The sequence below is a fragment of the Mixophyes fleayi genome, chromosome 4 (assembly GCF_038048845.1).
Source record: "Mixophyes fleayi isolate aMixFle1 chromosome 4, aMixFle1.hap1, whole genome shotgun sequence".
Classification (NCBI taxonomy): Eukaryota; Metazoa; Chordata; class Amphibia; order Anura; family Limnodynastidae; genus Mixophyes; species Mixophyes fleayi.
In genome coordinates this window covers 111,545,303-111,617,391 of record NC_134405.1, presented here as the reverse complement: position 1 = coordinate 111,617,391, position 72,089 = coordinate 111,545,303, and the positions used below count along the sequence as shown (strand labels likewise).

Here is a 72,089-nt window from a genome sequence, read left to right as displayed (position 1 = left end):
TGCCATTCTGTGTCCTTAACGACCATCTCAGGATCTCGTGTCATCTGTCAGGGATATCATCTGCTACAGCTGGGCACCGTCTTAATTCTCATCCATCTTGTAGGAAAGAAAAGAAAAATATCAGTTGTTTTGAAATTTTTACTTTTTCCTACCCATCTGTCGTTCCTGCGTCCGGTCCACTTGTAGCATTCTGATATCCTCTGCAGCTGTCCACTTCTTGGTTCCTAATATGGGAAGAAAAACAAAAATACTCTTCTGGGAATTCTCCCTTCCGAGCATGGTTAGAATCCTATCCCGTCCCCTCTGATGACTTACGAATTTCATTCCAGGTGTTACCATCATTATGGAATTGAAAAAAAACAAACATTTTTCTGTCCTTTGCGAGTATTATGGACCAAACTTCACATATTTCTGACCACTAGGTGGCGCCAGGGATCTGTAGACTGACTTATCTTATTACAATACCATAAAAATTCCTTCAAAGTTTCCATGTACCTGGGAAACTCAAATTTTTATACCTTTCTTAGCATTACCATTATCCCCCTTTTTCTCATTTCCAATGATCTATGTATCAGTTGGGAAGGAGAAACAAAGGAATCCTGTTCTTAGTAACCTGTGGAGACAGAAAGAAATGTGAGTATACATAATACATTTATGTCACATAACGTCATCTTACCTAATCATATCTCCAAGGACACACGATGTTTAGAGATTTACCCATTTAGTATATTGGTGATGGCAATTTCCCTCTAAAGAACCTCTTTAAACACTTAAAAGCATTAGACATTTTGTACATAACCATCTTTGCTGGGTAGCGGATCTGTATATCCACTACTGATGTTCTCTCTCTAAGAAAGAAAACTGATTTAGGCACATTATTGCCCCTACTGGCCAGCAAAGATTAATGCAACAAAATCACTAAACCACCATTTTGTTTTATCAGTCCCCCTGATCCTGGTGAATAAAACTACTACTCACTGGGGTTTATTTTATTTAACTCGGTTTTATGGGTATTTATGAACACAAACTTTAGAAATTTGTGTCTGTCATCAACAAGCACTAATATTCATGCCCTGGGTTTCTCCTTGACTCTAGTTTACCATGTCTACATACAATTGTGTTTTTTCCTACCTAGTCCTTATGTAATGATATAACAGTTCTGATGGCATTTATCAGATGCTGTGTAACCTTACATAAGTGGAAATTTCATGTCACATTTTTGAGTGGCATATACCACTGTGCATTAGGATCCACCTTTTTATCCCTAGGCAATAAAACACATTACCATTATCCAGGGGTTTCATTAATTCTAATGCTACATGTTGCCAAACACCTCCAAAATAATGACATGTAAAATTATCAGATCTATATTTTATCCCGCCCATTTCCAGAGTACAAACTCTGATGAAGGGGCTGCAATATATATTTGTAACCACTAGGTAGTGTGTCTGTTACCAATATTATTTGTTCTTACCAATATACCATTATAACTTACCTGTATATACCTGGGTTTTTAAAATGAGTAGGATTTTAAATACCACCTCTCTATTATCCCATATATCCTCATATACAGTTTTAAAACAAATGCATATATATCTCAGACATTGCATGGGCTAAATCAATTTTCATTTGTTGACATAACAGCAAGGACGTCTCCTTGTATACATTCAACTATCTCCAATGACAAAACCCAAATTTTACTTATTATTCCCTATTATGTTACCAGGGCAATTAAGTGTTCAATGCTCTGAGTACATATAATACCTTATTTCTCAGAATTTATAATGTAATATATTTTACCATCTAAAATCAAGTATTTTGCAGCCATGTACATACCTACCTGTGGCCTGCTTTACTAAAAGACCTTGATTTAGACATACTATATCTGTGGCATCTTGAATAATATAAATATTCATATTTTACCTGCAGCGACCTGTGATATGGTCCACGTAATTACACCTAGCTTATCAATACATAACCTGATTATAAGCTTTCTACTGGTGATCACTATACGTTTTAGCAGGGTTAAACACACAGGTTAAACATACCACACTTTGCGAGTTTCCAAAGTAATTAAAAAAATAAAATCCATATGTTCCATGTTATAGACTTGTGTGTTAATAATTTGTGTGAGTATCCCCCTGTCTACTGAGTGGAAATGCTGTTCTCAATCGTATAATGATTGGTAAATTCGTCTTGCAGATCTGGTTGCACCCAGCCAAAATTGCTAATAATGGCTTTACCGGGGAACCATTGCGCATGATCCGCTCATAATTTAAGTGTCGCCGTAGCCGTACCCACTAAACAACTGTCAAAGGCGTGTTTCTACAGAAGTTACATATCGGAATGCCTCTATGGATTACCTAGTATACTTAATCTACAAGATATAAGCAACTTGATCTATCCATATAACATAAAAATATTGTATCAACCCAAAGTAACTATCGGCGTATAATACAATTTGCGCCTTTTTCGCTATTTTCGTCACGTCGAATAATACGCACCCGTGACATCTCCGATGTACTTTAGAGACATCTTTCTACACAATCTTCCAAACAATCACCTCCTACCACTACAATACAGGACAGAGTGTCCCAGCTTTTACGCTTGTGCGTTCTTGCTAAGAATCCGTGAGCGCTACTCCCGCGATTCTTTTGTTTGACAGGGTTCTATATTACCCAGATATCACACACCCCTTCACAAAAACCGCCAAGTATCCAAAACTACCTCTCCAAACCTAATCTGTAGACAAGGTGTAATTATTATGTGATTAAAATGATCCCTAATTATCACATAACTTGCAAATTTGGTTATGCAAAAAGTCCTAATTAAAATATAAATTTCCACAGGAGAAGTTATAACTAAATTTGATTCTGGGGATTAAAAAGGAAGGATTTTCTCCTGAGTATCTGTCCCCCCAGTCCACAGAATCAGATTTAAACTATAAATATAACCGCTAAGTAAACACAAGTCCTTCCAACTACACTGTATTATAAGTGAAGACAAAGCAATAGCCATCTTAGTACACCTAAAAATACAGAATTGTTCAACAGATACATACAACTCCCGTTATTAAACGTCTATTTGCCAACACATTATGAAAATTAAAAATTAAAAATCATAATCTAGATTCGCTGTAATTAATTATTTATCTTTCAGGACACAGATGAAACAATGTTACTTGTCAAAACCGCTTTCTAGAAAAGGCGTACAGTAATATCACACAAATATTACCACCTTCGTTCCCGCCCCTCTATCAAACAAAAAAAGTTTACAATATAACAGTAATTTCACCACTATATCTTCAAAAAAATTATATAAAAAAAACAGTTCGGGCTGGGGCTCGCCATTGTAAAAGTATATTCCTTTTCTCCTCTTTGGGTTACAATCTCCTTAATATACTGGCAAATATATGTATGACCATTTAATACCGTTAACAACTCCTCGCAAAAGGTATTTCTGAATTAACCCATGAAATATCATTTTTATATTTCTTTATATCAACAAGTTTCAAGAATAATCACGACAAGATATAGGATTTGTTTAAAGTGTGTTGTATTATATTATAGAACAATAAACAGCGTAACAATATTGTACACACAATATAGCTTTAGTGCAATATATATCATACTTATTGCCTGTAATATAGATATATATGTAATTGTGTGTATTTTGACTAACTATTGTCTAAAGGTGTGTGTGTGTGTGCATTGTGTAGTGAAGGGGGAGGGGAGAATCCATACAGACCACAAACATACCTCACTTAGAGTCTAGCGGCCATTTTCAAGCACATGGTTTCAACCAGTTCAAACTACTACACTTTCTATGCATAAACCAACATAACCTGCACTTTCTATGCATATCTAACAATCTGATCACTTCCTAATCCATCACTTTCTATGCAATGTAGTCACCATCCAAAATGGCTGACTTGCCATGCTTGTAGGCCCACAAGGCCTACTAAACAATTACAGTTACTAAACAATGTGAACTCAGTACAGACACATTACTCATTACAAGCAGTATTTAGCCAATCCACCACAAATAGCTCTATATTCAGCAGTAAACGCACAATGTCCACTGGCCAATTTTAACACCTGATATTTCACACATAGCACAAACGTCTCCATTCCCAAAGCCTAACAAATCGATCCAAATTCAAACACAAATGCTATCATTTATCCCAACCAGGATCCAGACTATGTATAGTACAGCACTCCACAAGTCACAGCACAGCATTAACTATGTATAAACACAAATGCTTTCATTTATCCCAACCAGGCATGCATTTATGTAACTCTGTCCATATAACTCTGTCCATATCAATCCAATCAATCCAAACTTTCATTCTCACTTAAACTTTCATATCACTTACAACAAATAATCATTCATTCTTATGTCCTCCATTCAACAAAACATCATAACATGCTCACACTCACCTTTCATGTCATGCACACTCCATACTAGTCAGGGCCTAAGTAGGCCTGTTCACCTAGAAGCTACATTACCTATCAGTCCGAAATCCAGCATGGAGTAAAAGTGTCCAGGCTAATTTCTTTGTCTACTAAACACCTCTTGTGGGCGGAGTCTGGAAGCTGGCTATAGGCTTTCATTTGCTAATTACAGACAAAATGCTGAAAACCTGTTTAAGTATTTAGTTACCACCCACAATCACAGGTGGGGGGCAGAATGGCTGATTTTGTGCAAAGCAAGTGTGCTAATTCAACTGTGACTGAATCTCTGTTATATATTATAAAATTAAGCATAAATAATATATTATTTATGCACTCTTTATCAATGAACGAGGACTCCTTGACGAACATCTCCTCAATGTGTCTCCAAAGACTGTTTCAAAGTGTACCCTGCCCGCATTTAGTTTTTAACAGCCCGATCCACCCAACACCTTCTTAGAACATGTTCAATTCTGCAACACTGTATACACTGTCAATTTCATGTGCTAACTTCATTAATTCAAAAATCAAGTGCATTTGTTTAAAAAGGGCATATTACAACACAAAGCCATACCTCCCAACTGTCCCGATTTCAGCGGGACAGTCCTGATTTTAGAGATCTGTACCGCTGTCTGGCCTGGGGACATTTTTGTCTCACTGGTGGGAATGTTGTGATGGAGGGAGATTTCTAATGGGCAGTCTAGCACTTTACAGTCCGCTACCAGGGACTTTCATGTTTACAGGTATGCAACACATTATTTATTTGGACTGCAGGTCCGCTATTTTGTGCTTCAAGAAATGATCCTTAATACTCATGTTAGTAATACAGTGTCAGTAGATGGTGATATCTAGGTTCTTTTCTTTGCCTATCTGGGAACAGGTTTATGACAAAACCAATGATACTAGTTATCTGGTGAAGGGGACCGGGAATAGTTTCATATCACTATTTAACCTAAATAGTCTTTCTCCATTGAATAAGCCACTATTTAGTAGAGATATTCACTGACCTCCGTGAAGTGGTTTTGGTTTGGTTTTGGATCTGGATTAACTTTGTGTTTTAGTTTTGATGAATGGAACAGCTCCTTCCTTTACAACTGGACTACACCTTGGTTTTACCTGGATGTTGGATAATTTGTGAGAGAGCACCATCTGGGGGGACTTAAACCAGACTTATGGATGCCAAAAACTGTCCACTCGCTCATCAGAGCTAAAGACATTATGGAGTCTGTTCAAGGGCTCTCTGCTGCAACAACAAAACACGTGTTGGAGAATGTGGCCTCTAAGAGGCTAAAAGACACAAAGACATTGTATGGATAGCTATCCAGGAAGGTCTGCCTCTCAGGACATTCATGCACTCCCAGAACCTGTGCCAATATGTCAACTACCCCTTCTGCATCACCAGAAGGGAAACAGCACAACATAGTTTTTGGGACTGCCCCACTGCACAGGCACTGTTGCAGTGGGGCACATGAACTTAAAGACAGTGTGCCCAGAACTTGCCTTTCATACCATTCAGTATTTTATGGATTATTTCCTGGGACCCACACCATTGGGGCAATCCAGGAGGCCTGGCGCCTTATGAACTCCTTTAAGGATGCTATTTGGCTTGCCAGGAATTGCCTCATCTTGAAAATTGAGAAGATGACCATCCAGGACTGTCGCAGTCACCACTGACAGTCCTGAGGAAGAGGAAGATGATTCATTTTCTATCTCCCTCTTCTCCTTCTCCCCCTATGTGTCTGTTTTTTCAATAAAACCTTGGGCTTGTGTCTCCCCCTTCCTTACCCACTCCAACCCATTCCCCCATCACTGTCTGAAGTTTTGTTGAATTTATGCACCCTTCCCTATATTTGTGTCTGTCTCAATAAAGCTTCGGTCTTCTGTGTACTGCTGTGAATCCATTTTGATAACACAGTACAATGTGACTGCAAATTTACACCAAGCCTTCCAGCCCTAGTATTTGGATTTCAGCAATGACAATTAGCAATAGAGCAATGGAGCTCTTCTCTTTGTGTGTTACCTATATAACACAGTACAATGTGACTGCAGATTTACACCAAGCCTGCCAGCCCTAGTATTTGGATTTCAGCAATGACAATTAGCAATGGAGCAATGGAACTCTCCTGAATGTCACTGTAGACTTTGAAGAACACTGCTACCCCCTCCTCTTTCTATTCTACATATGACGCTGCCCAACTGCTCTACAGACTGTGCTACCCCTTCTGTGTCCCTCTGTGAAATGGCGCTAGATTGCTGTTGAGGGCGGTACTTATAGTTTCCAAAACTCACGAGATCCGAGATTCGATGACGTAACGATGACGTTTTGCCTCGTTTTCAATTCCGAAAGCGCGCGAAAGTACTGACCCGGCTAGGCTCGGTACTCGAACCTGCTAAGTTCAGGTGTGTTTGGTTCTTGGGGATCCGAACCTGAGCATCGCTACTATTTAGTGCATGTGGCTTTTGCTTCATGAGTAGAGCAGTGTGACTCAGGCCATAGCTTCCAAATGTACCTGACAGTTTAGGACTGTCCCACCATAATCTGGATAGTTGTCAGACAGTGTTCCTCACTTTTAACTGTTGCAGATTTCACTACCTGTTGGTGTCTCTGGACCATCTGCTACTTGTCTGGATCCTGGAATGTTAGGGCCGTGTTTGGGAAAGGGACAGGCACTATTTACTTACTGGAAAGCAATGAGTGTAGACTGTTTGCTTCTCCCTCCAACCAGCACCAGCATTAAATTCACAGCATTCACATTTCACTCCAAACAGCACAGACATCAAAATACTCAAACTATCATATTAATTACATTCACATTCAAATATAGGCCTATTTCCACTCAATCAGTCCTAACCTCAAATGAATACATACACATTTAATGGAGAGACCCTCCATAGCCTCTAAAATATATTAGTACCCCAACCTCACATTACAGTAAGAGCTTTTATATAACTCCTCAGAGCAGTTCCCACATAACATTAAGCCCCCAACACCAGTCCCCATATAACATTAACCTCCCACAAGTCCCCATAGTATATTATTAACCCGTCCCAACTAACTTTCTCTGTATAATGCTGTGTAAGACAGGCTTTACTATCTGCTTCCTGGAAGTGATGCAGCGTAAAGGTTTCCAAAGGAGATGAAGGTGGGCGGGAGTTGGGAGCTGGCCCACATGAAAGGAAGCAAGAAGGTGGGAAGGAAGTGGGGGAATGGATCTAGGTGGTTGGTCCTGGGGAAGGAGTCCAAAGCAGTCCACTAAAGGACAGGCCTGGGAGGCATGTGCCACACTACTTCTGTGCCCAGCCTCCCCTGGTATGATACCTTGGTTATGCCTAGGCAAGCAATTTGCCTGTCATGTTATACTTGCCATGTTAGTTTGGTGTAGTGCAAAATATATATTTCCACTTTGCTCTGTTCTTAACCCCTGCACATCAATTAAGTGTTTTGTATGCAGAGCAATATCACATTTTATCAATTTAGACCAGTGTTTCCCAAACTAAGTCCTCAGGGCCCCTTAACAGTGCAGGTTTTCCAGGTGACAAGTGAAATAATTATACCACCTGTGGATCTTTCAAAATGTATCAGTCAGTAATGAATACACCTGTGCTGCAGCAAGGAGAGATGGAAAACCTGCACTGTTAGGGGTCACTGGGGACCAGGTTTCGGAAACACTGATTTAGACAGTCACAAGATTTTAACCTGATTGTGAATCATGGGAACACCTGATCCTCTTTGTTCCACCGATCTAGGGAAAGAAAATTAGTACCTCACTCAATATGTAATTATGGGTCCCAGAGCATACCCAAGATTCTAAGTCTATCTAGTGCTGGTACTAGGTATCAATCTTTTCCAAAGCCTTCAACTTTATTCACAAGCAGAGTGGTTCAAATGCTGCACAGAATGTTTATTATTATTGTGGCAAAGAAAGAACACAATGTTTAAAGGCTTAAATCTGTGGAAGAGGGATTTTGCACCACTCTGTTTGTGTGTACTTCACAAAAGATGCCATCTTGGCAAAAAAAGAATATATGCAAAGCTCATAACTGTTTTGTTAATATACTTGTAAATCAGTTCATCAGGACACTGAAGCATGGGTGGGCACTGCTGAGCTCTTTATTCAGCCATTTGCAGACTCCGGGTACATTGCACACTGCCCCCACCCACTTCCCAGCATTCCCCATGGTCTTAGGGACCATCACTAAAGATTCAAGCTTAAACATATAAGGGAGTTTCTTCAAACATTAAGCATATCTAATGCAATAACATCACATCTTCTTTTCTTTAAAGATAAGCCCTGTATCCTTCAGTATAACAATTCAACGATATAACATTAAGAACACCATCTAACACGTTTCAATGAGTCTCTCAGGTCTGCGTATTTCTCTTATGGGTCTTTCACACAAAGTCTGTGTTTCGTCAACCATGTTGGACCTTTCTTCCATCATGGTTTGTTCACCATTATCAAGTCCATCATACATGTCAGATGAAGGGTATTCTTCAGTCGTGTTGCCATCACTATGGTTGGGTTGAGATCTTAAATCGACCCGATTTCTTCTTACTTCTGTTCCACTATCTGTACGTACAATATAAGATCTTGGTGCTACTTGTGCTTGCACAATACCTTTCTGCATCCAAATGCCTTTCTCATGATCTCGGAGACGGACTTGGTCACCTGATCTTAGATCAGATAAGCTTTTTGCTCGCCTATCATGGTACAGTTTCTGTTTCTCCTGTTGACGTACCTTACTCAATCTCACCAATGCTGAGTTATGCGTATTAAGCAGTTCATCACTTATCGGAAGATTTGCTCTAATCCTCCTTCCCATCAACAGTTGTGCAGGAGAGAATCCATTCTGTAGAGGTGTACTGCGGTAGATTAAAAGACTTTTGTAGAAATCTTCTTTGCCGTCTTGTGCTTTTTTCATTAGACTCTTTACAGTTTTTACTGAACTTTCCACCAACCCATTTGACTGTGGATAGTGGGGACTCGATGTTGTATGGACAAATTCCCACTCTTCAGCAAATTGTCTAAATTCAGCGCTGGAAAACTGAGTTCCATTGTCAGTGAACACTTCCATAGGAACACCATGCCTTGCAAAGATTGACTTCATGCAACTGATTACGGCTTTACTAGTAGTTGTAGGTAGAGTCTGCACCTCAGGGTAATTAGAATAATAATCAGTCACGACAATGTGCGTTTTTCCAATACAATCAAACAAATCTGCGCCTACCTTCTGGTATGGTCTCTCTGGCACTGCATGAGGACTCAGCGGCTCGACTTGTTGCTTTGGTCTGTACATAAGACACAGTTCACATGTAGCTGTTGTCTGTGCTATGTCCTGGTTCATTCTTGGCCAATGCATCACTTCACGCGCCCTCCGTTTACATTGCTCTTCTCCTAAGTGGCCTTCATGTATCTTGCACAGCATAATTTTTCTTAGTCGTGCAGGTATAACAATTCTATTGCCTTTGTAAATAATACCATTGACAACCGTAAGGTCAGTGTGGTACATCCAATAATCATGAATAGACAGTGGGCACGCATTTTTTTCTGCTGGCCATCCTTTCAGAATGATGTTTTGTAACACTTTCATTGTGATGTCTGTCTCTGTTTCTTTTCTTATCTGTTCTTGTCTTGCAAGAGACACAGGTAGAGAAGCTACAATCAAATTAACATATGTGTCTATCTCTTTATCCATCAGACTTTCGGAACCTTCACTTTTGTTCACAGCACGGGAAAGTGTGTCAGCAATGTACATGTATTTACCAGGACAGTACAGCATTTGGACATCATATTTCTGTAGTCTTATAAGCATTTGTTGAATTCTCATGGGACAGTCATGTAACGATTTAGCCATGATAGCTACCAATGGCTTGTGGTCAGTTTCCACTGTAAACGCTTGACCATACACAAATTGATGAAATCGCTCACATGCATATGTGATTGCTAGAAGTTCTTTTTTTATCTGAGCATATCTTGTTTCAGCACTTGTCAATGCTCTTGATGCATAGATTACCGGTTGCCATGTATCCTCATGTTCTTGTAACAACACTGAGCCTAGGCCAAATTGCGAGGCATCTGCTGAAATTCTTATTCTTTTTGTAGGATCAAAGAATCTTAGTACCGGTTGCTCTGTGATGGTCTGTTTCAAGTTTTGCCAACTTTCTTCTTGTTCATGTGACCACATCCACTCATTATTTTTGTCCAACAACCATCTTAGAGGTGCTGTTTGTTCGGAGAGTTGAGAAATAAACTTTCCTAAGTAAGTAAACATTCCTAGGAATCTTCTCACGTCGTCTTTGTTGTTAGGACGTTCCATGTTTATTATGGCTGATATTTTCCTCGGGTCAGGCTTCACACCTTCCTCCGAGACCACGTCACCCATAAAGGTAAGTGTTTTCACACCAAATTCACATTTGTCCTTGTTCAGCTTTAGATTCACCTTCTTGATAAGTTCCATTACTTGTCTCAGTCTAGAATCATGTTCTTCTTTTGTAGATCCCCAGACAATAATGTCATCCATCATTGTTTCAACACCTGGAATGTGTTCAAAAATCATGTGTATCCTTTTGTGATATACTTCTGGAGCAGACAATATCCCATATGGTAGTCGAAGGAATCTGTATCGACCTTCTGGGGTATTAAATGTACACAGCATTGAGCTGGCTTCATCTAGCTTCATTTGCCAGAATCCTGAAGATGCATCCAATTTACTGAACCATATTGCTCCCGCAAATTGTGACATGATTTCATCTCTGGTTGGTAGTTTGAAATGTTCTCTTTTAATAGCCTTATTTAAATCTCTTGGATCCAGACATATTCTGAGTTGTCCATTTTTCTTTTCAACAATTACTAAGGAGCTCACCCATTCAGTAGGTTCATCAACTTTCTGTATCACAGCCAAAGCTTCCATGCGGTTTAACTCCTGTTTTAGTTTTTCTCTCAGCACAAATGGCACTATTCTACAGGGGTGTATCACTGGAGGAACTTGCGTGTCTAGATTTATCTTATGCTCGCCAGGCAGACAACCTAAACCTTCAAACATGTCTCTGTATTCTGTAAACACTGATTTGCATTCATCTTCTACTTGTGATGTCACCATGAAAACTTTCTTTATCAAGTTAAGCTTCTCACATGAACTTAATCCTAGAATCGGTTGTACATCTTTATCCACAATCAGTAGAGATGGTTTGAACTTTTGTCCTTTGAAGCTCAGAGTCACTAGGCATGTACCTTTCACAGGAATTTCCTCCCCAGTGTAGCCTGTAACTTTCACATTGGCTGGATGAATTTTAGGTTTTACTCTAAAAGTCTTATAGTCTTGAAACGATATCAAATTCACCTGCGCACCAGTATCAAGCTTAAAGCGAATGATAATCTCGTTCACTGTTAAAGGAACAATCCATTCTTTCTTGTCTGTACTGCAAAGTTCAATACAATTCACAAAAAAATCTTCAGACGTAGCTTGTTCAACGGAATGCACTTTGTTTGTTTCACTAATGGTTCTACAGCATTTGGCAAAGTGATTAAGTCCACCACATTTCATGCAGGTTTTACCATAAGCAGGGCACATTTTAGGATTGTGAGTATTTCCACATCTACTGCAGATTTTCCTATTAGATTGCATTTTAGACTGCTTCATTTTAGAGAATGGTGGTTTGCTTGGCTCTGTTTTCTTCACCACATGTACAGTAGTATCAGATTCCCGGTGTAACTGTTTGGCTTGCAGTCTGGTCATTTCTGCAGATCTGCACATAGTCATTGCCTTGTCTAGTGTTAGGTCTTGCTCTCTCAGCAATCTTTCTCTGAGTCCATTATCAGGTATTCCACAGACAATACGATCTCTAATCAGTGAGTCCTTTAAATCACCAAACTCACAGGTTTTGCTGAGTGATTGCAGTTCTGTAACATACTGATCAAATCCTTCTCCAGACTTCTGATCACAGGTGAAAAACTTATATCTTTCATATGTCACATTTTTCCTTGGCACAAAGTAATCTTCAAACTTTTGCATTATAGAAGATAGCACCATATTCTGCCCTTCAGCAAACTGAAAACTGTTATAAATGTCCAGCACATCCTCTCCTATCACATGGAGGAAGATGGATGACTTTGTTTTATCCTCCATTGCATCAGCTCCACATGCAGCAAGATATATATTAAACCTTTGTTTAAATCTTTTCCAGTTTTCAGACAAGTTGCCAGACATGAGCATGCCTGCTGGAGGAGACAGCCTATCCATAGTTACTCACTGTTTGATGTAACCAGAGCACAAGGCAGATATTCAGACACTGCGTGTCACAGCTTTACAGACTTCTGCAGGATCCTTTCACACTCTGAGCTCTAGCAGTCCAGTTAAAACTTCTTCTGACACCATGTTTTGTTAATATACTTGTAAATCAGTTCATCAGGACACTGAAGCATGGGTGGGCACTGCTGAGCTCTTTATTCAGCCATTTGCAGACTCCGGGTACATTGCACACTGCCCCACACCCACTTCCCAGCATTCCCCATGGTCTTAGGGACCATCACTAAAGATTCAAGCTTAAACATATAAGGGAGTGTCTACAAACATTAAGCATATCTAATGCAATAACATCACAATAACCTAATCAGTTCATGAGATAACAATACCTGGATTCATACTGCCATCTTCTCGCCAATTGAAGACCACAATGTAATGATATAAAGCAATTTATGTTGTGCACAACACTATAAAACCTTCAACATTTGGCTTAGTCACCATTTACAGGCCAGGTGTAGAGATCTTGGTACCATTCCTTATCCCAAGCTACAGTTGATCCAGTCATGTTTACAGACAGCAGTAGTTTTGTAAGCTTCTCCTAACCAGGACTTTGAGTACGATCAGAGCCTTATGTACAGTAGAGTCAGATGTAAGTGTAAAAAGCACCTTTTCAAAATGAGCATACACAGTAGGCAAAGGTACGTCTCAGTCTGCTCTTAGACTGAGACGTATCTCTCCTTGGAACCTCTCCATGCTTAGAGAGGTGGAACAGGGGAGGTATTGGGAAAGCCTAGTAAAAGAAGGGTGTGATAACGATCTTACGTGCTATGCTGAGGAAGGGGGAAGTAGCCACAGATACGTCTTTGGTGCAAGATTGGTGCTGATGATGATGACTATCAGCACGGACCTTGCTGTGGTAAAAATGTAAAGCTAGAATTTGTTTTAAAAAATAAAACAGTGTGCTCCCATTCCCCCTCCAAACAGATTAACACGGACCAGGTCTAGTGCTGCCAGACTAGAATGGTACTAGTAAATTGGGGGAACAAAAAGCATTGGGTCCCCCCAAATTTACTAGTTTTGCCAGCACTAGCTTTGTCAGGAAACTCTGGTTAGACTATAGCAAGAAAACCTGCAACATATGGTCCCCCAGCCATAATGCCAAATCATCCATAGGCTGGTGAGCACAGGGTTGGATTCCCTAGGAATACTGGTACCACAAAGAAATGCCGACCCTCTCTAGGTATAACCAGCTCTGTGCTAAAAAGCCCTACGGCTCTTCTCACACCCCTCTTCCTAGTGGCTATTGGTTCTATATAATTTAATAACAATGATGTCCAATGTTTTGCTTTTTGATATATTTTATGGTACCCAATAAGAAAACAGATTTTTCAACTTAATGACCATGTTTAACAAGTAGAAAGAATTCTACCAGTATTGAGCCCTAACTGTATGTGCTTCATACTCATTATAGTGTTCACCACAAACCATGGGCTGAACTGCTCCACAGTCACCAAACCCATTCACTGATTCTCCCACTACAAAATCTAATAAACATGCAAGGCCTGATTCATTAAGGAAAGTTCAGCAAAAAATTGAGTAAGTTTTCTTACTCAAGTTTTCTGGACAAAACCATGTAGCAATGCAAGGGGTGTAAATTAGTTTATTATTTTGCACATAAGGAAAATACTGACTGTTATTCATGTAGCACACAAATACTTGATAGTTTATTTGTACACTGAAATGTAAAGTTGATCTAGGATATGCCTTGCCCCAACTATAAATCTGCCATCCCATTTTAAATGTACCTCCTCCTCCAATGCAACATGGTTTTGCCTTACTGACTTACTTTTGCTTACCTTTCCTTAATGAATCATGCCCGCAATGAATTTACTTTATCTGAAGATGTCTGTTCAATAGAGGTTTGTAAGGCCGATAAGGGAGCTGCTCTGTTTTGAGCTAATTAGCTACACTCCATACCTTAGATCATTATCATTTTCCTTTTACTGCGCTATCAAAGAGATTTGTAGTCAGCAAAAAAAATATTAAAACATTTATGACATATTTAAAATTAATGATTAATACATATATTACAAGAAGTAACCTTCAAAGTGAAAAGGAATAAAAATCCAAGATCTTCAAGATGAATACTACACAGTGGTTCAAAAGAGGGATAGTCTATAAAAGTGGATGAATCCAAAAATATTCTTAAAAATGACTTTGTTGGTATAACTATACAACTTCCTCTCCATGTTTGTGTGGGTTTCCTGACAGGTCTCCTCTTACAGTGCAAAAATATACAGGTAGGTTAATGTTAGTATGTGTGTGTTTGTGTGGTAGAGAATTTAGACTGTAAGCTCCACTAGCAACAAAGGATCTTTTGTGATGTTACACTTCTACATTTGCAAAAGAGCATCTAGTTTGGAAGAGCATGTGTTTGTAGGAAAGATGGTGGCATGTGTGAAAGTGCAAACGTATGCATTGGCCTATGGGAGAAGATGGACAGAACAAGGCTGGATGTGGATTAGGTGCACAAGAACTCCTACCTTTGCATTTAAGTGCAGAAACATAATTGCAATTTGTTGGTCATAATCATTTAAATGGAAAGGGTGTATTTACATGAGCAGCCCTGTATTAACTACAACCAGTTGTTCTTTTGTGGAAAGGCACATTTCTCAGCACACGGATTCCAGACACCCTATTGCCATGACATAGTCTATCCCTCGCTCTCTCATGTTTTTCCACTCTTTCTCTATCGCCCTGTTTCCTACTCTTTTTCTCTCTTAATTTATGCTTTTCCCATTCTTTCTCTATACAGACGTGCACCCTTACACACTTTTTCTCTTTCTCTCTATCTTTTAATTGCCACCCCTCTGTGAGGTTTTCACCCAGATCCATCCAGTGGAAGGCCCAGAACAGGCTCCCCGGATGAAAGTTCTGGCCAACGTGCAGCAACTGGAGGTACTGTACATAAAAACTCGCACAGAAAGAGCAAGGAGAGATAATGCGCTCACTAACATTATTTTTAACTTTCTCCATACACACAGGCAAACATATATATATATATATATATATATATATATGTTTGTACTATGTGCGGCGCTGCGGAAACCTTGTGGCGCCTAACAAATAAAAGATAATAATAATAATATATCTACTATATAAATGCCTAGTGGCGTGTGTGGAAAAAAAAAACAAGCTGCAGCGCCACCTGCTGGGCAGAGTTATACACTGACCTATATATTTCTTGAAGGAGAAGTGACAGTTGGGAGTGGTTGGTGGTTGCCGAGGGTGACAGTGGGGAGTTTTTAACACCTTAAGTAGCTTGATGAAGGATGTGGCGATGAAGATGAAGGATGAGGTGATGGAGAAAAATGATGAGGTGGTGACATGTGGACAAAACCACGTTAAAAAAGGGCGCTTGCGTCGGGAAGTAACGCTCTTCCCCTGAGGAGGCCTGGGCTAGGCCCAAATGCAGGACAAGAACCTTTTTAACACCTTAAGTAGCTTGATTTGATTAGAATGCATGAGTATCATGCACGGGTTAACTTGTATATATATATATTTATATATATATTACACGTTTTTGCCCCTGATGAAGTGCTGTGCATGAAACATGTAGGGTGGTCTTGTTGCATGTTTTATTATCCTGTACTGCTGTTTGGTTCGGACCCATGATAGTATCTTATGAGATGATCATACGGATAAGCTTTATTCTCATTCTGCTCTTTATAGGATTTGAGTATCTGACTTCTGGATCTGAACCTGTCTTTGGGACTATTTCAGGAGGATTACAAATAAGCTTTATATGATTTTCTAATTGTACTCATTTTATATTAGAAGTAGCTGTAGTACCTGGCATTGCCCGGGTTTAAATCTTCACGTTATTAAGTTATCAATGAGTTGGATATACCTGTTAACTTTTTAAAAATAATTAGCAGCTGTTATCCAAATCCATCCAGTGGAATGCCCAGAACAAGCTCCCTGTGTCAAATTTCTGCCCAGCGTACACCAACGGAAGGTCTGACCAGGATTCCAACCACTCCATTAGGCATCCCAGACAAATTGCCACCCCTCTGTGAAGTTTTCATCCAAATCCATCCAGTGGTTGGCCCAGAACAGGCTCACCGGATCAAAGTTCTGGCCAACGTACAGCAAAGGGAGGTCTGAACGGGACCCTTACCACCTAAAACCTGGCCAGGATCTAACTGAACCACCTCACATTGGTTTCACCCCAATCGGTCCAGGGGTGTCCAAATGCATAACTGGACACACAAACAAACAAACAGACCAATGATTTTTATATATAAGATTAAACACAACTTATTGGTGTTGAGAAATTGCTGCACTATGAGCACTCTTTGGCTTTATTTATTATATAGTGTTTAGCACCTCTGCCTTACAGCACTGGGGTCATGAGTTCAATTTCAGACTAAGGCCTTATCCATGTGGAGTTTGCATGTTCTCCCATGTTTCCTCCCACACTCCAAAAACCTACTAGTAGGTTAATTGGCTGCTATGAAATTGATGTTTGTCTCTCCGTCTCTGTGTTTGTGTGTATGTTAGGGAATTTAGACTGTAAGCTCCAATGGGACAGGGACTGATGTGAGTTTTCTGTACAGCGCTGTGTAATTAGTGATGCTATATAAATAGATGATCAAGACAATAAAATCCACAAAAGAGAGGATGAATTATACACAGACTTAACTTAGCAACAGAATAGTACAAATTAATGGGGGGGCGGGGTTATATTTCTAATACAGTATGGTAAAGCTGATGATAGATTGGTATATATTTAACATTACAGCAATTATATATTAAAAATATATATATTAGAAAGCTGACAATTATTTTTAATTAAAATTATTTACCCACATTTCCATCACTTAATTAAAGTGGTAATAAACCACCACCCTGAACATAGAACTCATTCTCTTTTCAGTGCGCTCGATTTTATTTTATTATTAAAATGATAATGAGCAGGAACGTTTGCCATAGAGTAGTTATTGTTTCTCACTGTGGGCAAATGCACATATGTGAACACAACATATTGTATTGGCCTTAAATATCTATTAGACTGGCCACCACTAGCTTAGGCTGGGTACACACTACAGAATTTTCCACCAACTTTTTATGCCGATCGATTTTACATGCGATCGATGGTCCGATCCCTCGGTCCATGGACTGCATACACACTAGCCTTGTTTTAGACGATAAAGGGAAGAGCGGACGTCCCTTTAGCGACTTTTTACAGCCATGTTGTCGTGAGCAATGAATGCAATTTTGTACACACTGAAGCATCATTTGCAGGGCATGTAACAATATACCAAAGACATTAGCATAAAGGGGCAGAGAGGAAAAACTTGGATAGAAAAGAAATAAATTCCAAGTCCAGAAGAGTTGGTCAGACCTTAAAAATAAAGAGGAAAGGAGACTGGAGCAAATTTGTAGAAACATTAAAAAAAGTGAGTAGCCCGTGTAGTCGTGTAGTGAGTGCACCTGTTTGAAAGACTTTATGTATTTCATTCTACTTTCACATGAACCAATGCAAACGCATGATTATTGTTTTGTCAGAAGGAAGAATTAACAGTGAGAAGGCCAGTGTAGATACCACTGATGTAACACCTGTAATCAAACAAGAAAAAATAAATGTGCCAGAGGGACCACAACACAAACTGATCTCGAGTAGTGTGCAAGGTGAGCACATTTCTGGTGTTGGATTAAAACTTTTATTAACTTTATTACAGATATAGAAGTGTAATGGTAAAGATTTTTTATTTTCTTGTTTCACAGATACCATCGTCATATCTGATGAAGGTTCGGAGGAAGAAAAAAATGTTGAAAATATTAAACGGTTCGACCAACCAAATGAGGCGACAATCATCCATTTGGGCAGACTTTCGACCATTGTGTCACTCACTACACACACTGACCCGACATTTGAACGAGTGGTCGTATGTCGGCTGATAGAGCCAATTATTGGGCGAAAACTGTGTAACTGTGTAACTAGCTTTAGACCAAGCACAAAGTAAATTTTTAATCCATTGAGGAGATGCCTTATTTTCACAATCTACACATCATTAGCTCACACCGAGAGTAGCAAGCAAATGTGCACACTCAACAAGCATTAACAAATGCTCAAATACAGATATTTGAATAAAACATATCACCTGTGTCCCATTACATTCATAAGTTAAACTGACAACCAAGCAGGCAGTAATGTTTCAATACCAAGATACAGCTCATTTTATGGGGTGGTCAGAAAGGACTAGTAGTTAGATTGCTGTAATTAGGGCTGTGTGAGAGGGTTCCCCGCCCAGGGCGCAAAGATGAAGGGGGCACATAAATTTATTTTGGTTACAATTGAAAGCAAAGGTGTGACCGTTTTTTTTTCTTACTCAAGGAGCTAACATTTCTAGTTATGGCTCTGGGTAGTAAATACGTAGATGTGACTTTTTTAAGAATAACAGCACATTAATATCACAGTATCAAAAGCAGCTTCTATCTAGCCAATTTATCTTGTTTCAGGTGATCACGAACGTGAAGCCAAGCAACGCAGTAGTAATGACTGTCATCTCCGCTACAACTAAAAATGTTAGCGCCTGGGACAAGAAGGAAATGTGACGCCCCTACAAACCCTCAAATGTAACCAAATTCATGTAGAATATTCATTTCTTGCGCCCTCACCCCCATCCCCATCATATTTGTGCCTTGGAGTCCACCCATGTAACTGTATTTCTTGTTCTTGTTTCTCCCACTACAATGTATGGTGTTGTAAGCAAGTCCATCTCTTCCACTTGTAGCAGTCTGTGTGTTGCTAACCTTCAGCAGCAGCAGTGTTGTCAAAGCCCCTCTCTCCTGTGTACTTCTTAGTGCATGAGTATGAGACAGAAGAGTAGTGCTGGACTGTTGGGGCTTCGTGGATATGGCATATTTAGACAAATACCACGTCAGATGTACATAGGAAACAGGAATTAATTTGAACTCCACCCATTTCTAGATTTTAAGCTTTGTATTGAGTTGTACTTTATATAGATGCATGAGCCAGGTACAGAAAATTCACAATATTTTTTGTGTTTTTGTATTTAGTGGCTTTCAGAGTAACACGGACAGGGGTCTAGGAAGGACAGGTACATTTCTTATAGGCTCCAAAAATGTTCTTGGTTACAGTATTAAGGTATAGGCAAACTGAGGGGGGGGGGGTTCCTAGTGCCTGGAAACCCCCCTCCAAGCCTGGGGAACTGTATAATTGAGGTGGCTGGACCCTGCTCCCACTTCACACAGCTCTACTTGAAAATGGAGAGCTTCGTGCACCTAACAGTACTGCATGCAGCATTGCCCATGTATATTATGGGGATAGGAAGAGTTGGAGAGCAGCCAAACACTGTCTAAAATTATAGCCATGCCCCCTGCATGCTGGTCACACCCACTGGCGGCATGGTGTGGAAACCCCCCTCTACAAATCCTGAGTTTGCCCCTGTAAGGGCCATATTTTTATATATGGATTTTGATATTGTTTGATATTTTATCAGTGACGAGGTCTTCTTTTGAAGACACTGCCTAATAATATTACAAAATAAAGAGTGATATATTATTATTACTATTATTATTATTATTATTATTATTATTACTATTATCATTTATATTTTTTCAATTTCTTTCTGCTCTAGACTTCCATACCCTGATATTAAAATAATTGTTTTAATCTAAATGACTCTTTATATTCACTAAATATTTTTTTTATATCCATTAGTCATATATGACTACATTTTTACTCCAAAATGTTATTGGACAATGCATATGCAAGTCTATTTTGTAAAATAATGAAAGATTTATAGACCCACTATAGCATTACAATGGCCACACACAATACTCCCATAAAACATTCCAGGAAATGTGTGTTGATAGCAAGTACATTGCTTGGCACATGTCCATTAAGCATATGTACAACCATGGCTTGATACAACATTCCTTATTAAGTGAAACCCTACAGAGATTACTTATTTTGAGCTAGAAGAAAATGCTTTCCAAAAGAGCTGATATAGCAGTCAGCTATTAATGGGAAAAGCATTTACTTTAGATTAAGAAGCGTGTAAAGCAGAAAGGGTCCTCTATAGATGGCTATTAGGGATGTTAGTTAAATATTTATAATGTCTAAATTAGCATAGTGAAAGCCCAATTCATCAATTTGTTCTGGTTTGTTTGTAAGAGAGAAAAAAAAATCTCTGAGTGCCCTCTGAAAACAAACCGGTGGTCAGCAGCAGGAACTGATCTACAATGTGTTATAAATTCAACAGCTGTATTTAGTGTGTACCTGCTTAAAGAAACTTGTTATACCAATTTACCTTGCAACCAAGGTCAATAGTAATAAAATATGTACGTCAGCTGCATGGCCTGGCTTGCAGATAGATGATGATTATGATGTTGGTGTAAATGTAACCCATGATAGAGTGTATAATAAAATGAGATGGATTGAAATACACACACACTTGATAGGTGTAGAACATATATCATATTTGTTTCCCCTTATAAAGGCAACACTCCAATCAACACGGGCATTGAGCAGTACTTAACCCTGGTTAGATTCTGTATACTTGGATTGGTTGGATCCTCATCAGCTGACTGCACATTGGTGGTGAGCCTATTATGAATGCTGTGCTTGTTGACATACCTTACTGAAATCACTTGACATGTTTTTGCACATTCATTGAACCTGCCTTCACACTGTCTCACAACCTGACCACATGCAGCTGAAGTGAACAGCCCTATGCACTTTGAACATGTGCAGCTCTGATATACTAGAGCAAAGTCTAAGCTTGTCATTTCCAGTGACCACTCTGACTGAAACACCTATGGCACAGTACATTTCCGTGTATTAGCCTGAGAGCTGCCATCTTTACACAACAGACACCAATTTAATGTCACACAGGCACAAGTACCTGCACTGACATGTAACATAGATATTTAAAGCAAGTGCTCACTTTTGTGCCTCCACTATTTCTTATACAGCCCCCTAAATATGTGCTGTCAGTGTCACACTAACACATAAGGGATAGTACACCATAATCTACACATGCAAATGCCCTGAATTCAAATGAAAAATGTCATCATACAACACAGACAGTGATGATTCACATGAAAAGAAGTCAGGGCTACAACTCACAGGTCAGGCTGTATCCAGCTCTAAACCAACTCTTTGTAGCTGTCTTTATAAAGCTAATTTTCAATATGAAGTAAATAATGTAAAATAAAGGAGTGGTCCCAAGTGGTGAAGGTTGTGAGTATTGGTGTGTCATTTTAAAAAATGTTGGTTTTTTTTAATATACACTTTTTAATATTTTCTACCCTATTACAGTGACACAAATCTGAACCAGCTCATTCCAAGGAGACAGGCTCAAGATTAACCCCTGCCACCAAGGACAAAAAAGCAACCCAAAAGAAAACCAAGGACAAGAAAGAATTGATCCTAAATGCTAATTTTCCAAATGATTCATAATTAAATGTCTTGGGGAGTGTTATATTAATAATGCACACTAGGGGTGTGATACAATTAATAATTCATGATGGATGCCATTTATTTAAAGCTTAGTATCACACTGATACTTTTTGCAGGGATGGTTTCTGGCTGGCACACTTGTGTACTTATGACCTGATGTAGTCTTAATTTCTGCACTTGTTTTACGCTGTATAATATTATGTCTGTATAAAGTACTCTTACATTCCACAGTGTTGTACAATGAGCAGACAAATCATGCAGTTTACATCCTGATGAGAGGACACTAGAGCTTGTCAGACCACTGTAAATGTATGTGTGTGCTTCTTCTAATTGCCATCACCCTGTTTAGAAAGCACACATAATGGATTTAATCCCCCATCATGTACTAGCAGAGTGATGTCTGCTCCTAGGAGGGATCCTGAGTGCTAATGACTGATGCCCCTGTTGGTCTCATGTAAGAGGTGCTTAGCTAAAGCCAAACCCACTAACTGGGCCAGGATGGTAGTGTAGAACATTTAACATTTGCAATTCTCTGTTTGGAGGCAGCAGGACGTTTTGTCCTGGGGTCACTGACCCCCTGCTCCCCTATCCGCTGCCTTGAAACCTTAATTGAATGACAGATGGTCAGCTTAGAGAGCCAGAAGCCCTAGAGTGTCACTTGCCTGTAGCAAAGAAAACCAAACCGGTATTTGTTTCTCCAAAGAGCCAGATCACAATGTATATTTGGGCTGACGGAAGCTGACCCTTGTAAATTAGGTTTCCTCGAATTGACCCTGGTCTAAAGCATGAGGTCCGGCTGCAGCTTTACATCACTCTCACCCAGTTCTCCATCTTGTTTGTTTAGCAATCAGCTCTCGCAGCCGTGACCAAGAAGTCTGATGAGATAAAATTGCATTAGGAGCTAGATGGAAAGAAATCATATTTTCATCATTAACAAACGCTATTTTTCTGAGAAGTCATTACTTGTAAGTCGTTGGCTTTGTAAATTCCCATTTTTTACAGAATACTAAATACAATTTATCTTGCTGATACAGTTCATGACTGCCATAAATTCACACACGTCAGTATTGTTGCCAAACAACCCCTTTGCCACAGCCTCTAAATAACGTCACTGGCCCCAGTTTGCTTTCTTTCTGCATCACTTTCTGGCCCCTCCTTTTGTATACATGACTTAACTGCAAATTCATTCTCCAAGACCCAATACAGCAGAACAGACGATACTCTCATTTCAATAATATAATAGTCATGTGATGTTTTATTGTAGTTGTATCTAAAGAGTTAGATACACATCTTCAACCTCCTTTTACATCTTATCTTTTAATTATACCTGTAATATAAATAGCCGATGATGATGATGATGATGATGATGATGATGATGATGATGATGATGAAAAAAAAAAAAGTCAGCTCATAATAATAGTTTACACAATCTAATAATTACTTGTTGTGTGGCCACAACAGCTAAAATTACTCGGGTACATGTGTAAGGTTCCAAATGGACGTAAGAGTAAGATAGTGGTGAGAGGGGAGGAAATGGTAGTGGCGCAGAAAGAGGGACATGGGTGACATGAGATAAGGAAAAATCAGTTTTAACCACGGTACAGCAAATATCCCGATCTGCTCCTTGTATCATTCTTTATTCATCATCCAGTTACTGTATCTATTTATCATGAGATGTTTAATCTAATAGATTCTCCCGTGTATTGGATTATTGCTGATTTCACTTCTGTTTCTAAATGTTAATTGGCAATAATCATCCCTGTGAGTTGGAAGAATTATAGTTATTTGCTGGAATGTTTGTTTGAAAGGTTTAAGGGGGTGAGTGTGGGACCAGTGTACTCTCCACTAATGGATCCGTTGCGCTGCCTGTGTAATGGGATGGGGCATATTGCCATGGGTGATATACAGGGGGATGTTATGTCCTTAATAACACTGTGCAATTTATTCATGCGGTATCCACACCTCTGGACACTAACCACCCCGCACATAGGATTTGTGAATTAGGATAGGAAAGGTCATAGGGTCAGTAAGCTAATATGACTAGAGATCCTAAAGGTCACTGCATTACCAATTCCATTTTGGCCCATTGTGCTGTCTTTAACGTGAGGAATGGAGTGATTGTGGAGGACAATATACAGGTGATTTTGATGGATACGACTAATTAAATGAGGCACGTTTGTGGCACATACTATTAATTGGATGAGCCAGAGAAATTTAGATTTAACTTTGAGTAATAAAATTACAAATATACTTGAATACTCGGAGAAATATTGTGTATTGTGAAGAATATTTGACGCCTTCTGCTTTATGGTAGAGCTTGCACTTGACTACAAAAATAGGGCGATCTTTTATCTCAATTAGTAATAGACAATTATTATTAGATCTTTATGTCTTCATTAACCTAAATAATATTATGGTATGCATACAAGGAGATATTATAATGCTGTAATGGTGACACGATAATATATATATATATATATATATATATATATATATATATATATATATATAGCCAAAGAATTCCTATTGTTGGTCATTTCTGAACCTCTGGTGCTATGTCTATGATCATATTATCTGTCTGATCAATGCTATTTCTGTGTGTATGTTATATTGTAAATGGTGATGAGCATAGTTGTAATTCTTGCTGAGTAATTTAGCATTCTAAATAAAATGTAGCCTTCCCATCTTCTGCTAGTGTTATTGGACTGTAGATGCTGCTTTTGGAAGCTCTCCACAGACCTGTCTTCTGTGCACATTGGCATGCGAAAGCTTCCTATCCCTTTAAAAATAAGAGCTGTGATTCCTGCAATCACTGGTGTTACAGTAAAAGCATATTGATCCGGAGCCCATATTGCATGAACAGGAGGACTCAGGCAGCAAACCTAATCAACTTATTTCAGTGTAAGCATTTAACCATTTATAAATGTTTTATTTCTGCAGAACCACTAACACCTGCTGCCTAATAAATACCATGTAATGTAATCTATCCACACCCAGCTAAATGATAAGCAGCATCCATAGCTTTCTGGTTTTAATTAGAGCCTGAGATCTTGCTCAGGCAAGAAGGCCCAGCTGAAGGAGGCAAATACAACCTTATGCAGAGATAGCTGACATCAACTTCCGCAGCAACTCCAGATCGAACCTTTCGATTGTAACTGAAACAATTTGCATACTGATTCTCTTTCATTGCCTTCCAGATCCATAACAAGGCAGCCAGCTATTCAAATGCAAGAAGCATCCTTAAATGCAAGGCAAGGCTCAGCAAAAGAGCTTCTACACACAGCCACTGGCTGAGAAATAGCACAGTGCTTATATATATATATATATATATATATATATATATATATATATATATATATATACTTTTCTGTTCCTGTTTTTACTGGATAACAGTCCCTTTCTCTCTGCAAGATGTGGGAGACAAGAATTCATGAGAATCAGGATGGAGAAATGGAGAAAGTGTTGCTGAGATATGTTTTGACCTGGAGCAAGAGGTTGTTTTGAAGTGGATACTGTACATATCTGCTGAAGAGGGAGAGACCAACCACCAGATGCAAGAGGAACGTGGCATGTTTCTGCCTGTGTGCCCTGTCCCAGGCTGGAGGAGGAATCATTTCGTATTTAATATATTTTTTTCCTTTTTTTTGCCCTGAATAAAATGCATACACATGTTCTTGATGTTTGGTGTTTTCACTGGAATGGACAGATCTACAGTCTCGGGGTATCCCTCTATCATTTGAAATTATGCTGATAGATTTTTTTTTTAGGGGCAAACCTAGGATGAAAATCTGCCTGGGATGTCAAAGAGGCAACTTGCCATGAAATCTGCTAATGTGCTGCGGATCACGGGGGTAAGCAGATGTAACTGGAGAAAGGAAGCATTGGGAATTAAAACACACCTTGAATGAACTCATGGCTAAAGGGAGACGAGAGGCTGAGGAAAGTGTAGAGGTGAAATTTGGTGCCCTGCTGAGTTTAGTGGGCATGCAAACAAGCTGTAATGCTTCTCAGAGGTCAGCAGCAGCGTCACAACCTCAATGCTGTCCTGTTACATCCTCTGTGCTATGGGGGTCATTATCTGTACACCACTAGCAGGCAATTGTTGAAGAGCTCTGTTATTATTAATACGTATGTGAGATTTATATCTAACTAGGAGATATCGATGATAGATTTTATATATATATATATATATATATATATATATATATATATATATATATATATATATATTATACACACATACACACACAGACGTGTGTGTGCGTTATGTATGGGAGTCCTTATATACAGGATGAGGGTACACGCCCGATTTCTGATGATACAATAATGCTGTGTTATATGTGTATGTGATTTTCTGAACACACTGACAAGAAGGAGGTGGCTCTTGTAAAAAAAGGGCGCAGAGTAAAACATCTTCTACAGAATAGAATTTGCTCCTAATATATACAGTTTGCGCTTTTGCCGATTTGCCTTTTGCAATACATAAATGTTTTCAGTACATGAGTGACAGGTTAACTATATTTCAGCGAATTAAAGCTCCTATTGAAATAACAGTATGTTCCTAGTTTACATTATCACCAGTTATTTATATTGCTCCGACCCTAACACCCGGGATATGTAACAAATATAAAATAGAATAGTAAGAAAATAATAAGACCATCTTATATCTGGGACACATTGTTGGATAGAAATCCATTTACAGATGAAATGTTAGAACCCGCAAAGATACCGACGAATTACTGTGTAGATTTCACTCCATTAAATAATGAGAACAACGAGGGATAATGTAAGGCTCAAATTCAATAATTTGCACAATATTTGATATATATTATATAGTTACAGGTATTCCCCAATCCACTATAAAAGACACAGCTGTTTACATGGAAAAATCTCAGAGCTAGCTCTTTAATGACCTAGACAACTTGTGCTATAACAAAAAATTGCACTGTCTCCAAACCCATTTTATATATTAATACCTATATACTCCCTAGGTGAGAACAGACCAATGCATGTAATATAAGATAGGTATATTTTGTTATGTTACTGCTGCCCATTTCTGTTTTTAGTTGCGTTTAGAGTATCATGATTAACTCCCTCGATGCTGGTTACGTTTCTCTGTCAGAGCCGAGGTGTTTGACAGATCTCAGGACAGAACCTGTTCTCCGGGTTCTATATAATAGTTGGTATGAGACGGAAGTGACGATCTTGATGTACTTTTCACTGATGCCCTGTTGGACTGTATCATAGAAATGCCGAGAAGATCATTAAGTCTGATGCAGATAAACAATCTATATGAAACAAGCTGCTCGGCACCGTCAGTGAACATGATTTCAATACATAATTTAAAGGGGCTTCTGCCCTACAGACCTGAAAATCTTGCCGTACTTTGACAAAAAAAAACAACAGAAATGTTGTTGTTTGACACAATAATTAATGTGGTATTTAAACTGTTAAATATGATGCTTTACACAGAGATTAAAACTTGATGCAGTCAGGGAGAAACAGGATCTTCCATATTAGCTACATTTACTGGTATGCACGTGATTGCCTCATAATAAAATCGTGAAATCTATTTGTGTGCTATAGGGATACCTGACCAGATGCAGTTTATTTACTAATTCGAGAAATATTGCTACCTGATCAACTAAATTCAGGGTTCAGTTATGGTAAAAAGAAATACAGGTAACGTGGAAATAATGAGTATGGTAGAAATAAATCAGTAGGGGCACTGAGGGACAAATGTAATTGACTTAATTTCACTGTTTTAATGGGTTAACATGAGAAATCGATATGCAAATCTGTTGTTAGGCGCAAGAGGAATAGCAAACACTCTTTGGGGTCTGAAAGTGTAAAATGATTCAGTGTGGCATTCTGTAATTTAGTTATGTTATGTTAGGTCAATTAAAAGTCTGCTAATCTCCAAGATGTAATGCCTTGCTGCAGAATAAGCTGTGATGTATGTCTGGTGACAGTCAATAACAATTAGAAATAAACTAGATTTATTAGAGCGGTATGGTTTGTCAGAACACTCTAATAACCAGTTCCAGATAGATAGATAGATAGATAGATAGATAGATAGATAGATAGATAGATAGATAAACAGAGGGTGAGAGAGAGAGAGAGAGAGAGAGAGAGAGAGAGAGAGAGAGAGAGAGAGAGATACAGAGATACAGAGAGAGAGAGAGAGAGACAGAGACAGAGAGACAGAGAGAGACACAGAGAGAGACAGAGATAGAGACCATGGTAATGAAACATTTTTATTGCGTGATGAGAATTTTTTTTATTCAAGTTCACTTCATAATGTTCGATTTAAACGACTCATTTCACTATACATCAAGAGAGAAATGTATGGGTTTTACAAAATCAACCTAGTAAAAAATGGTGAGCAACAACTCCTCATTTATACTAAATCACTCCTCTCTGTAAATACCTTTTATTCTGGGTTCTTATATGAAAATAACTCTTCTCAATGTAACCATATAGAAAGATAATAAATCTTATCTCACCATTGTTTTTCCCTCAAATGAAGAAATATGTGCAGTTCTGTGTGGGCTTTTTTCAGTCTCACCGAGAACAAGTTGTAGAACTGATTGCACCATGTGAAACTACAGCTTTAGTCTCAGTACATTTATTACATATACAATATATAATATTTTCCCTAGCTTCATTTCTACAATAAAATATAACACTAATTTGTGTGTTTAAAGGACATACTCTGCTTTTCATAATTATTTTTATTCCAGATGTGTTCTTTACTTTGAGCACATCATGTACATAAACACACACACACACACACATGCACACATACATACATACATACATACATACATACATACATACACACATCTATCTATCTATCTATCTATCTATCTACACACTCCATATATTCCACGCAAAATGTGTAAATTGTACACACAACTAAACCATTATTAAATCTGTATGTAGTTGTATATATATATATATATATATATATATATATATATATATATATATATATATATATTTGTGTGTGTGTTATCATATATACCTATACATACAAATACTGCAAATGATTACTCTTTCATGTAGTATCCGATAAATATACATTACCTATTTGACTTTTTTGTCAATTGTAACAATTATTTTTTGCCCGTCTTGCTATATTTACCCATTTTTATCATCAAAGGTATATTCATATGATTGTGTATGTGAGCGATATGCTCAAACTAGATCCTTAACTCAAAAATCAGTAATTGGAGAATAATCTGTATATTAAGGAGTCCATTTTTTTTATCAATCTAAATTAAATATATGATTTCATTTTAGTGTGGAGAATATGTGCATATTAGTGTCACTCTGTTGTAGCACCCATAATTCACGTAGATCCCAATCAATAAACAAATTACATTAACTATTCATTTTAAACCATATTATAAAGTCTCCTCATTGTGTGTTATTCCGGTTTTGGCTAAAAAAAATTATCTCATTTTTCTTTGGAAGTGTTAATTTCTAACTCAGATTTCCTGGCTCTTTAATGTGTTTACCTTAGTAAATCACTGACTATAAATGGATTTAGATCCAGCCTGAGTGGTTGAAATACCAATAAAATCGATGCACAGTTTTGCTGTGACTCTGCATTTACCTTTTGCTGGAAACAAAATAAATCCTTCTTAATATTAAACGTTTTGTATGAGGTGTTTGCAGTCCTTATCACACCATATTATTACACAGATTAAAAAACATGTAGGATGGAAGAGTCAGTAGATTAAGCTGACAATCATTCTCAATGTCATTTGGAAATTTTTTAACTTTGTGGTTCAGTGTGTCAACCTTGATATTTAAACAATGATACGGATACTTGTTTAACAAGTAAACTGCACAGAGGATCCTGGCAACGCCATTACTTTCAGTTGTCTATTATTTGTACCAAAGTATGTTTTACAAAATATATCATTGTACTATTGCACCTGTGTGCGTGAATGCGATGCGCCTCGTCACTGGCCGTGTGGGTTAACAATATAAATATAGTAGTATAATGCAATATACCTTTGCGTGTACAATATAAATACTGTAAATATTATCAATATAATTTCATTAATTTTACACACGTATATGTGAACGTAAACACACATATGCGTACACACACACACACACACACACACATATATATATATATATATATATATATATATATATATATGTAAATATTATATATTTATATATATATATATGTAAATATTATATATTTATATATAAATTACATTTATATTATATATATATATATATATATATACATATATATATATATATATATATATATATATATATATATATATATAATGTGTGTGTGTGTGTGTGTGTTTGTGTGTGTGTATAAAGTTTAATAAAGTGAAAATTCCGTGAAAATATAGAATAAACTCTACTTTTGTAGTGACTGATATGTTTTTATATTATTATTACTCTATTCTATAATATAAGAATATCTGTATAATTTAGGAACACAATATCTCATCTTGCTTCTACTGTTAATCGAAGTGACATTTTAGTGGATTGTTTAGAGGTATATGCTGTAAAATGTACTTTGAAGCCGATAGTTAATGTGGTTATGGTTAATCGTTCAGGTGCATTTGAATCTAAGACCAGGTATTATATATTTATGTGTCCTGATATTTTCCATGAACATGCCTTTGCAATGACAATTTCCCTACTCTTGATATCAATGTAAAAGGAAATATGAATGTGTATCCCGTAAACTATAAAAGTGTTCTTGGACGGATTCTAACGCCAACATTCTATTTTCTTCCATTTGCGAGTAAACTATATATAGAAATTCAAAATGTAAATAAGCCGGTGCAAAAATGAAAGACGAAAACACAAACTTTAAAAACTATCTTTCCTTGTTTTACCTGTATTAGTCAAAGTACTGATTTATTGTCATCAGGTCCATATGGCAGGCACGTAGTAGGTTTTTAGATCGTCCATGTTCTTAAATAATTATTGAAATAACTTCTATTTTCCTCAACATTATATTTATGTATTTTACTATATGCGTACTATTTGCATTTATGACGGATAAAAAGTTTACCTATTGATCTTGTTTTTGTTTTGTTTTCCATCATTAACATCATTAATACAGGCTATCAATAACTCTGTCGTTTGCAGCATAGCTTCACAGTATTGATCCATTCAGCTATTCATCTCTGCCATACAAGACATGGAATAATTTTCGCATTACAGTAGCCTGGATTTGCTTTTAATTCATATTTAAAGCTGCAACTGGCCCCGCGGAGCTCTCTGTGCAAAGACTGGAGGCGCCTAATTAATAATAACTCAGAAACTAAGGAAGGCTTCAGTATGTAAATAATTAATACAGGCATCTATGTCTCTTTCAATATTACTACTTTAAAGTTTTCAAGTTTGTTGGGACGAGCTTGTCTGCAGTTTAAAGAGTTAGGTCGCAAATCTACTGAACAAACACTTTTTATGTAGTGTGTGTGCATCTGTGTGTGTGTGTGTGTGTGTGTGTGTGTGTGTGTGTGTGTGTGTGTGTGTGTCTTTGTGTGTGTCTGTGTGTACAAAAATACAGTGTGTTATGTATCTAAAGCTGTATTATAATTGAGGTGCACTATATGTCGATCTTTAAACATGTATTTTGTACGTGTACAGATACATGAATATTGGTGTGGGGGGGGGGGGCAGTAGAAAAATGTAATTAAAAGTTAACTGTATTAGTAGACAGGTAAGGATCCGTGCGTGTACATAGATGCGTGTTGTATAAAGACAAGAGGGATAGAAAATCAGAGAGAAGGTATTCACTACACGATGAAATTGTCACTCAGAGATCACAAGGCAATGAATCAATTAAATGTGCCATTGTGAAAGCTCATCATTATCCCGTAATAATATGCACACATAAATGTACACAAAGCTGCATGTTGTATATGAGTACAGGCCAAGTAAAAACTATGAGGAGTGGAATTTCTATGAATTCTTTCTATGCAGACTACAACAATAGATCCAAATGGCAAACAACCCTTATCAATGCATGATAGTATCCCCACTATGTCTGCTAAGGTTGCTCTCTGCTTAGATAGGTGGGCGATGCTGTTACTTATGAACTAATCGTCAGATAGAAGGGAGAGACACCCACATGAAGGCCGCTTGAATGAATCTTAACAAAAGTGTAATTTTCCCCTCTTGCAAGCCAGAAAGACACGAGTGTGAATGAAAAATATCGACCACTATGAGAATATGAGCAGATGCTGCATCTACTAATACCACAGTGCTCACTCCATATTACCTAAGACTGCCTCCAATCCACTCCATGGGCCTAGCATCACTGTCCTACACTCACCACCAACTACCGCAAAACAAGGCGTAGACATAGTGGATTTAATACACAGCGGGTCAGGAACCCACAAAATCACAATGATCACTCTAGATATTTATTTCGTGGGTCTCTCACTTACACCTCTTTAGTGAACTTTAGTTTCGGTGTATAAAGCTACTGACGTTGTGGTTGCATTTATTCGGTATTGTTTCTTAAGAGTTTTACATACATTGATGCAGAATACTTTTTCAGAAAATTAAGAACAGTATTGGAAAAATGTGGGCTATGCTTTGTCCATCTTACTACAACATTTTGTTGTCTCATACATTTGATTTATTCCCTACTTGATGTGCTCTCTTTTATTTAAACTAATAAAACCGGCACCCCCCTTGTTCTCCCTCTTTCCATTATGTGACTTTCTGGCGACAGATGTAGATGTATTTGTAGATGGACAAGTTTGCAGGAAGCTCTGGAGAAATTCAACTGTCCAGCTGGCAGCTGTTGGCTTTTGGAGTCTTCACGCGTCACCTTTGACATGCTGCCTATTGGAGAAGTGCAGAGTCCTCCATCCACTGACCAGTGCAAGCTGTCACCACCAACACATGGACAGCAAGTGACTGGGGCGTCAGCATCCTCCTACAGCCCCAGCAGATCATGGCACTCTATGCCCACTACAAAGGAAATCACGCTTTAATTGTAACACAAGTTAAGATCGCGTTATTGACCTATGCATGTCGCATGGTGTATCTATACTTAGCGTAGATAGGTGAATGGTGCCAAAATACAATTACAAAAAGTATATATTATTATAAAAAAATACAAATAGAGAGATAAGAGATTGAAATGAATATATATATATATATATATATATATATATATATATATATATATATACATATATAAATAGAGAGATAATAGATTGAAATCAATATATATATATATATATATATATATATATATATATATATATATATACAAATAGAGAGATAATAGATTGAAATCAATATATATATATATATATATATATATATATATATATATATACACACACACACACACACACACACACACACACACACACACACACAAAGACAGGGTGTAATATATATATATATATATATTATTATCTGCACATGACATCAACGTCCCGCAGAATTCGTTATTGCATAAAGATTCTAGAGTCATCATGTTACTTCTATTTGTGTTCCTGTTCTGGAGTATAGCATGAGCTTTAAAGAATTCATATTACAATGGAGTAATACAAGAGAGTGACTAAATGTCCCTTTTCTGCAGTGGATTAGCAAACAAAAAAAAATATTTGAAGAGGTAACGATTATTCTGTTGAAAACCTGTCTGTTGATACATTAACTGTGATTGATCAGAACTTATTTGCCTAAATGCGTTTTGCTCTCAAGGTTAATTTTTACACTATTTTACACTTAGCAAGTTTGGCTCCTGCCCGTGCTGGTTATAACCTAAGTTATTTTCCAGCTGGTAATTAGCAGCTTTCCAGGAGCACTGGCGGCCAATACAACTATGGCGAAATACATTTTGAATCAAGGTTTGAAAATAATACCTATCGAATGAAAAAAAAATAATAGTAATGTAGAAGGGAATTGTGGTAGCTGAATGCTAAAAATCTTACACAATTTCAGTTGCTGGTAAAAAATAAAAATAAAATGGAAACTTTGGTGTTATTTGAACACAGTAATGTGTTATGCCCGAAGCTGGATTTCGGGTGGTAAGGGGTTAAAGGGCGGACTGACCATTTCTTGCAGCCCAGCTAGGACACAAGGAATGGACATTTCGGCTGCTGTGTCTGGCTGTGTCCTGGCTTTATACAATAGACACATCTGTCCTTGTTTTCAGCACAATCCTGCGGTAGCCTATCATGACACCTGCACGTCTCTGTCATTTACTTCAAATATACAAATATGGCACTAACATTTCTATGTATGAAAAATATTTTAGAGGCAAACAGAAGATTGGAAGAATACAATAAAAAAAATGCTTGCGAATTTCTTAATATAGTGATTTTGTGCACCTCTAATCTAAATGACAAACAGTTCTAGGCAATATGTAAAGTAGACATGTGTAATATTGTTCCTGTAGAGAAACGCAACGTTGTGGTTTAGACTGTAATACAATCTGGGAGAAAGTGAATGGAAGAACAGATTTTTTTTTCTTTTAGGCTTGTATAGTTTTGCTTTCACTTAATTAGATACATTTCAGTTTATTTATGGATTAGGGGAGCAGATCAAGGAGGAAAATGGTAACAAGCTATTCTAAATTATTGGCAGGTTAAACAGAAATCACTGTTCTTTTATCTTGATGTGTTGACTGGAGGAAAACCCGGAAGTTAAAATTAAAATTCAATTTGAGCAGGCACACACGCACTCATAATGCAAAGTCACCAAAGGGGAGGAACCTGGGAATGTAATTACAACACTAAACTCGCCTCTGTCTGACATGCTGGGGAAGTACGGGGAAGAGTGGGAGTGAGTCTATTAACGTTATATTTTATGCATTCACCAGTTCATTTTCAATTGATATACATATATATCTTTAGAATCAAAACTGTTGCATTTTATATTACTGATAGTAAAAAGAGTGGTATAATAATGAGATAGTATCACACTCACATGCAGAAGAAACATCTGGCTCTCCAGATGTTTTGGAACTACAAGCATCAGCATGTACTGCCGTTTAAACGCGTGTTGGGACTTGTAGTTCTACAACAATTATAGGGTCACAAGATCCCTAACCATGTCTCTACAGCTCTCAGGCTTATGTTCTAACCCCTACCTAGCCTCTGCTGTCAGCAATGCATTGAAATATACATGGTTAATAGGATTCATAACAAGTAGGAATGACCAGAAACATGAATAATATAGTCTACAATATAACTGTATTCTCCAGAATTTCTTTAATACAATGTCTGACTGACTTCAATGTCTGTCCAAGCTATAGGAGATAGGCTTTCTCCTTTAATTGTTGTGCCCTGCTATCTGTAGCTGGAGCAGGCGAGAAGCTGGCGTTTGTATGGTAAATAGAAGCCTTGCTCCCTTATTAAGTGGGAGTGATGTCACAAGGAACTGTGAGCTTTACACTGCGCTCGACTGCGCATGCTCCGTGCTGCTCGGCAGCTGCAGGGGCAGCTCTGTGACTGTACACATTGAACAGTGAGAGACATGGCAAGAGATGGCGAGGGGAATGAGCAGACTCCAATCACTGCTGCTGATGCTCTGATAAAGGGACAGGGGCCTTAAAGCTAGGAAAAATAACAATAATAATAAAAAAGAATCTAATGAAAACAACAAGTGAAGAAGACAAGAAGTTCAATGTAAAGCATTCCTGGGACGATTAACCAGCACGCCAGATAGATGTGTTGTCCACAAGCCTGCACGTATAAACATGAACGCTCAGCTGACCATGGACAATATTGGCGATCTGCACGGGGTGAGCCATGATCCGGTATCGTCCACTGCTGATCTCATGAACAGCAGCCCACATCACCGAGGACCGGTGACCCATCGCAACAATCACCTGGCTGCTCATCCCAGATCCATGGGCATGGCATCCATACTGGACGGAGGAGACTATCACCACCACCACCACCACCACAGACCCCCCGACCATGCCTTAACGGGGCCACTCCATCCCACCATGACCATGGCTTGTGATACCCCACCGGGCATGAGTATGAGCAGCACCTACACCACGCTGACCCCTCTCCAGCCCCTACCACCCATATCCACGGTATCGGACAAATTCCCACATCACCACCACCACCATCATCACCACCACCCACACCAGCGGATACCGGGCAATGTCAGCGGCAGCTTTACTTTCATGAGGGATGACAGGGGTTTGACATCTATGAACAATCTTTACACCCCCTACCATAAGGATGTAACCGGTATGGGACAAAGCTTGTCTCCCCTCTCCGGATCTGGTCTTGGGAGCATCCACAATGCCCAGCAATCCTTGCCTCACTACGCTCACCCCAGTGCCACCATGCCTACTGAAAAAATGCTTACCCCCAATGGGTTTGAAGCCCATCACCCTGCCATGTTGACAAGGCATGGAGAACAACATCTAACCCCGCCATCTGCTGGCATGGTGCCTATCAATGGGATCCCTCATCATCCCCATGCCCATTTAAATGCCCAGGGTCACGGGCAGATTCTGGGCTCCACCAGGGAGCAAAATCCTTCATCTGTGGCTGGATCACAAGTCAACAATGGAAGTAATTCAGGGCAAATGGAAGAAATCAATACCAAAGAAGTAGCTCAGAGAATCACCACCGAGCTGAAACGGTACAGCATCCCTCAGGCGATCTTTGCTCAAAGGGTGCTGTGCCGCTCACAAGGGACCCTCTCAGATCTGCTGAGGAACCCCAAACCTTGGAGCAAGCTGAAATCCGGCCGGGAGACCTTTCGCAGGATGTGGAAGTGGCTGCAGGAACCTGAATTCCAGAGGATGTCAGCTCTCAGGCTAGCAGGTGAGTACCCTCTCTCCATCACTCTTCCATATATGTTCCCATAAATACACTCTTTCTAATGTTCTTCATCTCTTTGAGTTTTCACCTGGGGTCTACGTCCTTTCTAAGTCTGAAATCCCAATGCAAAACTATATATGTACAGTTTTCTTCTTTGTCACCAATAATAATTGTGAAATGGTAGCCCTCTCCATACAGTCTAATCCATCCTATATCTTTTGTATAGAATACTAAGTACAATACATTCCTTACTTCTAAGGGTCGCCTTGCATTGCTGACACTCTATAACTACCATTCTCTTTACCACATCTAGCGTGTCATTTTAACCCTGATGATTTCACCCTGGCATGTCCACACAATAGAATATTCTATCATCTTTTCTTTCCTAACAGGAAGGCTATTCTTGGTCACACGCCTGATACAGCACAGCAATCTCCATTGGTGTATATGACTAAAGAAAGCTTTCACAATCATTCAAATTAAAGACTACATATGAAAACACTAGTGCAATATATTAATATAGTGAGGATAGTTTAAATCCCACGTGAAAGAAGAATGAGGCAGAAAGCATACCCCAATCTTATCTACCACCCATTGTCTTTGTCAAACAATTAATATCGATTGATTGATTGATACCTATCTATTAATCTATAAATCAATACTTGCAGAGACGTTTACAAATACTGAGTCAGTGGAAGCAACAGAGTATTCCCCTCAGCATGTAAATAAACTGTATACTTGTGTGTATTATTCATTTTTAATTTTGTTTAGTGATTTTTGTTTGTCAAATATAATTGAATAAAGTCTGTGTAATGCTAGTGTAGATCTACAGTCACCATCCTGGGATACAGAATATGTCATTTGGTGTAGTATGTAGATTTTAGTTTATCGATCTGTGTACTAATGATTGGCAGGAAGGATGGCTTGGTTCCATTGTCTACTATAAATTACACTTTCTTCTTAACTGCAGCTAAAACAGATTCCCTTTTTAATCCGAGGTTGAATGCAGATAGATAATAGCGTAACCAGGTCTGGTGTTATGCTACTAAATCTTCACACATGACTGATTTTTCTGGATTTGGAGATATATAACCGTACTAACATTACTCTCACACAGCATACATTTGCACCATCCTGATCAAAATAAGCATTGTTGTGTTCTGATACATATATTAACCCCTTTGAATGATTATTAATGCCAGCATTGCATGGTATCTTGCTTTCAGGAAACCTAGAGCATATTGTGAGGAATTTTATAATAACTGATTATTTCGAGTTTAATAGAAAGCGGAGCCTTATTTGAAGGTTTAATTAACTGGCAGGTCTTCATTAATTCGTCCCTGGAGAATGCCAGGCAGTCAATCCGTGGTGCTGTCACAGGCAGTGATCTGTTTTACAGACAAAATAGGGAAGGGCCAGATCCAGTCTCATAATACAGTTTATACTATGTGTGCTCTGCCTCTGTGCTTCCATGTATGTGACTCCTGGAGAGGTGGCACTGTGGTGTGGTCTATAGTATTGTCCATTTATTCTGTCTGCCATACAGGACACAATACAGAATGCCTGGATAAGATAGACTGGGCTGATGCGTACTGTTTATACCAGTCATAGCCGATATGTACGAGTATTCAAACTACCTTGTATTATAGCTACATTCATACAAAAATCATATGAACAGACATAACTGCATATATATATATATATATATATATATATATATATATATACATATACGACTCATAAATATGTGAGCTTGTATTACACACACACACACACACACATAAATATGTTTGTGTGTTCGTGTGTGTGTACAGTATAGTATTTCAAATTCAAAGTATATATATATATATATATATATATATATATATATATATATATATATACCAGAGTATAAACTTTATATATATATATATATATACATATATATATATATATATATATATATATATATTTATATATACACAAATATGCATTCATACTCACACACACGGTAAAATTGCATTTTAGTTTGTGTGTATAACTTTGTCTCATTCTATTAAAACATTCAATTAATGCTGGTTCTATAGGATAACTATGCATTACTACACCGTTAGAGAAATAAAGTAACCTGTACAACTAAGTATGGAATGAAAACAATAAGAATGTGAGCCTAACTAGTGGACATTCTCCAGTGAGAATCATGTGAGGGTTCTCCGCCTCCCCGTGAGGGAGACGATTGATAAGCCGAAGCTTACTTCGATTTGGAGTGTATTTTTACGACAATTTGGTGGAGCAGTATCTCCATTTATTTACATGGATCAATAGTGGAAACAACCGCTTCAATTAGAATGTAGGATCCCCTTCTTGACGTTATCTGAGCATTAATCTGCCAATCTAGAGTGTCTGCTGGAGAGTGGTAACTCGCTGAATACAAATTAATTGCTCAGGCACCTGTACGCAGCGCACACACCGTTATTTTAAAATAATTCTACAATTTCTATAATAATTCTGCAATTTCTCGTATGTAGCCTTTTCTATTCTTCACTAATTATGTTTTAATTACAATTTACACTGTATTTTTTGTTACAATTCGAAGAAGAGCACTTTTGTAATTAAAAGAGTGTACATTTATATTATGTAGAATAACATTAGACAGAAGCATAAATATGTGCAAATATTCCCAGTTAATATAGGCATATTATAAAAAATATTCTCTTCTCATTTGTATTAATACAGACTGCAATAACAATATGCTTCAAATAACAGTATGGACACCATTAGTTTTCTTAATTCAGATATTTTAATAACTGTATATAACACACATTGTTATAAAATTTATACATTTTCACTCTGCATTTAATATACAATACTCTTTCTAAAGAAAACATGCTTAAGTTGCATGCAAATCATTTAATTTATTTATTTTTTACTACGTTTAGAAAGTAGTTCCCTATTTTTATTTCATGGAAAAAATAAATTAATATATCTAAACAATGCTACAAAAATTCCATATAACTATTTCCACTAGGATAAGATCAAACTATTGTCAAGGAATAAAAAAATAGTTAATTAGTGAAAGGTTAACCTGCAGTAAGTAAATTGCCATCATAGTAGCTAAACCAAAATAAAAGCAACAGTATAAAAAAATCACAATTATTATTTATTATTCTAATAATAGTAATAATCACGATAACCACTTTATTGTAACATTTTAAGTTATTTAAATTTATTTTGTACTTTTACTTTATATATAGTATGAATGTGTTTATGTGTGTGTGTGTTTGTGTATGTGTGTGCGCATGTTTGTGCATATGTGTTCATGCATTTCTGTGTTGTTGAATTCCTACCTTTTATTTTGTTATATTTATTGCTTCATCATTTATTGTTCTTCATCATTTATAAAGTTATCTTTGTTCCTGTTTGTCTAATTGCACTCACCAATATCTGTGTTATGAAGGCAAGTGCAATACTCTAAAATACCTATCTCTAACACATACACTATAACAGACATATACATAACAGACATAACACTTTTTTTTTATTTTTTATTTATTAGATCACTGGTATAACAATGATGTTTGCATGTAAAAAAAAAATACAAAACATATAAATGTTTCCTTTGTGGATGCGTATATGTATTTTATGTGCACTGAGAAGTGGTTATGAGATATGTTATATAGTATGTTGTTTTATATCTGTCTTTTAACATATTGTAGTACTTGAGTTTGCCGCAGAAGTCTTTGTGTACCACTGGATCTCTGCAGATGAATGCAGCATGTTGGATTGGCTAATTGCAGGTTTTGAACTCCTAGAATACCACTGCAAATGTTTTATTTGAGTGTTGTCAACCCGCCCTGCAACCACTGTGTCATTTTACATTTGTTTCTGGGCCTCACTTTGGATTAGAATGATTTTCTGCCATAATAGGCCTCTGCTGGTGTCCAAAGGTTGCTTGTGCTCTCTGATTCAATCCATGTTATTTCACACACTTGGGGCTTTCTCTTGTTCCTTACAATGGGCATCAAACACACTCATTTTAAAGTTATTCTTTACACTCAATTGGATTTACTTTTGCGGTTTAATGTAAGCCTAACACTTTCTATGTTTGGACACATTTGCTGATCAATACAAGTTCATACTTCCAGAATCCCTAGGTTTGCAGCCAGCTGATCCTCGTTAAGCAGATAACTGTAACACCTATAACATTTTTTCATTTATTATATATGTGCAGGTTTCTTTTGACTTTGCACATCAGAAACATAACAAAAGTGGTATGATTCATTCATCAAAAGTCCAAAAACTTACGAAAATTTTTTTCTTTGGAAAGAAATTTAAATATATGGATATAAATACTTATTTATATATCTAAACCCTCTGACTTAATGTAGAGTATTCCTAAGAAGAAACATTAGTTTCTTAAAAATGTGGAATTATTTCCTATTCATTTTTCAGTCACGCCAAGTATGTGAATTTTTCTTTTTGCATTTTGTGCAAATTAATTTTCAATGACATCACAGAAGTAGTGCATTATAGTTTACAACAGAGAGAAGTTGTTTAGTGTATAGTGGCAACTTAAACCTGGAATGAAATCAATTTGTTACCTTATCACATATTACAGTACTTACAGGAAACTTCACTTTGTTTACAAGAAAGTGTTTTTTTTAATCCAATAGTATCATTTTATTAATGAATATCTGGCTTGTCTTTTATAGGATATTTACCCATAATATATATACTAAATGTAATAAATAGCATGATACTAATACTATATAAATGTGCAGTAATCCTTAGCAACCAATCAGCTTTTAACATTAGTGGCCCTATTACAAGTTAAAGAATGAAAGGAAATGTCTGATTGGTTGGCATGGGTTACTGCACATTTGAACATTGTTTATAAATGAACCCACCTGTTTAATAATGTATACATTATAAAAAATATAGGTCCTCTTCTAAACAGTGACATTAAAATGTTTCATTACCTCTGGATTGAAAAGAGCTTGTGGAAATTGATTCACTGTGATCAGTCAAGGCATATGCCCTTAACGTGGGCCTTCAATAATATTTGGGTAGCTCATCTCCTTTCATTTACCCAACACCACTTTAATTTAACTCTAAACATGAGAGAATGCCATTTGATAGCTTTGAGTGGCCATTCTTACAGGTGGCTCTGCAAACATTTGTCAGTACACATAAGGGGCCTCATTTGGAGTCAGACGCAATATGTGTCTAAGACTTACATGAAAGAGTAGTAGTGGGAATGTGCCGCAGCTTGGTTGGGTATTATGAGTGGCATGCAACCTCAGTTGCATCCCACTCATAACACCTTACCAAGCTGCGACCAGTTCCTGTAGCTAGCAACTACTTGCGCCACCTAATTCCTGCCGCACTTTTTCAGTCTTGTTTTGACGCCTGTTCCGCCTGCGTCTTGAGCCGACTATCGTAGTTTCTGCGGGTAGACACATATAGTATCTGAATTATTTACGGTCACGCCTACATAACTCCACGTTCCCCACTTTCACTCGTACTAAGACGCAAGCTGCCGCAGTGTTCACTTGCGTCTGAAAAGCAGACGGAACTGCAGGGAACTGTTGCTTACTGCGCATGTCCCATCAGTGGAAATGTGCAGGATGCGCCTGAAATGGACTTTGCGTCCGACTCTAAATGAGGCCTAAGGTATGTTATTCTACGCTCACTACATACTTCCAGGAACATTCTAGCTTCCAATTACTATATTAACAAAACAGTGGTGCCTGCTGTCCCCTTACTCTATTTGTACTGGCACTCAAAACCTTGTCTTACTTTAAAAGGACCTAGCTCTGTATCTGGATTGAAAACATGATTCTCTGCTCACCTTTTCTAAGATTAAGTTCTATTCATCACTTTATGCTTAAATTCCACAGAGCTTTTAATCTCCCACTATGCAAAAAATAATTACTCTTAATATCAGCTTGTTATAACTTTCACACTTTCCCCCTTCCTTGTATTTATTGAATTTTACCACACAATACAGTTGCTTGTCATCTGACCTGTACAGGTGGAGCTCTGGAGCTTACTCCCAATTTCATGTGTAGGCATAATATTATGTTTAATCCATTTATATTGAAAAACATTACACATTCCTTTATGGACAGCATTCGGAAATTAATATATCTTCCGTATGCAGAGAACAAAAAAACCGGAACAAATTTGCACCTTGGTGAAACCATGTTGCATTGGAGGGGGAGGTAAATTTAAAAGGTGGGGACAAATTTAAAGTTGGAATGGGAATGTCCTAGATCAACTTAAATTTCAGTGTAAAAATAAATAAATCAATTATTTGTGGAGTACATGAAAAAGCAGCCAGTATTTTCCTTGCGTGCAAAAAAATAAATTTGCACCCCTTGCACTGTAACATGGTTTGTCCAGGAGCAAATTTACTCTTTTTTTTTCACCCTTGCTCCTAACTCAGCATTATTCCCATAAAGTGTGAGAAGGAAATGTGTATCTATCTATCTATCTATCTATCTATCTATCTATCTATCTATCTATCTATATATAAAATGGACCTATAATTTTTAGGAGAAAGGAGGTTCTTATCTAGCTTGGTGTCATAATGTTTGGATTGCTTAATATGTTATAATGTATTTGTTATTAAACATTGGAACTCCTTGTTAACATAGTGAAAATGTGCAGTAATCCATGGCAGCCAATCAGATGTTAACTTGTACTATGGCCACCAAAACTAAAGGCTGATCGGTTGCCAAGGGGTACTGCGCATTAGCCCCAATTGTACTATTTATTAAATGTAATATATTTATTATGAGTAAACAATCTACAAAAGCTGCATACAAACCAAACTTCATTAAAAAAACAAATGGTAATAGCAAGAAAGAAACAAAACTGTCCTGTATACAAATTAAGTTTCATATAGATTTATTATTTCTGTCTCTCACTCCAAATTAGCCATGTTTCACTCATTAGTCTTTCTCTCCACATTGGTAGGCATCAAAAATATATATTGGTGCCTTAATGTCATCATATTTTTTAACATATATTTAAAACCTTTAGAATATATACAACAGCCCCAGGATACAAAGGGAAACATTTTGCTGTCGTTCAGCTTAGCTACATCCAGCTCAACATACCTGTGTAAAATGTGTCTTTCTTTGGGATACAATTTCCGCCTGCGTTTTAGATGGAATTTGGTCCAACTCTAAATAGAGTTCTATTTTAAGTCTATAGAATGAATACATATTGTGAATATGTAAAAGCACTGAATGCCACAATCCCATGTTCTGTTATTCTAGAACATACAGTATGAATGCAGTGAGTCATGCACACGTGATGATTCCGAATTACATTCACACTGAGATCATGAACTAAGATCCTTTTACATCAGGTTATTTAATTGCAATCTATGTGATTAAGTCATTTTACTAGCATCCTTCCTTAATCACTACTGATTACTGACAACATATTTCACCTGCTTAGTGGTCAAGAGAGCAAATTATTATAAGTTAGCATCCATGACAGAGTTATTCTGGTGTAAGTCTACGCTTTAATAAAAGCTGACATGTCAGATGATGGAAACTGAGGGTAGGGGGGGGGGGGGGGGGGGGGTGGTCCCTTCATCATACTGTTTAAGTGTGATTTGCACGATCTTACTGTAAATATTGCAAGCACTGCAGGCTCATGTGGAGTTGGAGGCATTTGAGCCCCAAATGTTAGCAGGAATATACAAACGCGTGACAAAGCGCATGTTCTTGCACATGCTCAGTGATTGCATCCAACTCTACAATATTATCACATGAAGCTGGTTTACGACAGTAGTAAGAAGTGTAGAGTAGAGAGAGTGTAGACATGGGGCTTGACAGTATTAATAATAATGGTCACATTGCAAATTTCTACACAATATAATAATGTAATGCAGTGTCATATACACAACAGAGAACAGGGGTTTTAATGTATATGAAAGTCACATTTACCACATAAAATACAATTAAATATAAATAAAAAATATAATACAAATTAAATTCAATTAAATTTAGTGAAATTGAATTAAAAAGAAACAACTGTTATTCATACAAAAATCATTTCATGCAGAGATCCAAATGGAAATATCAATTACGTAATGCGACTACATACAGACGCCACTTCATATAATATAGCTGTCACACTAATGAATTAACAACTGTCAGCTGATGAAAAGAAACATCCAATCAAAACTGACTAGTTAGTGCAGATCGTCACCATCATCACTGTATTATTGAACAGCCTTCCAACACCCTCAACAGATACACCTTCTGTCAGGAACCTGTGCGTCTCCATACAGGTCTACTTAAGTAACAATTGCGTGAATACGTCCTTACTGCACTCAAACCTATACTAGCCCTTCCCTTCCTTCCCCTGTTCCACCTCTATAACGAGTCACAAATGCAACTAAACCTGCATTCGGGCAAATGCGTTTGCAATTTTTGGTGCGCATGTGCAGTATATTAACAGTCGTACATTCAACTCTACACGGGGCTCTATGCAGTGAGAATGGAAAAGATAGTCCAAGGTTTTCAAGTATAGTTTAACCAGGGAGATTGTTTGAATGATACAACTCTCCAGACACAAGCAAATGCAACAATGTAGAGCCATTAGTCATATATATATATATATATATATATATATATATATATATATATATATATATATATATATATATATATTGTATACCTGTAATTAATATGTAAGCTAAATGGAAAGATCCGATAACTTATGTTAGCTATTGCTTCATAGCTACTCTGTTGCAGAACTTCAAATGTAAGAATGTTGTGATATTTCCCTTTAAAAGGGTAAATAGGTAGTCAATTCATTTTTCTTCTGACATGTGTTTGAAAATCAACATTTACATTTATCAGCTTATGTGTAACAGCAGGAATTAACTTATGTAGCAACACTGATGCAACAAAGTTTATTAAACAAACAGTACTTATGGTTGCCTGCCAAGTCCTATTGCAGTGAATAAGAAAGGAAGGGGAGAATGACAGGTCAAGCTACTATCTAATTAAATTGAATGGAAAGCCACACTAACCACATGTCAGCTGAAGTCTCCAGTTCACAAGTAGATAGGTTAGAAATAACTTTAATATATGTTGATGGAAGCGGAAGAAAAGTTCATAGCAGTAATTTGCTAATAACTTTATTATCATTTCGGATACATAGAAAATGTTTGAAATTCCCTTTAAATAATAAACCATAGTTGTGTTGCTCTATAGAAAAAGAAAATACCTTTGCCTGAACATGAGTGCAGATTGCTGAATTGTTACAATAAGTGCCAATACAGACCTATCAATGATGCACAAGGTGCAGAGATCTCCAGGCCTACCAGGTCCTGTAGCATTCTATAGTGAATAAACAGGCAAGGCATTCCAGTGTTTATTTCGTCAGCTCAGAGACACTGACAATATTCCTGTACTTATCATAGAGTTTGTAATAATAATTGCCAAATTAATTTACCAAACTGTCTAGAGATCTACAGAATATTTCCCAGACTATTTTGCTGATCACTTCATACTTAACAGTTATAGCTATTTACTCTGTTCAATACTGTAATTAATTACAGGAATTCCGTCTGTTGTTTTCTACATTCACAAGTACATTGAAGCTAGATAGCTTTTTGAAGGGATAATTTTACAGGATACTGATGCATTGCTGATTTTAATAACGCTGGATGTAGTGACCCCCTTTTGCCAAAGCTTTACACGGAGCCAGTTATGACAAGAGGGAGCACAGGACAAAGACCAACCCTGGGGCCCCATATTGTTAAAGGCAAATACAGCTTCTGCTAGTATACAAACCAGAGCCAATTCCATTGATAAGTATGAAATCCAATCTGGAGGCAAGTGTACAAAGCTGACCTTATTCTGGTGATAGGCATAAAATACAGACCTCTCATGTCAAGTATTAAACACAGACACTAATTTTGGCTAATATACAAGGCAGACCTGATTTCAGTGACTATGGGCCAGGCTTTATAGACTCTAGGGACCTGATTCATTAGGGATCTTAACTTAAGAAACTTCTCATTTCAGTCTCCTGGACAAAACCATGTTACAATGCAAGGGGTGCAAATTAGTATTCTGTTTTGCACATAAGTTAAATACTAAATATAAAAGGTGGGGTCCGTGCTTCTATTACCTATGTATAGGTGCAGCCAGTGGGATATGTAAGGGGCTCGTCCTATTCCCCAAAATGACAATAGATTAATATATAAGTTCCCAGGCGCTAAAGTGGGTGTAAGTACTGAAATGAAATGTGTGGTATTGAAAAATGGCTTTCGGCCAAATTATATTAATAACAAAGATGGATATCTTGTAGCGATATAAATAAGAATGGCATGCAATAAATATATGCAGTGAGCGCAAATGACATAATGCAATCTGAGTTGCAGAATGGTATAAACAGGCGTATCATATGAATTAAAACATGTCTGCAACAGTGTAGATAAACGCACCAGTAAATAAAGACAATGATTTATCAAAGAGTGATGATAGCAAAGTCTCATAAGTTGGTGTAATAACACCGTATGTATCGGGGTCCGACTGGATCCAAGGATATAAGTTCAGAATGTTCAAAAGCCTGAATGGACACTTTGTAATAAACTAAGTCCACAGGATGAAAAACTGTGAAAATCCTGTGAGGGTTGTCTGTGAAGAGTATCAATAGATGTACCGTTATGTGTGGTCAGAGTAGTGGAGTTCATACACAAGGTTCAACATCGGTGTGTGCCGATTATAGCTTCACTGAGAAATACAGGAGTTGCTGACCTAAATCCAGGATGAATGCCCAGGGTACTTCTGGTTCAGTATGTAGCACACAAATATCAACTTTAAATTTCAGTGTACAAATAAGCTATCAAGTATTTGTGTGCTACATGAAAAAACAGTCAGTATTTAAGTTATGTGCAAAACAGAATACTAATTTGCACCCCTTGCATTGTAACATGGTTTTGTCCAGGAGACTGAAATGAGTAGTTTCTTAAGTTAAGTTCCTTAATGAATCAGGCCCTAGATCTGCATCATTATTTGGGGCCATATTGATAAATTATCATATACAATAAGCACACTGTACACCTTTTAAAGTGATTGTGTCCTGTATATAGTTTTAGTACTCAACTTTTTTGGTTCCTTTTTTTGACAACTATTTCTGCAGTCCACACTTCCTGGAAAGCGTATTTGTCTATGATTTGTGCAATTTAATATAGGTTTTTCTGTAGGAATAAAAACTTGTGGAGAAATGGTATTTGTCCGTGCCAACATGGCCACTGAGATGACATCACAAGTGTTGATATGAACCCTGCCCTTATGATTAATAAGTGAGTGGAGATATCACAGTGAGTGACCCCTAAAGGGTCACTGAACTATATCTGGCCATTAGCTCACTTTCAGTCCTACGACTCCATGTGACATTAGATTTTCTTTGTTAATGAATAAACGAAACTGAATAGTACGCTATTGTCTTTACACCATGAGAACTGTCTTAATCAACTCAGCAAAGATAAGAGATGGCAGAGTTTTCCATTGGTAAATAATGACTAAAATATCAGTTAGATTAAAATAACATCATAGCCACTGTCCTACTTGACGTTTTTTTCCTGTGTGTTCTAAAATAAAACTGAGCAATCCAACCTCCGAGTGCCTTAAAATAAGCATTTGAACAGCCAGACCAGACAGCTTATTATTATTATACTATACTATATGTTTACTATTATATTTATAAGGTCAAAGTTGATTTTAATAAAGTGATGTAACAAAAATAAAAGAAAAAAAACAAGAGAAGTGAAAAAGATACATAAACACACTTGCCCAATTTATAGGACAGTAATTCAAAGTACACATTTGGTATCCCTGTAACTGTAAAAAGTTACAACATAAAATAAGATTATAACTGAATACAACATATTATACAGATTACAATATCATGCAGTTAGAGAGAATATTTAATATTTTTTTATCAGTCCCTAACCCATTGCTGCTTACAGTCTAAATTCTCTACCACACAAACGCACACTATGGTTAATTTTGATCAGCAGCTAATTAACCTGTCAGTATGTTTTCAGAATGTGGGAGGAAAAGACAGCACCCAGAGAAGCCTCACAGAAACATGGGAAGAACATACAACTCCACACAGACGGTGCCTTGGTCACAATCAAAGCAATGGCCCCAGCACTGTGAGACAGTGATGCTGCCGTATAATTAATTAGATATTTATTAGACTACAGAACCAAAATAAATAAAATTGACTTGGATAGCATAAAAAACTTCTTCCTACCAAACCAGACACAGAGCAAAAATGCAAAAGAATGGGTGTGGTCCAATTGCGGCATGGACCATTGGCAGCGAAGGATTAAGACATATGTAAAAGAGGAAATTAATCTATCTGCTCCTGCTTTCCATGGTTTGTCCTTGGATATGTTGGTCTCTGACTATAGTGATCACTCTTTGCTTTGTTAACGTTTGCACCTGTTTTCCACAGTGCACCCAGGTGTATTTTTTTAATCTCTTCATTTAGGATTTTACAGAGAGTCAGATGAAAGTTAAATACGCAATAAACTCATTTGTTCAAATACAGTGTATGTCTACTACTATTTTATACTATGTGATGGTCCCTATATGAGGGTGATTGGATATATGTCCTGAGTCACACAATAGAGGTTCCCAGATTCTTTGGATTTGTTTTTAACTAGTTGTTCAGCAAATTTGTAAATAAATTCCATGCAGAAAATTAACCAGATGTGGTTGGCACGATGGACTGTCTATATCTTTCCAGTTCTTTGCAATCTGATATTTGGTGGCACAAGAAATGTTCCTTATCAGTTTACCTATACACTTATCTATGGATTCAATAGGTGCTCCTAAAAGTAATGTTTCGGGCTTCCGGCTTATTTCTACCTCTGTTATACCAATTCTTAGTTATTGCAGAAAGCCAATTTTTTTTTAAATGAAACCAGTTTTAAGGAATGCTTAGATACTTTGTACATGGAGGTGTTTGTCTGTGTAGGAGGAGCTTGGTGGAACAGAGTGTTCCTTCCTAGTTATACATCTACATGCAAAGTGAGGTTATATAAATAAGATTATGGAGGAGACATGTAGAGGATTATTCCATTTTTATTAGGGGCGTGGGGGACAGGGGGCATAGCTCTGTTTTCTGTGCAGAATAACATGAATGTACATGTCCTGGGAGATAAGGGAAACAAAATGTCAGCCTGTATTTTTGTCCAGATCCTATTTAACCTTACAGATGCACTTTTGATGACATAGTCCATCTCTAGGCACCTTTCTACCAATGTGATAAAAATATTCAAACACACAAAAGTGAAATATGCAATAAAAACCCGTCCAAAACTCAACTGCGTCATGGTTCAATTGAGATGAATATCAGGAAAAATCAAACAGTATCTTAGTAGAATATGAAAAAGTGTAAATGTTAGTGTTAGTAGGCTGGACTTTCCACTACGTCTATTCTGAACCAGACTGTTAAAGCAGAGTGCTTTTTCAGGGACAGTTACCAAACTCAAAATGTGGTGGGTACCTGGGTGGGCATATACTCACATTTGCACTGAAAGAAAGGTTATGCATGTATTGCACGTTCCTAAATAAACAATAATGTCCCTGTTTATAATGCTGACCAACCAGTTGACTATTATTATGAGTATTTGTTGTTTTCGTATAACATATGGACATTTAAGACATTCTGAAGGGGAGCATGCCCAATATAATCATATTGTATGCTGAACTCATATAGGTTTTTGTAATATAATTCACCTTAAGAGTATATTTCCCAAACATGCAGTAAAATAATCCCCTTAAGCACCTCTCGCTGTTATTTTGATAGGATTTTGCTGAACAGCACAGGAGCTAATAGAATTGGGCCCATCTGATTCACAGATTTAATGTATTGCTGAGGCTAAGCCACACCAACCACTGTAACTCACAACTTTTTACTTTTTTCAAAACGTCCTGACCATTATATTGTAATAAACCATAGTTGTTGTCTTGCTTATTTAACAGTCAGTAAAATTCAGTAGACCAATAATGATTTTCATCTTCAATCTCGGGAGACCCATAATTCATGCTGAATACTCTATTTAGAGTGTTATTCAAGTGTGTGAAGATCTATTGCATTGCATTTGTCCTTATCCTCAGTGGCCCATAGACAAAGGAAAATGGCCAGCTATGAAATACATCTTCTTGAAAGCCAGTGAAGACAGCAGACTTGTTACCTCCAGCACAAGCATGTGCAGAGATAAAATGCAGGTGGGCAGCACGGTGGCTAAGTGGTTAGCACTTCTGCCTCACAGTGCTGGGGTTCTCAGTTCAATTCCCGATCATGGCCTTATCTGTGTGGAGTTTGTATGTTCTCCCCGTGTTTGCGTGGGTTTCCTCCGGGTGCTCCGGTTTCCTCCCACACTCCAAAAATATACTAGTAGGATAATTGGCTGCTATCAAAATTGACCGTAGTATGTGTGTCTGTATGTGTGTGTGTGTGTGTTAGAGAATTTAGACTGTAAGCTCCAATGGGACAAGGACTGATGTGAATGAGTTCTCTGTACAGCGCTGCAGAATCTGTGGCGCTATATAAATAAATGGTGATGATGAGGATGAAGGCCCATCCACCTTCATAATCACCAGCCTCCAGGAGCACATATTACACTGCAGAGCAGAAAGAGGCAATAGGTTCCAGTGTTGATTCTGTACAACACTCCAGGCACACAATGTCCATACGGTGGCAAAACTACAGAGGGTACAAGCGGTACAGCTGCTACCGGTCCAGAGGTTATGGGGGACTGGAAATTGCCCCCTCCCCTCTAATTCCTGCATACCCCCGTGGCCCCCTTTGTGCTCTGAAAAACAGAGTGAAATCGTTTGGGAGGCTAATGTGACATTGCCATGCCCCTACACAAGTTTCACAGGCCCCATGATGCACTGTTCCATATGTCCAAAATGTAGAAAATAATGACATTTTAATTGATATATAATAACATTCTTAGCGCACTAATTGTCAATAAAGAATTATGTTACAGGTTGATAATATATCATAATTCCAAAGATATTTGCTCACTTCACTTTGTGTAAAAACAAGGCTGTCTGTAAAACCTGCAGTGTCAAATGTAGTTTGACAACACTGCATGAGGACATAACAGGGGACCTGAGGTGAGAAGGAGGTGGGTAGCCGTAAATCTATTTCCTAAACAGAAGAGGGATGTGGCTGGTAATCATTTCTAAGATTGTTGTTACAGCTTACCAAATGTCTTTACATAAAAGCGGATGCTGCTGATTCTGTGCAGTTAATTCATTTAAAGTGGACTTATATGATAATTCATGTTGTGAAATTACTATAAACAACAGTGTCAGTCATGAGAGCCTGGAGATGGTTTCCTTGACAACCTGGTTTCTCTTTGTACAGCAGACATCAGCCCCAATGAGGACAGGATTCCTCAGGTTAACACTGTCACTGCCATTGGGGTCTGCAGGAAAATGCGGCGTACAGAGTTGCAGGCAAAAGATGTGTGCAGAGAGGTGCTTTAAGCTGACCATACACACATTTTACCATACAGTCACATACATGTGGTCAAATTCAAACAATATGGCTATTCTGCACTTGGGGCAAAGGGCTGGGACCTAGAGGGCACCATTAGTGTGGTTGGATGATGACCATATACATAGTCATATACAGTTATTGTACCATCAATACCAGAAAATATCTGATACATCTAACTCCAGGGCGTATACTTACTAAACTGCAGGTTTGAAAAAGTGGAGATCAGATTCTAGAATGTACTAAAAAATGACAACTAGAATCTGATTGGTTGCTATAGGCAACATCTCCACTTTTTAAAACCCACAGGTTAGTAAATATACCCCCAGGTCTGTATCAGTATAGTAGGTTGTCAAAAATCACAGCATTTATGGTAACCTTTAATGAAGCAGTATTGCAGCAAAGATTTATTGGCGTGAAAGCCTCCAGTTTCTTTGCTGCAAGTTGATAGAAATGACAAATGTTTGTATTATTATTATTATTATTATTATTATCATTTATTTGTTGGGCGCCACAGGGTTTTCGCAGCGCCTTACATAATATGAACAGTAGACCATACAGGGTAAAACATTACAGAACAATAAACACTAAGTACCAATGCTTTGGAAACTCCGGGCAGACATATGGAGTGAGGGCAGAGCAGAAGAGTCGGTATGAAGACAGGAGTGGAGAGGGGCCCTGCTCATGCGAGCTTACATCTTAAGAGAGGGTGGACAAAACAGGCACGAAGGGAGGCAGTGATGCAAGGAAGAAAAAGGGACCAGGGGAGAGAGGGGAGAACAAGCAGAGTGGATGAGGGGTTAAGTGGATGGTTGGTAGGCTTTCAGGAACAGGTGAGTTTTGAGTGCCTGTTTGAAGGAGCACAGATTGGGAGCGAGACGGATGGAGCGAGGGAGGTCATTCCAGTGCAGGGGGGCAGCTCGGGAGAAGTCTTGGACTCGGGAGTGGGAGTGGCTGTCGTAGTGTTACGAAACACGAGAAAGACATGTAAGGAGATCTAGATTTGAAATAGCCTACATAAAGAAATGTCAGAAGCTAAAACATTAGGGGGTAAATGTATCATACTCCGATTTGTACAAGTCACCGGAAATCGGCGAGTTGACAGCTAAAATTTAAAGTGGCGCTGCCTTGTAAAAGGAAGTTTCCCTTTACAAGGCAGCGCCGCTTTCTTTATGTAGGCTATTTCAAATCTAGATCTCCTTACATGTCTTTCTCGTGTTTCATAACACTACGACAGCCTCCAGTTTCCATCATGAACTTTGTTGGAGACGCAGGAGAGCAAGTTTGTTTGCAGACGTCATTGTTTTCCATTTGTGGTACGTTAATGCTGAGCTATGTTTTTTTAACTTGCTGGGCACAAGTCATAGGGCATGCAGAATAGAACTGATTGTGCTCTATGAAGACATATCCACAAAATGTTGTAATAAGCATTGACCTAAAAAATAAAAGTTTCTCTATTTTCTTGGAGTCAAGTCTTGTTAAAGTGTTTTATGGCTATCTCACGATAAGAGACAATCAGTCCTGTTCTACATACAGTACAAGATGCATATGCCAAGCTGATGAAGAAGAGACGGAAAGCAATAGTGCCTATAGGAAACCATAGACAAATAACTATTATAAATACATTTGGAAATGTCTGACTACAACATGTCAAGCAGCCATGGAAGAACACTTAGGGCCTTATTTAGCATTAGGAGCAAACCTAGCTAAATGGTGCAAATTTGCATCTGGACAAATTGTCTTGCAATGCAAAGGGAGCAACAAACGCTATTTTGTTCTGCATGCAGAGAATTTACTGCTTGTTAATTTTTACACTGCAATTTAAAGTTGAACACTTTCCTCCCAAGTCTAAATCTGTCAGCATAATTTAGATTTATCCCCTGAAAGCACAACACGGTTTAGCCAAGGTGCATAGTTGCGCATTCTAGATGGATTTACTCAGAACTCTAAGGGCCTGATGCTGAATTAGAAGAAAGCATTAAAAAGATCAAATTTGCACACGGACAAACCATATTACAAAGCAAGGGGTGTCAATTGATTATGTTTTCTGTGCGCAAGAAAAATACTCGCTGTTTGTTTTTGTAGCACAAAAATACTGGATTGCTTTGTTTTACCCTGAAATTTAAAGTTGATATAGGAAATACCCTATGAACAATAAATCCATTTTTACCTTTTAAATTTACCTCTCCCTCCAATGCAACATGGTTTTGGCAGGTACAAATTTGCTCCTTATTTTTGCTCCTAACTCAGCATCGGACCCTAAGTGAAGCATTAATGATAGTGCAAATACAGACACACTTGCTCACACTCCAACCATGTAGAAGGACACTTGAAAACACTTCAGGATACCTTCCAACACAGGATTACACAAAGCAGATACGCAAGCTGGATATATCTGTGTTTAACCATACATACCCTTTGTTTTTGAGCCAGAAAAGGAGGTTATCCATATGGCTCTATACTACAGACAAAAGGAATTATTTTTGTGCAAAACATGAACAGTTAGCCGGTATGGTAAAATTAATGTATGAAAGCATAAGTAATACAAATAAAGTTATTTAAAAAAAAAAAAAAAGAGTCAAATAAAATAGTGTGAATTAACTACACGGTGCTTTAATGATAACATAAGTAAGAAGAGCTGCGCCAATGTTTTTAATTGTTTGTGCAGTAATGCCTTCTCCCCCCAACTAGTAATACCACAGAGATTCTATAATAAAGGGACCCATTTGGAAGAGATTCACCCCTACAGGGACCTGCAGTCTGTCCATCTTCTGAGCTAAGCATTTGAAAACAGTTCAGCTAATAGTAATTTTTACACCAGGGTTTATCAATCTGCGCTACATGCACCCCAGGGGTATATAAGGAAGATTTAAGGGATACATCAGCTGTTTGTTTAACGCAGAATAACAGTTTAATGTATTAGTAAAGACTTTAACAAAACAAAGTGTGTTAAAAATATTATACACTTTTTGGGGGATAAACTGCCACACATTAAGGGGTGTTTGGCAAAGATTTGCAGTTTGAAGGAAGTACGTGATGCAAGATGATTGAGAAACCCCGGTCTACGTGGCTTGGCCAATCAAACGACAACTGATAACTGCATTAGTTTACATATAAATTCATGGCTGTGACCTTTGGATCAATACAGGTGCCAGTAGGGATGTGTTTCCCCTGAAGCATATTGGCACCTCTTCAGTTTTGTTATTTAGGGAAAGGATTGCAAAAATAAAAAACAAATATAGCAAAAATTACCCTGGATTTAGATATAGGGTTCCCTTTAACACAAAGCAATTATTTATATGTATACTGCACAACAGTATTATAGTTAAATAGCCACCTATACCCTAAACAACACAGTATTCTGTAATATGAAGATTTCCAGTGGTAATATTGAAATGAATGACAGTGACAAGTTTTGCCCCAAAATAGCAATAGGTAAATATAAAGGTCATGATCATTTGTATCAATGCAAACAATTTTCTAAAATCTCCACAATAATATATAATTGTAGCCATTTGAGTACCTAGCCACTAGACGTTAAGGTGTGCATAATGCTACCTATAATAAAGATTATATAGAGTTGTACTCAAAGGGGCATATTCAATTGTTGGCGAAAACGACAAAAATCTTGCGGCACGCGCACTATTACCGTTATTATGGTAATAGTGCGTGTAAATACCGTTATTATGGTAGTTTCTCGCTGGATTTCAGCTCGCGGCTCAGGGAGCTGCGAGCTGAAATCCAGCTTACTATTACGGTAATAGTTTTAACGCCACAGGGACTTCAAAGAATTGAATATGCCCCAAAGTGCGGTATGCTGTGTATATAATTTTTACTTCATTTAATACACTTGTTACATATAGCACTTACAGATGCTTGCGGTCCCTTCTGATTGAAGAGACGGAACTGGGGAGGATGGGGCAAGTAATGGTGTGTGGAACAAATGCAACTTATGTAGACTGAGACTCAGACACACATGCGTCTGTCAGGAGACACTAAACACGTGGGCCCTCGATGTTAATGTAAGCTACAAATGGATAGCTAAAATGCGTCTGGCCCAACACAAAATGTAAAATGTGTCTGTTTTTTGTATGTAATTTACGTCTGCATTTTAGACTGAAATTGCTTCAAACTGTACGTAGGCTCCCAGTTTGTTTATTATTGTGTTTGTCCCCAATTATAAACAGCTACGGGATTTACTGGCACTATATAAATAACTGTTGATGATGATGATGATGAGGCCCAACGTGGACTTTTTGAAAACAGTATTCGTGATAGCTAAAAAACCTCAAACACAACTACACAATGTATCATTTCTAAGATTTAAAGGATTGATTGAAATCTCCAATTCTGCTTTATATTTCTTTTAAGAATTATCTCCTCACAATGTCCCTAGAGGTTCCTAAATCACAATGAAACACCAGGCAGAGGGTTGGAAAATTGATACTTACAAAGAACCTATATTGAGGTCTTGACACCTTCCAGGATGCCTCTCAAACTATAAACAGTGGCTAATTACATCTCTGACCTCTGCACAAGCCGGTGTGATCAGCTTCTGTATTTACATAAAGCTGCTGTGAGTATCATTATTTAATTCCCATGCTCAGACATCTGCAGTATGTGCTCTGCACACCCAGCTGCACATTAAATTCTCTCCAACACACAAGAAGACCTGTTTTCTAAACATCAATACAACTAAATATCAGGTAAACGTTCTAATTTGCACTACTAATTCATAAAGCATTGTGTGTTTCAAGGCACTTAAATAAAGCATGTAAAATGTTTGTTACAATATTATCTCAAAAGCTCTTACAGTAAAATCACATGTAGACATTATCTGTGCCATTCATGTTGCCTTTATTTTCGGTGCCCAAAAATCGAGTACACATTGAAATTATTGGAGTGTTTGTGGTTTCCAGTAAAAACATCTCTTAATCTCATTTTGTCTTCACAAAGGTATGATGACACTTGTGAACACATTGCGTAAGTGTGTTTAGTAGTAGTTCTTTCATACAAGGCAAATTCTGTTTTAGGCTTAGGGGTTCTTAAAGTATAGACTATGTTACAAACATGGCTAAATATTTAATATGCTTGTTTCTATGGATTTTGCCCTCATGGGCTCCACTGAAAAACTTGTAGAGGGTCTCTAGATAATACATAGCTCAGATCATAATGTAAAATATGGTTTCATAAAAGTGCCCTTCTCATTCCTTTTCACAAACTAACATCGGAATTGGCGTGTGTGGCCTGCATTGTAAACTGCAGATAGTGCTACTTTAACCAACAAGGTAGTAAGCACACTTAGTTTATGATACAAGTGAAATATATATATTTTTTAATCATATAAATCAATTTCATTGATTTGGTTTGACCCCTTTAGGGTATGCTCACTCCAAAGCTGATTGGTTTGTGTGGCAGAGGGGGAAATACAAGATATTTTTACAGCTTTTATGTTGTGGATTTTAATCTCTTTCAGACATTCAATAGCATTTTAATGTGCTTTTATATCACAATATTTTTTTTTTCCATTGGTTAAAAAGGCCCCACTGTAAATAGAGATCAACCTCCCAAACACCCCTAAAATGCTGCTGCAGTGTTTGGTGCGAGGAGGAACGGTGGTAGGAGGTTACAGCTCAATGTCTAAATTTAGGTGATGTAAAGGTATTTAAAAAGAACCAACTGAAAACAGGTTGGTAATCTACTGCCAGAGATAGAGCAGGTTGTGAAATTACAAGACCGGTGTACATTGATACCATGATTGAGAATGCAATTTAACTCTGATAATTACACCACAGACAACACATGGTCTTCTTTGATGGGCCCAGTAGAGGTCACATCTTCCTGCCCTCTTCTAAGTCCCAGCAAAGCACCACATAAGACACCTTTACTATTAACGCTTTCCTGATCTACTACACATAGCTGTTCATAAGTGGTCCGCCACATAACGGAATTATGGGCAATCAAGATGTTGTACAAATGTCACATTACATAAACCAGATTCTTAACACCTTTCCATTTAAATGTTATGTCACTTCAGAATAGCTAGAGTCTGGGTGCAACATTTTGCACATGTTGACATGAAGACCTTCAGCCACACTTGCTGAAAATTCAGGAATAATTGGAAGTCCAGGTTGCCCAATCAGAATGTGCCATTCGATGGTCTTTCTTGGTGTGCAGCTTTTACCCTAAGCACAATTTTTTAAGCACTGGCTATCATTTTATACCCTCACCCTATGTCTTCCATACTATAAGTAGATTTGGGTGAGCTCATCTACAAGAATCAAGAGTCATCTCAGTTTCGGTTGACTTGGTTGATTCTAATTCTGCATTTTTTATTTTATCCCAGATCATAAAACAAATGTATCCTAATTGCTGATCATATTTGCTAATTTTTCAAGTTGAGTCTGAGGGGAACTGGAAATATGATTACAATTTTAAATATGGTTATTTTTCTTATTTCTAATTATAAATGAGTTATAATTAATTAACATAAAAATAAACTGTATTGATGCCACTGTCACCTAAGAATGATAACTTAATATTTCTTTTTATTTCTCACTAGATGTAAAATCTAAAATCAATATGTTACAACATGTCAAAATTACGTTTAAGTTATACATTGGCTGTGTTTCATTGTCTTACAGAATTATAACTAAATATTGATCTTAAGTTTCCTATAGTATGGCTGGATGAATTGCATGTATTGAGCGGAAGGCAGAAATTTCATTTCCTGTTCTTACAGTCTGGGCTTGGCGCTGTAGCTATTTTTACCGCGCACATCTTGCAAGGGGTGTGTGAGTGAAGGCCAAGCACAGTAAGGGCATGCTCATGGAAATGCAACTAATGCAGACCTGGATGCAGACTAGCCTGACGGGAACTGTATATGTTGTGGGTGCTCTACCCCCAGTGTAAGATACAAACTGATGGCACTCAGCTGAGATATATCCGACTCACCATACTATGTAGAATGTGTCTTTATTTCAGAAGCAATTAACTCCTGCATTTTAGACGTACATAAGGCCCAACTATTCTGTAAAACCACTAAACTGCAGATAACGCACCAAATCAGTTAATATATTTATTTTTATTTATTTAAATTCTCCATTTAAAGTGGACCTGCCACCAACAATCACCCAAAAAATATACTATTTATGTGTTCCCCTTTCTTATTAGCCAGAGGTTTCTGTAGTGCCAATGGCATTCTATGCAAATGAGAGGAAAGAAACCTATTCAGCATGCAAACTAGTAATTTAAAAGTAGATATAGGTAGGGGTGAAAATAGGATAGAGATAAATACCCTAATTTATAACATGTAGTGGACATATCCTCCTTTGAAAATTCTTTATTTTATGTTTTAAACACAACATAGGAGGCCATTTATAAATACAAGACACTCTGCAACAGTCCTGCAAAAGAGTTGTCACCTGCCTGCTTTCATGACTTGTTTTTACGGTGGTACATAGTAATTTTCTTGCCAGGATATAAAAAGATGAAATTGTGCTGTGTTGCACAAACTTATGCATTTATAGTGCATAACAATGCATATTTGTACATATAAAAAATGTGCAGCCATGAATAATTTTTAGTATTGTATCTGATGCCCACTTATTTTTTATATGGGTACAGAATGGTTCCTTTAACACACAACAACTCTAAAAATGTATATATATTTTGCTTAACCCGTCTTTTTTAATTCTATAACTACAGCATTTTTAGCATCTATGACTTTTGCTCACCTGCAAGATAATGTTCTCACTCTGAGAAATGTGAAAGAAAACACAGCAGCAACACAAACAGGGGCTGGCTGGCAAATTTTAGCCCAGGGGGCAAGACTCGAAAGAGCAGCCTATTAGGAACATTTTAAAGGAAAAAAATGCAGGTGGCCCAGTGATCCAGCCCATGGTAGCCCACTATCAGACCAGCCTGGGGGGCAGATGACCCCCTGCTCCCACCCCAGCCTGCCCCTGAACACAACTAGGCTTATTGTAGGCATATCTTAATATTAGAAGTCGGCTTTCTTGTCTATGTACCAAATATCTGAGCAGTCACAACGAAAAGGATGAAGCTAGCAGTTTACTAATGAGCGAATGTGGCAGCCCTGCAGCCTGTTTGCTACAAAAGAAATTATATTTTAGTGCAAATCCTACGTTTTAGTACATTTACTACACTGTGTACATAGCCAGAATGCCGTCTTTCCCTGGGCTTACGGAAGAGCAGGCTCAGCGATATTGTGCCAGTGATAAGGAGACAGAGAATCTGTAGCTGAGAAAGTCCTCCACCTGCGGACTGGTATGTTGTCAGTGTCCTTGTAGACTGATTGATTTATAACCAACTAATGTATTGCTACATTTGCTCTCAGTTAATGATTATCTAAATGAGATACAGCAGTAGAAGATAATTTCAAATACCATTTCATACTGACCACGTTCCTTTAGATACCTGCACAATGTACCATACAAAACAGTTAATGTAATCAGCAAATGACATAATAGTATAAGCACCAGATACCAACATTCTTCTTACAGCACATAAAATTAGGATTATTTAATCAATGCAACTTACATATATTGGTGCAATTTGATCACAAAAACAGTTAATAAGGAGGCAAATTACAGTTTACTCATGATCATCATAAGCTATTTATATAGCGCTACTAATTCACTCACATCAGTCCCTGCCCCATTGGAGCTTACAGTCTAAGTTCCCTAAAATATACACACTCAGACAGAGAGACTAGCGCCAATTTGATAGCAGCCAATTAACCTACTAGTATGTTATTGGAGTGTGGGAGGAAATCACGCAAACACGGGGAGAACATACACACTCCACACAGCCATGGTCAGGAATTGGACTCATGACCTCGATGCTGTGAGGCAGAAGTGCTAACCACTAACCCACCATGCTGCTCCTTATGACAATATTAATGATGACCTTGGAGTGAGTGTGTAACAAAATAAAATATATCCTTTGCAGTCAGTATAGTAGTGAATGAATGCTATGGGATAGGCAAACTTTGGTTAAAGAATAACTGTTAACATTTGCAATATTCTCCCTATGTTCTGAGTAATAGGTAGGCAACCTGATTCTCCCTAGCTGGCATGGTATGCTGGTGCTTGTAGTGCTACCACAGGATCCTGATGTTGGATTCTAAGAGCAGTTCTGTTATGCCAATATTGTCCAAATTGCTTATAGAAAGCTTAGTTTACATTGCCACAGGTATTTCAGTTATGGCTGATTGTCGAATGGGATGTTTATGGATTTGGACCAATAAATTAAGAAAGTTATTTTTGCCTTTATTGCACTTATTCCCCACAAAATCCTATGGCTATGTAATTTTAACGGATAACATCCAAGTCTAGGGCATGTTTCCCCAATGAGTGCGGACTAGGGCTAGGGAAACTTGTTAGTCGATTTTCACACGTAGGAACGATTTACTGAAGTCAAGTGATTGCACATTTGTAATGTGCATGTGCTTACTGAGGCTCAGATTTTAAATTATTTCATAATTACATTGAAAATAGCATTTGAAGAACAAATGCAGTTTGTTAATCATTATAATTCAAAGCTGTGTTTTCCATTGGCTTGCAAGGCGTTTTCTACATTAATTTAGCATTCATGCTAAGCATAATGTTTTACTCGTTTCATCTATCAGACCTGTGGGCATAACATCTATGTTTGTACTTCCCACCAATGCTTACAATCTCGTTATTGTTCACCCAATCTCTGCCGGCTTAACCTGAACCTGAGTGTCTAACAATGACATCTTATTTCTGCAGTGACGTCATGTTTCTGCTTTCTAACACAACTCTACCACATATGAACACATTACGCTTTATCTCTTATCATCATTACCCTCTCATCGCTTTACATTGAATTAAATTGCATGCCTTTTTTTAATTTGTTGTCATTGAACAGTTACACATGTATGGTAAATATTGTTTAGCATTTTTGTAATAAATGAATTATTTGATTTGTTGTAATGAGGTGTAGTCAACGATTATTTAAATTATCTAATGTCTTTACTAAACTAGCTTTGGTACCAGCCGATCCGGTATTTCAGCACTCTGGACAGTTGCCTGCAGACACCCTGGTTAAAATCGGCTATCCATCACAAAGCACCCAGTCTAATCACTTGTGTGAGTATATATACTGCATTTCTTCAGGACATATTTCAAACAACCTGTTCTTATTTTTTGCTCTCTTTTCTTCCCCCCACAAAGACAAGACACCTAATAATAGTTTATGATAACTGTAAGAAAAGTCCCTCTGGTCTATGCGTTTTCAAAAGTCAATTGTTTGTAGACCCAGTTTCTGCCTGAACGGCTTTCACTGGCTTTTATACACCTACATAGAAGGATATATATGGTGTAAAATGTAAGTGTAATTATATCACCAGCAAATTAAACTATAATGCTTAAATGCCGTAAATCACGTTAAAAAAATACCCCACATCTATACTGTCCAGCTGACAGTGTAAAGGTCAGATGCTGCCTTTCTAAGCTTGTTTTCTTTCTTTTGGCCCCTGTTCCCTAATAACCAGTATGCATACTGTAAAGGACATACATATTGGGCCTGATTCATTAAGGAAAGTAAGGTAAAACATAAGTTTTCTCCTGGACAAAACCATGTTACAATGCAAGGGGTGCAAATGAGTTTATTATTCACATAAGATAAATACTGGCTGTTTTTTTCATTTAGCACACAAATACTTGATAGCTTATTTGTACACTGAAAATTAAAGTTGATCTAGGACATGTTCTACTCCAATTATAAATCTGTCCTCACATTTTAAATTTACCTCCCCCTCCAAAACAACATGGTTTTCCAAGACTCAAAGTTACTCAATTTTTTGCTTTTCTTTCCTTAATGAACCAGGCCTATTGTCTTTAATATTATCCAGTATACAATCCTATATGTATATCTCATGTATAGACTATGATAAACATGGATACCTCTGACATATTGGATATTAGAACATATGTTAATATTGGCAAATGGAATATTATAACCAGATAGATATTTATATAAGTATAAATTCACTATAATGTTAATACAATGCTAAGATTTGCAGCAAAAGAGAATTACCTAAATCAGAATTGTAAATATTGTTCAGTTAAATATAATTAATTTATGTATTGTTTAGATTTACATTGTTTGCATATGTCAATATCAATCAGTAAAATTCTGTTTTTTAACTGTTGTTTGAACTTATAGCAGGTTAGAAATTAAGGCTAAATATATTAAGTCAATTGTAATGTATGTGCTCCATTTTTATGCTGCTTGGCACAGGCCAAAACTGGAATTATACTGAGGGATAAATTATGTAGTTAAATAATAAATTATGAGTTAAAATACATTTATTACATATATTGGAATAAATGTATTTTAACTCACTTTTTTTTAAGAGAGTATACCTTTTAATAAGCTAGGGTGATATTATAAAGGGAGTGACATAATGTAAAGATACTAAACTCGTATTAAAAATGCTGGCATTACTGTCATTTATATAAGCTAGCATATTCTTAAAGGAGATTTCCACTTAAACCTATTGTTACTGAAAGAATTCCCCCTACACCAACTGGTAAAATGTAGTGGTAGAAGAGACATGGGGCCTGATTCATTAAGGAAAGTAAAGCAAAAAAAATGAGTAACTTTCAACCTTTGCAAAACCATGTTGTATTGGAGAGCAAGGTAAATTTAAATGTGAGGACATATTTATATATTTATAATTGAGGTAGAGCATGACCTAGATCAACATTTAATGTCAGTGTAAAAATAAAACTATTAAGTATTTGCATCCTACATGACCTTTCCCCCTCAGTATTTTCCTTATGTGCAAAATAATAAACTAATTTGCACCCCTTGTATTGGAACATGGTTTTGCCAAGGTTGAAAGTTACTATTTTTTTTTTTACTTTACTGCCTAAATCAGGCCTATCATGTCCACAGGAAGTGATCATGTCCCAAATTGGGGGTGGAGTTCTGGTATATAGTTCTACTAAATAAAGGGAGGAGTCCTTACATAAAACATTGTTTTAAGTGGAAATTTCCTTTGTTCTAAATCAGGATAATGTTCTATTTTGAAAACCCCACAACATGTTGGGATAGTCCTTTCCTATGTAGTCCATTTTGTATCAGATAAATCTTTGAACACACTCAAAGAGACACATCATGCCTGAAGATTGATAAACTTTCATCACGAGAAAGGTATTATTACCGAACACTTGCAAAGAAGGTTTTCTCCTCTTATATAGAACATTGAAAATACAAAATGTATTACATGTTGCTACATGTGTATTCGTTGTAGGTGTTAGTAGCGTTTAAAATACTGTACAGACCTATTAATCTTTTCACATTGGTATTGCAGGAATAGTCGATGCAATGATAAATTACAACATCTGGGACATTTTTATAGAATAACATTGCAAAAATGATATGGGATTATTATTTGTTTTATTAACAGACAATGTATTAATTTACATTACTTGATATTTTTGTTTTCTTTGCAGTGTGTGGCATATACAATTTAATCATCAAAGCTAGCTAATTGTAATAGAACAGATGAAGAGATAGATAGCTAGATAGATAGATAGATAGATCGATATGAGATAGATAGATAGCTAGATATATAGATATATAGATAGATAGATAGATAGATAGATAGATCGATATGAGATAGATAGATAGCTAGATAGATAGATCGATTAAGATAGATAGATAGACAGATAGATAGATAGAGATAATATTTTGCTGGAGAGATTATAACCTGATGGCTGTGATGGACAGACGCTTATAATATGCTTAGCAGTTCACGGATAGCACAACAGCACAGCCTATTGGTGGACAGGCCAAGTCTACTTAGAGTAAGCAGTAAGAATGCCAAATGTAATGAAAATATTGATGAAGTCACAAAATTGTTCATTAAGGTAATTTAGATGTTGCAATTAGAGTTCCTTTTAATTTGCAAACAGTAAATTAAGATACAGTCTTTGTGATTACCCTCTAATTACTAATGTAAGACAAAGAGGACAAGCTTTCACATCCTTAACTAAACTGTTACATGTAATTTTAGATAAGGTAAAGACCCTATTTAGAGGGTTATAAAACAGATTATATCCTATAAGAATTGAATGTGATGGAAGAGTATACATAAAAAAAATGTAGGAAATTTCCTCTAAATGTATATAATCCTTATCTTATCCTTATCTAGTCTATCTATATCATCATCACCATTTATTTATATAACGCCACTGATTCCGCAGCAGGGAACTCATTCACATCAGTCCCTGCCCCATTGGAGCTTACAGTCTAAATTCCCTAATATAGACACACACTCACACACAGACAGACAGGGAGAGAGACAGAGAGGGAGAGACTATGGTCAATTTTGATAGCAGCCAATTAACCTACCAGTATGTTTTTGGAGTGTGGGAGGAAACCGGAGCACCCGGAGGAAACCCACGCAAACACGGGGAGAACATACAAACTCCACACAGATAAGGCCATGGTCGGGAATTGAACTCATGACCCCAGTGCTGTGAGGCAGAAGTGCTAACCACTTAGCCACCGTGCTACCTATCTATCTATCTATCTATCTATCTATCTATCTATCTATCTATCTATTCTTTATTTCTACAGTCAATTTGTATAGATACAATTATATAGACGTTAAGAGCAATGACGCAAGTGCATTGGTAATGACCGAAAGAAACAACAAATAAAATAAATTTCTCTGTCCCCAAAAAGTCTTACATTCTAAGTTATAACATTTGAAATATAGAAACACATTATTTGTAATTATATTGTATATTTATTTGCGTGGAGGCTAAATTGCTTATAAGTTTATCTTCACAATACATCTCATCTCTGGAAGATGTATAATTTATTTATTCTGCCCTTCAGCCCATCCCATCAACTTTGTAGACATTGTGGCAGAGTCAGCTTTGCACTGTATATCTACCTATATTACTAGCTTGTATATCTGATGACATTTATTCTGTTGCCTCATTATGGTTTTTAGGTAAGCAGGTTGGTTTTAGAGTTGTGTAATGTGCAAGCTGAAAGTAAGTTGCAAGAAAAGAAAAATCAATAGGAGAGTAAGCAGACGGCGCCATATATACGTACCAAGCAGGAGAGGAAGCAATCAGGAATGTTCAGCTCTTGGCACACGCAGCAGATTGTGTATATGACAAGAGGTAGCTCAGTTCAGAGCAAGGCAATATAGATAGAGGAGCCAGATGTATAACAACTATCATTCTCTGATAATGTCACACAATGGTTTATATGCAAATCATTCCACTGACTATATAAACAGCCATTACACTTAGTGCTCCTCGTAGAAGCACTCAGTAGATTAAGTGTTCGGCAATTAGCAAGCATAGGAATAACTCAAGGCGGCATGGAATTTTATAAACATTTGAACTTTGTGCTCTTGTGATAAAAACAAACCCTCCTTCAAATAAGTTGTGGTATCGCTTTTAGTGGGCTGATAATGGCAATGTAGATACTAGGCCAAAATAAGGATACATTGCAAGGCTCTTATTATAGATGAATTATAGGCGTTGTCTATTGATTTGTGACACTGATTATTCTTGCAGATTAGTTTGCAGACATTCAGTCTTTAAAGAGCATGATATGTTGTGAGAAGACTATATGTCTCATGCTATAGAGTAATTCAATCACAGACACAGCTCAGATAATAGGTAGCTCTTGGACCCAACTGCTACCAGCAATACAATCCGAGAGGCGCCTTCTTATCACAAAACAGATAGGTCACCATGTGTTTATTAGCAATAAATATTACTTAAACAAAAGATAATAGTAGAAGGGAATATTTTTGAAGCAATCAGAGTTGACTTTGCTCCAAGTGTAGCTTGTAAAAACTATGTTATAGAAATGTACCTGCCCCTATTCTGGAATGTTACAAATAACAAATATACTTATATACAACAATATCCTAAACTGCTTACACAAATGTCCTGGCTAAGTTTCAAATAAAGGGGGTCGTTAACCAAAGGCCCTCTGCTTTTAGTTAGTGACGAGTTTGTGGACTGGATTTGGCATTTCAATCACAGATCCACCTTTATTAATTACATCCAAGGTTGAAAACTTTTATCATAATGAACACATAGAAATTAACAGTGAAAAGGAAACAATTGTTATAGATACTACGCCTGTTTTAATATTACTTAAAGTTTCAATTTCATATTTTTTCACGTTGACATTTATTTTTTTCTATACATTTGTAATTCCTTTACAATATTATTAAGTGGAAATTTCTTATATATATTATATATATATATATATATATATATATATATATATATATATATATATAAAACATTGGGACTTTCTCAATATATAAGATTTCTATATTAAATAGGCTACATGACACATCTCTTAAATTGTGATAAAACGATCTTGTTCCTCTGTTGCTCACTGAAGCTGTGTGCCTATGGCTGTTATCGCCATTTGTTTTGTTGCAGGAACATCACAGAGCACCATAGGACAGTAATGTTCATGGGTGGCGAAATAGAAATGGTTTTATGTTAATGTTTATTATATTTTTACTACGTCATCTGTGCCAACCAATTATTTTTCCACTAAGTAAAATCTTGTTAGAGGAGAGTGAGCACGTGGGGTGCTCAGTCATTAATATGGGAAATGACAAAGCTTATGGCAGTATTAACTTTAAATAGAGTCCAAGAAGTAGCGTCACATATATGATACAGCCCCCACTGCATAAAGATGGTTGAACTTTCCTACTGCAGCATTTGTGGTTTGAACTTGGACCTATTTATTAGCATTTAATTTCTATTGCATGGAAAGTAGGTAGAGAGGTACAGAACATTATTTGCTTTGACAGCATTAAACCCAAGCATGCCATTGATAACAATACAATAGCCTAACCTTAAAACACATTTTTTTCTGACAATGATATCTACATTATGGTCTCATAATAATTTAAATGCTTTCAAAAGTGCAAAATGTTGTTTTTATTACTAATGTTCTTTAATGTCTTTGAGTCATTTTAATTAAAAAAAAATAATAATAATGAATTGTGTACCCTACGGTCACTACAACATACAGCAATCTCCACAAGTGCATTACAATGTTCAGATAGTCCAACAACCCACGTTGCTTTATCTGTTGCACCACTCAGATTGGAAAAGGCAACTTTTCTAATTCCATCTCTGCCTATAATAATCTAGGACAGAATCCTGTCCTCAGTTTCTTACATCTTAATATCCCACTTTTTGCTAGAAGTAAAAGGATAATATATCCTGAAATGTTACAGTAGTGGGAGTACCATTCCGTTATTCACAGAGGATAATTTGCAAGGTGATTTCTTGAATATCAGTATACGTTGGATAGGAACGATTGTTCCATCAATTAGTCAAGCTATGATGCTATAAGCAAAGTTAAAGTATCCAGTGTGTTTTATCTGTTATATTTGCTACATGAGATCATTTTACACCATTTGTGACATATACTTTCTTTCCTTATTTTAGCATGTAAACGAAAAGAGCAAGATCATGGTAAAGACAGAGGGAATACACCAAAAAAGCCAAGGTTGGTCTTCACGGATGTCCAACGCAGGACTCTACATGCAATATTCAAAGAAAATAAGCGTCCATCCAAAGAGTTACAAATCACCATCTCACAGCAGCTCGGCTTGGAGCTCAGCACAGTCAGTAACTTTTTCATGAATGCTCGCAGGAGGAGTCTAGATAAGTGGCAAGATGACGGCAGTTCGGGAAACACATCATCTTCATCAAGCACTTGTACCAAAGCATGAAGCAAACACAAAATAAAAAATACAAAAATAAATAAATAAAAAAAGAAACTACAACCTCGGTGGAAAAGCTTTAATACAAAGGACAAGGACCTTAAAATAACAGGTTTATACTTTAAGAACTATTTTAAACCAAAATTATTTATAAGTCCAAAGAAACCAAAGACTCATTTCTCCTGTATGGTGAACTTTTCTTCTTAAGACATTTTTCAGGAGAACGACTTGCAAAAAATAAAAAATAATAATGAAACAAAACTTCACTGGCCTTACACCTTCAGCCATTGTCATCAACCTCACCGTACTTTGCTGTGTGGTGGTTTGGAGCATCGTGGTCTCTTGTCATTGAATGGACAATTTCTGATATGGGTATTCATTGTCAACACGCATTTAAAAATGAAGGTGTATTGTATGTCATTATTGTATACAATCCAGTGGTAAGGAATTTGGTCAACTTGTCTATAGGTTGGGATACGGTGTGACCAACAAGTCGTCTTGAGTTTATTGGAACTGACTGTAATTGTGTCGTTTGAACCTAGCGGTTTCAAGGCTTGCCGGTGGTGGTCAAACGGCTGAATGGCACCTAGACCTGTGCATTCTCTTTGTTTGTTAAGAGTTGTCCAGAAAATAGAAACACAACCTCTCCCACAAGTGCAACATACCAAAGAACATGTTTAGTATAGTAGTCCAGGTGTTTTATTCCAGTGATTTTAATATTCCAGTGATATTTTTACATAATGTTGTATGAAGAAGTGTAGGTATAAACTATTCTAATTTCTTACTAGAAAAAAAAAATGAAAACTCACAAACATTCGTAATGAACAGGACTGTTATTTGTAAGGAAGCATAATCGGGATTTCTTTCTCACCATAGATATTTGAAAGGTGTGGTCTGCTTGAATCGAGCACAAATATCTAGAGCCTGTACAATACTTTTACCCACATACTACAGTCTAATTCTTTCTTTTTTATGCATATAGATCATGTGTGTGTGTGTGTGTGTGTGTGTGTGTGTGTGTGTGTGTGTGTGTGTGTCCTCAAAACTGAAACCCCAATATACAAATAGTTTAATTTCTCAGTAAAATTATTTTTATTCAGCGTGAGACCAGCAAACTTTTGGAGCAATTTATTGCATGCTTCACCCCCCCCCCCTCGCCCCCAACCCCAACAACCTAGCTGCCTTTATATCAGATTAAATAATGCAGTCAGTACAAAGCTGTCATAGGTCATCAACGTTGCCAGGGGTATATGGGTGAGTTTCTGGATTCTTGTTACAAGAGCTGGGCTGGTATAGTTCTCTTCAGAAATGACAATGTATTGAGTAGCATGAATATGTGCATTATTATTTTAGATATTACAGTCCCTTCAAGCATGAAGCGATGACAATTTATAATAATTCACACATTTTCAGAGTTTCATCATGATTTCTATCCAACACTATGGGCTAGATTTACTAAGCTGCGGGTTTGAAAAAGTGGGGATGTTGCCTATAGCAACCAATCAGATTCTAGCTGTCATTTTGTGGAAAGTACTAAATAAATGATAGCTAGAATCTGATTGGTTGCTATAGGCAACATCCCCACTTTTTCAAACCTGCAGCTTAGTAAATCTAGCCCAATGTGTCTGTCCAGGTGCTGTGTACTTACAAGTCCTAGCATGGCCTGTCAGTCTTCAACCAGGAGAACACGCTAGTTCTTAAAGTTCCACAACAGCCAGAGAACCAAAGGATGCCTACATCTGCTATAGAGGTAGCTCATGTTAAATAGTCATGCTGACAGAACTTACCAGCTCAGGGGAACAGGTCTCAATTTGGTGGTGAAATCTCTTCAATCCAAGAAAGATGATAAGCTAGTTAATTAATCACTAATTTGCTTAGTCTTTGTTGTAGTCTCATTTATCTTAAACATAAATTAAAGATAACCTTCTGTGTTTTTACATTTGCCATACTCATGATGGCCTATTATTATATTTCAGTCAGGTTTTAACCTCCTTTCATTATGTAGCATGTTTTATGTGCTCAAAAACACAGTTTATCTGCAATCATCTGTTCACACTCATACAAAGGTTAAGATGAACTTAATTTGGCTTCTTACTTTTATTTTACATATGGTCATTTTCAATAGTATCATATTCCAAAGATATCTAGAGTTGCACACACATACAAGCATAGTTTATTTTATAAAAGAAATCCCGTGGTTTAAGTTTTCTTGCAGTTTTGTAAAACGACTTCATTATTATTTTAAATGTTTTGAGATGTAATCAGTCAACTCATTGCTGATACCAAAGACTCCTGTTCCAATAGCAATGATGTTATACCGGTATGCAATTTCAAGACTTAACAATGCACAATTGGATAACTAATCCATGTTACCAATTATTTATTTGGGTCTCTTCAGCCCTCAGTCCCCATAAATTACAATTATTCCTTAAAATATGGAAATGCTCATCAAAATAATATCATTTAAATAAGTAGCAAGTGTTTTATGAGTAATCTAGATTGTTAGAAACGGGTTGTATTGTATCACCATATAAATGATTTCTTTCCTTAGCCAATATAATCAACAATAACATAATCACGGAACAAAACCAACAGTCATTCCACTTGTAGGTTAGCATTTAGACCTCAGGATATTGCCTTTAAATTGTTGTGAATTGGTACATGGATGCGAAATTATTTTTATTTTCTTATGGCATAGGTTTGCTTGTATTTAATTAATATTTTTCATTTGTCAAAATATAATTTTGTGCGATTAGAAA

General features: G+C 37.2%; 1 protein-coding gene across 1 annotated transcript; it reads left to right on the top strand.

Moving 5' to 3' along the window:
* The first annotated feature begins 35,651 nt into the window (after positions 1-35,651).
* Positions 35,652-70,303, top strand: ONECUT1 (one cut homeobox 1). Its single transcript, XM_075205210.1, has 3 exons — positions 35,652-37,001; positions 62,573-62,677; positions 69,053-70,303. Exons 1-3 carry the CDS (start codon positions 35,912-35,914, stop codon positions 69,337-69,339), a joined length of 1,482 nt encoding a protein of 493 aa, XP_075061311.1. The 5' UTR covers positions 35,652-35,911; the 3' UTR covers positions 69,340-70,303.
* The last annotated feature ends 1,786 nt before the right edge of the window (positions 70,304-72,089 follow it).

Excerpts from the sequence above, each read along its gene's own strand:
- ONECUT1 (XM_075205210.1), top strand. The coding sequence starts at position 35,912 with ATGAACGCTCAGCTGACCATGGACAATATTGGCGATCTGCACGGGGTG. Across the intron at positions 37,002-62,572 it reads GTCAGCTCTCAGGCTAGCAG|CTTTGGTACCAGCCGATCCG; the intron begins GTGAGTACCCTC and ends TTACTAAACTAG. Across the intron at positions 62,678-69,052 it reads CACCCAGTCTAATCACTTGT|CATGTAAACGAAAAGAGCAA; the intron begins GTGAGTATATAT and ends TCCTTATTTTAG.